This window comes from Electrona antarctica, assembly GCF_951216825.1.
Source record: "Electrona antarctica genome assembly, chromosome: 6".
Classification (NCBI taxonomy): domain Eukaryota; kingdom Metazoa; phylum Chordata; class Actinopteri; order Myctophiformes; family Myctophidae; genus Electrona; species Electrona antarctica.
In genome coordinates this window covers 47257611-47329699 of record NC_136811.1, presented here as the reverse complement: position 1 = coordinate 47329699, position 72089 = coordinate 47257611, and the positions used below count along the sequence as shown (strand labels likewise).

Genomic DNA, 72089 nt, shown 5'->3' with positions numbered 1-72089 from the left:
CTGACCTATTCTGACATTCCATATGTTGATCTGACCTCATCAAACCCTGCATAAACTCAAGGGTCCACGCTCCATATATGGCCAGTACAGAATTAATTCCATATGTTGATCTGACCCCCCATGCCAAAGCGCCAGCGCTCGCCCAGCAGTCTGCCGTCACCCAGGCGGATGCGTGCACGCGACCTCACCCTCGCTTCTCGCCCTCAGGACGTCTTACTGGTAAGTGGTAATAATCTAAATTGACCAAATAACTAACTAAAGCTATCAAATAAATGCGTAAAAACTAAAAAGCACAACATCTGAGGTGTAGTGGAGTAGAAGTATATACAGTATTGAAAAATGGAAATAGGCTACTCCAGAAAAGTTACCAACAAATACTTTCCAGTACTGGACACAGAAACAGTGATGCAGGGGCGGCATCATCAGCACAAATTTCCATACAGCATTAAGCTACAGCAGCCAGCAACACAGCACAGCACTTATGAAAACAGACAGCCTCGTCAAAAACGCTGACAGTAATTCTAACTTCATTACAAGGTAATGGTCTGAGAGACAGAGAGAGAGAGAGAGAGAGAGAGAGAGAGAGAGAGAGAGGGGGAGAGAGAGAGAGAGAGAGAGAGGGGGAGACGTTGACTGCAACTTATTAAAGCTGTCATTGGGACCGAGTGTGACACAATGTCATTCGAGGAAACAGTTCTGCATCAATCTCTCTCTCCTCCACATCCACTCCAGCCATGCACACACAGTCGCTTTCAGATTTTACAAGGAGGAGGAGGAAGCGAAGGAAGAGGAGGACACCAGCTGAGGCTGCGGTCAGGAGAACTGAACCCGCAGGGAAACGGCAAATGACCATTCGGCCATCTGTGTGTGCGCGTGTATTAATATGTGTGCGTGTGTGTGTGTGTGTGTGTGTGTGTGTGTGTGTGTGTGTGTTGCTGTGTGTGCAGGTGCGCATCTTGCATATAATGCACACTGCATGCACACGCTTGCGCACACTTGTGTACGTACGCGTTGTGCACACTTCACACAGCAGGCAGATACGCAACAGTAGCACCGACCTCTCCCACTGCCCCCCAACACCCCCCCCCCCCCCTCCTCTCATTCCTAGCCCGTCCCTTACTGGACCTGACCTGTGTGACCCCTCCCCTCTCCCCCCTCCCTTCAAGCCAAGAAAAACTCTCACTATTCCTCACCTCTCCTCTGGCCTTTTCTCCTCTCCCTCCCTCCCTTGATGTCTCTGTCTCTCTCTCTCTCTCTCTGTGGTTCTCCAGGCATGGGGTCAGTCAGAAGAACAACCCCCAGCTGAGGTTTGCGTGGAGGTGTTTTGACAGGAGTAGAGGACATACTTTTTTCAAACCTTTTTATTTCAAGGACCGCCCCACGGACTCCCATTAACTCTGAGAGTGTACGAATGGAACCAAATGGACCACATTTGTACACTCTCAGAGTTATGAACATGTGAAGGTCCATTCCATTTAGTTAAACTGTCAATTATACATTTAGCTGGGGGAGCTTAGCCCCCTGGTACCCCTCAAGGGACCACTGTGATAGAGGAATATCATTGCGTTATCGAAAACGCCGGATCATCCTGCAGGCTTCACGGTCAATGCATCACTCCTGCCCTTGTCTTGAGACGCGTCACGTTGTCGATGTGTACACAATTTACATTTTACAATTACAGCACAATTTACTCATGCAGGGTGACTTTCAAAGTGCAAGGCATGCAGCAATAAACTCTCAACTAACAACAGGGCAAGTGGTCGAGTAATAAGAAAGAGCTCTAAGAAAGGCAGGTAAACATTCAAACCCTATAGCATCTGTCTAAATAACATACTATCTGTGAACAAGTATAAACAACATCAATCTATCTAAATTGCATAAACTAGCCTCTGCTGTATCTAAATAGTCAATAACAGTGTTTTCCATGGTAAAAAAAGAGCCTTGACTTTAAAGTAGTTCTACAGATTGGTTATTCAATTGTGGTTGAAATGTGGCATTTTGGAGGCTTGTGTAGGTTTTCAACAGTCAAATTCAGGGATATTTAAAAGCATTTCCAAGGCACATTTGAGCGCACAGTTTCTTCACCTCCTGATGCTTTTTCCACACAGAGAAAACACGTTTTTTTTCTCCAGCCATGATTATGCAGTTTTGTGAGAACCCATCACACCGTTACCTGCACCAGTTAATTAACGGATATTCACAGACTTTAAAACCTCACACAAAGAGAACGCCTTCACGGCATGCAAGCAGATTGAAGTACTTTGAGCATCTTGACAAATTCCATTTGATGTTTTTTACGCCTCAAAACTTATAACTCATCATAACTGGAAAACCACAAATGAACCTCAAAGCTGCCACGCTCACGTCGACTGGGGACGACAAAAGGTGAACGGAAAGACCAAGAGCCATTCTGCCGACGTTAACCCATTCAGGCCTGACGTCGAAATTTAAAAAAAATAGTTTTCTAAATCATGACAATTTTCGGAAAGATTTGAGGCACATTTTAACGATTTTTCAAAAATAGCAGATCTACAAGTTCATAGCGCGCCACTCGGTGGCGCGCTATGAGCTTGTAGATCTGCTATTTTTCAATAGCTAAATTATAACAATGTTTAAAACACCAAAAGGGGTTCCCGCCCCAAAATGGGTTAATGGTTAATGTGGTTAAACGCTAACGTGACATGGATGCGTTCCAGGTCTCAATGGATTAAGAGACTTTCACAAAAATCCACACAGCCCGAAGCCATTTGCTTTCCCTGGAACAAATGGGCGGATTTGAAGCTTTTTAATAGCTTCCCCCCCACCACACAAATATCTGGGGACTCTTTCCGCTGATAAAAGGGAGACATTTATTGCACTCATTTTTTGATTCTGACACCAAACACATGAAATTATTCAGTGCCAGACAGTGCCAACTCTATTGAGGATAGATAATGAAGTTCCACAGTGACAAAGACAAAAGAGAGAGAGAGAGAGAAAGGTGGGGAGGGAGAGAAAATACAAAAAAGAGAGATGACACAGATTGAAAGAGTCTGGACAGGAAAATCATTACAAGCAGCGCTTCAGACGACTAATCACCCTCACTGTGAAATCGTGAGTGTTAATTTAACTCTGAGAATGTATAAATGTAACCAAACGTTGCGACTGAGGACTTTCCTGTGTGTGGCTCGGACAAAGCCAGACATTCAGCAGCGACCATGCTGTAATTAAATTGGCAATTATTGCTTAAAATTTGAGCCCCGTATTCACTGCCACATTTTCCGTAAATGCAAATTGTGCCATAATGATAACATAACATGATTGAACACACACACACACACACACACACACACACACACACACACACACACACACACACACACACACACACACACACACACACACACACACACACACACACACACACACACACACACACACACACACACACACACACAGACAGAATATGCATATCTTTTCTATAATCTTCTCTTTATTTTAACCATCCCTTGCACTACATTTTACTAGGGCCTTGGCTTGAAATACAGTAGCCTACTTTTCTAACAGACAGAGGGAACTGTTAATATTGTGTACCGTCACTTTAAAAGCGTAATGTATACGTCATCGTATGACGGTGTCACGCACCAAAAATAGCCAATCTACAAGCTCACACTGCGTCTGGTTGCACCGCGTTGTGAACTTGTAGATCTGCCTTACGATAGACAGTCAGTCAGACAGACAACAAAGCCCAAACGAATCGATGAATGAAGAAGCCGCTTATATCGCTTTTGCTCCGTGGATGGGACATTTACATTTAAAAGCTATCGGATGGACGCGTGGATAACAGCATGGTTGTGTGCATAATCCTTATGACCAACGTTAGCTTCCATGCTAGCTGCTTCAGCTTAACATGTCTCACAGAGGACACCGGAGGCTCGCGGTGATTTCACCACAGCACAAAGCTGTCAAGCTGTCTTCGATGCGAAGCAGCAAGCGTGGAAGTCCGTCAGACAATGGACTGCCCCAACCCCATTGTGAAATGCACTCCCCAGCTAGTTCATTATTGCATTTAGCTCCCCGCTCTTGTCTTTTTAAACATGTAACCAAATTGTCCCCCATTAAATTGTCCCCCATTCACACGTCGGCAAAACCGTTCACACCTCGGTCGGAGATGCGCTGCCACCCCCCGTCAATCATTTAATCCACGCTACGCGCCTGCCCCTTATTATATAGCGAGCGGCCCAAGACGTCAGCTGCTACGGCTATACCCGATAACATGCTCGACAATCCAAAAGCTTATTGATACTCGGGTCTCGATAAATGCCGAACCGGGTTTGTAATGGACCCGATTTTCGGGCTCCATCCCTACAGGAGGGTCCCCATCAGGAGGGTCCCCAAGGAGACATTGCAATGAATTAGACCCTTAGCTGGGACTGGTATAGTGAACACTGTGGGAGCCAACCCAACGCATAGGACAGGAAATAGACCTTAGCAACAGTGCAGAGCTCAAGACCATGGATTGAAGTTCTCAGTCACTAAGACTGATTTCAGTCATTTTGATTCCATACAAGGCAGTATGTCTTCTATGGAAGCGCACTGAAAATAGCCAATCTACAAACTCACAACGTTTGGAGATCAGCTATTTTCGGTAGTTTTTGTTTTTATTTTAACAAATGTTTTGGCACCATTGTTTTAGCCGAGGGTATTGGAGCCTTATTATGAGCCCTTTTTCAGGGGAAAATAATACCCCATTGCGGGAGGATCGCAGAACACCCGAGGAATGAATTATTTTACCGTGACTAGTGACGCGGTCGGCCGCCAATAAAGCCTGTTTTGATTAGAATCAAAATCTGGGATTAGATTCAGAGATAAAAGGGTGCATGGGAAGATTTTGGCTAGCGGAGTCAATGAGGGGGGAACCATTATGCTGACGGGCCGTTGACTTCCGGTTTGTCGTTGCACAACAGAGATGCTGATACACAACAGTATAGCTCAGTCTCTAACTTAATCAATACAAAACGCTGGTTTTATTTGATAAGAGGAGTATACTCGTCTTTAGCAGCAAATGTGTTTGAATAGAATAGATTAACCCATTTTGGGCGGGAACCCCTTTTGGTGTTAGCATTATGTTATGCTTTAGCTATTGAAAAATAGCAGATCTACAAGCTGACATAGAAACATAGCTTTTTCAGAAAACTGTAGAAGACATTTTTAGAATCTGATCTCAGGTCAAAATGGGTTAAAGGGTGTTTGGATTGATCACACTAGCAATAGAATGCCTGTGTCAGAGTCAACGTGAACAAAACTTGAATGGTCTCGGATGTTTCATAAAAGCAAAGGTTAAAGCCATCCAGGCGTCCAGAGGTGGTGCGGGGCTAGTCTGTCCTCTGGCATCGCATCGCTACCAGAAAGACCCACAAGGATTAGCAAGACCTGACTAAATTGACATCCTTCAGCTCCCCATGAGGAAAAGGGTCATTGTCATGGCTAAGAAAGATCGTATGACTCATGTTGGGGTCAGGGTTAGGATTAGGAAAGGTTTAGCGCTAGTGTAAAATAATTGGTGCACATACATCCCCAGAACGATCTACAAAAGAAAAGTGTGTGTGTGTGTGTGTGTGTGTGTGTGTGTGTGTGTGTGTGTGTGTGTGTGTGTGTGTGTGTGTGTGTGTGTGTGTGTGTGTGTGCGTGCGTGCGTCATGGCATACAAACTCTCAACTGGCCAATAAAAATAAGGTTCTGTTCAGAATGTATTGTCTCCCGGCTTTCCACAAAATAATAGCAAATGCTCGATAGCGGGCTCGATAAGGACGCGTCTCGATAAGCCTGCTCGATAAGGTGATCGTTATCAATAAAAAATTAACGAGCTCCCTCCCTACTCCTGAGACTCCCCATAGAGCTCCCTCCCTACTCCTGAGACTCCCCATAGAGCTCCCTCCCTACTCCTGAGACTCCCCATAGAGCTCCCTCCCTACTCCTGAGACTCCCCATAGAGCTCCCTCCCTACTCCTGAGACTCCCCATAGAGCTCCCTCCCTACTCCTGAGACTCCCCATAGAGCTCCCTCCCTACTCCTGAGACTCCTCATAGAGCTCCCTCCCTACTCCTGAGACTCCCCATAGAGCTCCCTCCCTACTCCTGAGACTCCCCATAGAGCTCCCTCCCTACTCCTGAGACTCCCCATAGAGCTCCCTCCCTACTCCTGAGACTCCCCATAGAGCTCCCTCCCTACTCCTGAGTCTCCCCATAGAGCTCCCTCCCTACTCCTGAGACTCCCCATAGAGCTCCCTCCCTACTCCTGAGTCTCCCCATAGAGCTCCCTCCCTACTCCTGAGACTCCCCATAGAGCTCCCTCCCTACTCCTGAGACTCCCCATAGAGCGGCAGGCTGCAGCAGCTCCCTCCCTACTCCTGAGACTCCCCATAGCTCCATCGCTACTCCTGAGACTCCCCATAGAGCTCCCTCCCTACTCCTGAGTCTCCCCATAGAGCTCCCTCCCTACTCCTGAGTCTCCCCATAGAGCGGCAGGCTGCAGCAGCTCCCTCCCTACTCCTGAGTCTCCCCATAGAGCGGCAGGCTGCAGCAGCTCCCTCCCTACTCCTGAGACTCCCCATAGAGCACCAGGCTGCAGCAGCTCCCTCCCTACTCCTGAGACTCCCCATAGAGCTCCCTCCCTACTCCTGAGTCTCCCCATAGAGCGCCAGGCTGCAGCAGTGTGAGCCGCCACTAAGCAGACAATCAGACCACAGCAATGTTTAACAATCAGCCAGGCAGGACACACTGTGCTGCTCCTAGAGCTGCTATCAGAGAACTGCTGAGAGAGAGAGAGAGAGACAGAGACAGAGACAGAGAGAGAGAGAGAGAGAGACACAGAGACACAGAGAGAGAGAGAGAGAGAGAGAGAGAGAGAGAGAGAGAGAGAGAGACAGAGACAGAGACAGAGAGAGAGAGAGAGACACAGAGACACAGAGAGAGAGAGAGAGAGAGAGAGAGAGATGGATGGATGGATGTCCATCTAGGCCTGCCAGGCAAAGCAGAGACACAGAGAGAGAGAGAGAGAGAGAGACAGAGACAGAGACAGAGACAGAGACAGAGACAGAGACAGAGACAGAGACAGAGACAGAGAGAGAGAGAGAGACACAGAGACACAGAGAGAGAGAGAGAGAGAGAGAGAGAGAGAGAGAGATGGATGGATGGATGTCCATCTAGGCCTGCCAGGCAAAGCAGAGACAGAGAGAGAGAGAGAGAGAGAGAACAGGTGCCTGCAGTGATAGTTGGGGAGAGACAGTACTGGAGGAGGGCGTCTGAGAGAGGCATTCTACAAGCTCACACAACTGCAAGGTCCAAACAGGAAGCAGGCTCACAACGTCTCACAGTGCGACCCGTTGTATGCTTTCTCCCTGGTTGGAATGACCAGTAGTAGTTTGAGGCACTACACTGCTCTCTCTGCTTACCTTGCTCATAGGCTCAGTGGATTTGAACCGGAACCAGACTATAACCAGTATTCAAATATGGGGCGGGACATTGCGAGAAAAATAAAAAAAATAAACAATGAGAGGGGCGAGACTAATACTTATCCACGCAGTGATATTACCGGTAGTATTGCTACGCGAGGCGAGGCCAACACTGTGCATACTGCATTGATGTGATGTGCTATTTTTGAGAATCCTCGTCTTTTTACGACATAGGGATGCCAGTGCCTTCAAGGTCAAAACGACATAATGGATGGTTATCTCAAGAATGTACTAGCGATATATCAATACAGTAGAAAGATTAAACGTTCCCAGGTGCATTTGGTTCCTTTGTGGAACAAGCGTGCGTCTGTTCTCGGCCGGGACAGGCGACGGGACTTGGAAGCAGAGTTTCCAGTTTTCAGAGAGAAATACGCAACCAGGTCTATGAAAACAAGTCCAAAAGAGGCGACATGAGCACTTCAAACCTAAACACGTTGGCAAGTTGAAAATAGCTGATCTTGTAGATCAACACTTGTAGATCTTCTATTTTCCAAAACATCTTGAGGAAAAGACGGAATGTGGCAAAATGTGGAATATTTGAAACACAAATCACAAATCTGGTACGAGGGTCACTGTCACAAAATGTTTTCAGATGGAGATACGTGGTAAATTACAAGTCAATTTGGGGGTTGTTGACATGAAAATGTGTTGAAATAACTCTTTATTGCGTTTAAATTATACTTGAAGTTGCTTTCTGTGAGAAGCATGTATACAATTTTTTTTCTTCTTTTTTTTAAACATACGTTTTAATAAATTAAATCAAAACACGTGCAGGGTAGAGTCGAATCTACATAATATGCGCATACGTGAGGTCTGTCGGGTGGAAACCTCATAAGTCCAACTGTTACTTTTCAGGATTCTAATTCAAAAATAGCAAAAATACAAGCTTGAGCTTTTATATCTGCTACCTTTGATACTTTTGTGTGACGCAGTAGTATGATGAAGTAGGGCATTCATTTACAAAACAAAAACACAAAAGGTTAAATGGAGTGAAGAGGTTTCTGCCAAGAGCAACATTTATGTGACATCCAGCTGACCCATAAAAGTGACATCCAGCCATCACAGTATGCATGTTGGGTGCCTTCTAGTCTCCCTGTCTCTCTCTTTTAATAGTCAGGGAATATTATCAGAATAATGTCAAATCTGGGAATACATTTCTTACCAAGAATTTTCTTCACCAATGTGTTTGTAAAGGTGTCTACTAACATATCCCACATTGGTTTCTATTCAACCACCCTATGGGATTTTTTGACAGCTGCTGAAAGTTGGGGTACCATCAACAACCAATATAACAATATAACGACAAAATGTTCTAAATTTCATTATGCTTTAAGTAGCATGTGATGTGTCAAACTAGGGGGTTTTCATGATTCTGAATCCATTCCAAGCATTAGTTTTGCACGAAAAACACTCAGCACATTTTGGCACATTTGGGCAAGTGGCTATGGCCGAATTTAGCCCAAAGAGTGTTTTTCGTGCAAAACTAATGCTTGGAATGGGTTCAGAATCATGAAAACCCCCTAGTTTGACACGTCACATGCTACTTAAAGTATAATGAAATTGAGAACATTGTTGTTGATGGTAGCAGCTGTCAAAAAATCCCCTATGGTAGTTGAATAGAAACCAATGTGGGATGTGTTAGTAGACACCCTTACAAACACATTGGTGAAGAAAATTATTGGTAAGAAATGTAGTTCCAGATTGTATCAATATCCCCTGACTATAACACACAACAAATAGTGCCTTTATGACGATGCTGCACGTTTGTCATCAAACTCTTTGATAAAAGTCCGTCCGGCTCCTCGCATCATCTGTCGCTTTGCGCGTCGTGGCATGTCATGTCATGTCATGTCATGTCATGTCATGTCATGTCAGCTCTCTCTCTCTCTGCATTTACCACAGATCAGTGCTTCCTTCGCTCTCAGTCTGACCTCAAGGCTTCCACTAGAGCTCTCTCTTTCCAACTACAAAGGGTTAACCCTACAAGCTCACAACGTGTTGCACTGCGTCATGCTGAGAGCTTGTAGATGTGCAACAATGTTCCTGAAAGAGTAGAAGTTCTTACTGTAGTTCCCAGCAGTGTTGTTTTTGGCAGCACATTTCGATTTTAGTTTTAGTCATAGTCTTTTGAATAGTTTTCATTTAGTTTTAGTCACATTTTAGTCACCTGGAATGTCTTAGTGTTAGTCTAGTTTTAGTCGACTAAATGTCACGCGATTTTAGTCGACTAAATCTACGGTTGATTTAGTCGACTAAATGGTATTTTGGCGGGCGTTGATGCCGTCGAAATGACTGATTTTACACTTGCTGAAAATATTTGATCTAGATCAAATATCAAATATTTTCAGCATGCAACCAAGTGTAAATTCACTTACTGTATACTCTTGTCCACTAGTCCCTTTTAGTCTAGTTTTTATTTCTTCACGAAATTGTCGATATATTTAGTCTTAGTTTTAGTCACCATAGCTTAGTTTTCATTTAGTTTCTATTTAGTTTTCGTCAGTGAAAAAAGTAGTCGACGAAGAATTTTCGTCTTAGTTTTAGTAGACGAAAAAAACACTGGTTCCCAGAGATCAGGGTTAGTAGCACCGCCTCCTGAGCAGGGTCCAAAAAGTGGGATCTTTAAAACATTATCCTCTCTGTCGGCTAGAAACCTCATATGTATAAAGCTTTTACTTACTTTTAAAGGATTCTATACGGGTTGATGTTATAATTTAGCTATTGAAAAATAGCAGATCTACAAGCTCATAGCGCGCTACGAGCTTGTAGGTCTGCTATTTTTGATAAATCGTAAAAGATGTGGCGCAAATCTTTGAATATATATATTCTTTCAAAGTGAATGTTTTTAACTCAGGTCTAAATGGGTTAAAGGATTGAAATAAAAAATATATCAAAAACACACTCAAAACACATGGTGAGCTTGTAGATCTGCAATGTCGATGCTTTTGTATGACATTGTAGTGTGTATGATCCCGTTCCCGTAGCGTAGGACATACATTTCCCCCCCCAAAAAAAAGAAAAGAAAAAAGGATGGAGATAAGAGGTTTCTGCTCAACAGCAACCTTATCTGAAACCCCTAAAAGGATGGAGATAAGAGGTTTCTGCTCAACAGCAACCTTATCTGAAACCCCTAAAAGGATGGAGTTAAGAGGTTTCTGCTCAACAGCAACCTTATCTAACCCCTAAAAGGATGGAGATAAGAGGTTTCTGCTCAACAGCAACCTTATCTGAGACCCCTAAAAATATGGAGTTAAGAGGTTTCTGCTCAACAGCAACCTTATCTGAGACCCCTAAAAATATGGAGTTAAGAGGTTTCTGCTCAACAGCAACCTTATCTGAAACCCCTAAAAGGATGGAGATGAGAGGTTTCTGCTCAACAGCAACCTTATCTGAAACCCCTAAAAGGATGGAGATAAGAGGTTTCTGCTCAACAGCAACCTTATCTGAAACCACTAAAAGGATGGAGTTAAGAGGTTTCGGCTCAACAGCAACCTTATCTAACCCCTAAAAGGATGGAGTTAAGAGGTTTCTGCTCAACAGCAACCTTATCTGAAACCCCTAAAAGGATGGAGATAAGAGGTTTCTGCTCAACAGCAACCTTATCTGAAACCCCTAAAAGGATGGAGTTAAGAGGTTTCTGCTCAACAGCAACCTTATCTGAAACCCCTAAAAGGATGGAGTTAAGAGGTTTCTGCTCAACAGCAACCTTATCTGAAACCCCTAAAAGGATGGAGTTAAGAGGTTTCTGCTCAACAGCAACCTTATCTGAAACCCCTAAAAGGATGGAGATGAGAGGTTTCTGCTCAACAGCAACCTTATCTGAAACCCCTAAAAGGATGGAGTTAAGAGGTTTCTGCTCAACAGCAACCTTATCTGAAACCCCTAAAAGGATGGAGATGAGAGGTTTCTGCTCAACAGCAACCTTATCTGAAACCCCTAAAAGGATGGAGATGAGAGGTTTCTGCTCACCAGCAACCTTATCTGAAACCCCTAAAAGGATGGAGTTAAGAGGTTTCTGCTCAACAGCAACCTTATCTGAAACCCCTAAAAGGATGGAGTTAAGAGGTTTCTGCTCAACAGCAACCTTATCTGAAACCCCTAAAAGGATGGAGTTAAGAGGTTTCTGCTCAACAGCAACCTTATCTGAAACCCCTAAAAGGATGGAGTTAAGAGGTTTCTGCTCAACAGCAACCTTATCTGAAACCCCTAAAAGGATGGAGATGAGAGGTTTCTGCTCAACAGCAACCTTATCTGAAACCCCTAAAAGGATGGAGATGAGAGGTTTCTGCTCAACAGCAACCTTATCTGAAACCCCTAAAAGGATGGAGTTAAGAGGTTTCTGCTCAACAGCAACCTTATCTGAAACCCCTAAAAGGATGGAGATGAGAGGTTTCTGCTCAACAGCAACCTTATCTGGAACCCCTAAAAGGATGGAGATGAGAGGTTTCTGCTCAACAGCAACCTTATCTGAAACCCCTAAAAGGATGGAGATGAGAGGTTTCTGCTCAACAGCAACCTTATCTGAAACCCCTAAAAGGATGGAGTTAAGAGGTTTCTGCTCAACAGCAACCTTATCTGGAACCGGTGGAAACAAATCCAGAAATATGTTAACACGGCATGACACGGTCGGCTTAGTTCTTCTAGTCGAAAAAGAGCCATAAGCGAGTGAGCTCCCTCCCTCGGTCTCAGTCCCTCGCTCCCTCCCTCGGTTTCAGTCCCCCGCTCCCTCTCTCGCCAGCCTCCCGTTTGTTTTGCAGCCTCAGCTGCCTTGTGGTCGAGCGGCAGGACGGGGAGAGAAGCAGAAAAGCAGAAGTCATTATTTTCGTTTGGCGGTGGGAGGCAAAGAGTGCAAAAATAATCTGGACATCATGTATCTTTGGCTTTGGGAGGGTGGGGGATAGGTGGGGGGGGGGGGGGGGGGGGACTCTTCAAAGGTTTCCCTGTGATTATTTTAATGAACAGATAACAGGCTGATGTCGTACGGTGAATAAAGAACTTTTCTTTTTATTGTGGTGAAATAACGTGAAGCGGACCATTCCATTCCTAGAAGCCCCAGTGACATGGGAAATAGCCCGGGACATTGGCTATAAATGGGCCTTCTTCTTGGCCGCCAAGGAAGAATGCAAGGAATTTGAGAAGGGGGGAAAAGGCTGTTTCCTGTGCAGCACCATGGGGTCTCTGAGGGTCCACCGGGAGAAGAAAGGCGTTAAAGACCTGACCAGAAACACAAATAAAGTTATAATAAAAGCACACCTAGGCTTATCTTAATACAGGACAGGTGTGTGAGAGTGTGCATGAGCATATTGTTGTCGGGCAGAAACCTATCCATATTGTAACTTTGTGTTTTTTTGTAAATGAACTCCCTACTTGATCATACAGCGTCACAAAAGCATCAAATGTAGCAGATCCGCAAGCTTGTGCATCGACTACTTTTGCCATTTTTGAATCTGAAATGCTGAAAAGTAAAATGTTTGGACATATAGGCAATATCATGAGGCGTGCGTGTGTGCACGCCCTTGCGAGGGATATATAATTGTTTCTTAATAAGCATGTGCCTGTGCACGCTTCTTGCACGCACGGCTGCAAGTGAACATGCAGCATCTGTCCGGCCGTCCGGAGTCTTGAGACAGTAAGAGAGGCCCGTTTTGTGCCGTGCTGCACAGTGAGCAGTACGTTACAGTTAAACAGATTATTAGTGTTCGTCACGAACAGTAAAACATGTGCCAGTTTAAATATAGACCGCCGTGGGGTCAGTGAAGGCCTGCTCTGTTCTCCATCACTCATCCATACATCCATCAATCCAGCCGTCCTTCCTCCAGTGTTATTCCCTCCCATCCTCCCAACGGATTGCTGAGCGGTCTTGATACCGGAAGGTCGCCAGTTCAAATCAGCAGTCCGACACGTTAAAATTACCACCGCTGAAGTGCCCTTGAACAAGGCATTGAACCACTACGATGAAATGTTCTATGAGCAGGGCCTGGCTGGAAACAAGTTCTTGAGCTTAGCCCAGATACCCTGGGTAAATATAGTAATAATTTCATTTCATTTCAGTTGTCTCTCCTTGATGCATAGAACTTACTCAATGGTACGAATATCATGTGATGTCATCTTTACCCTACTGTATCCACGGTAGTATTTCTTGCCCTGTAATCTATATATTTTCAGTTAATTGCCTTATTTTGTTCACAGATACACACACATAAAGATGGACGGCGGACGACACACACACACACACACACACACACACACACACACACACACACACACACACACACACACACACACACACACACACACACACACACACACACACACACACACACACACACACACACACACACACACACACACACACACACACACACACACACACGATTACAATACCCTGCCACGTAGCACTGCAGGCTGGCAGGAAAGTGAATAATTGGTTCGGAGGAGAGACCTTTTCGTCTGCCCACCAAGACGAATGCCTGGGCCACCGTTGTGTTTCATTGGCATTCACACTGAGAGGTTGCCTAAGTCCTGCTCCCCATTGCATCGCCCCTATACCTTAGATAAGGGAAAACGCTGTTGTAAACAGCCACATCAACACAAAACGCCCCCTATCTCACTCCGGTGTTATTCATCACTCAAAGGCTCGTCTGTGCATTTTGTACACGGTTACACCTTGAAAAGGATGGAAAATGCTCAGGGACCGCTGAAAGTAAAGTGTAATCTCTCGGACAAGGAATGTTGCTTTAGGTACCGATACGCCTTGAATGCTAGTGTGTGTGTGTGTGTGTGTGTGTGTGTGTGTGTGTGTGTGTGTGTGTGTGTGTGTGTGTGTGTGTGTGTGTGTGAGAAAAAAGGGAACGGAATCGATGTTACTCAAACTCAAAAGAGCAACCATGCAGAATCTCCCTGCCAACGCATTAAACATATCCTGGCATCCACGAGACCTATTGAATAGCTCATCAACCAAGAAGCACGAGCCCGCCAGTCTCTGGCTCGCTCATCCTATTTCTCACAGACACACAGTGGAGGGAGAGGGAGAGAGATTGCTGGGTCTGGGTATGGTCGAGTAGAATGCAATACAATAGAAAGCTTCCCCTTTAAAAAGGCCATTTGGTGCGTGGCATTGTGTGTGACACTGACACCGTGTTAATCCCACTAGCCAGATACTTCTGGCTGCTCCACAGCCTTGGTGACGGTAACTGACCCGAGGGGGCTTCCAGGGACAGCATTTTCATGCCAAGGACCCCCCCCTCCCCCAAATCCATATAGGTACTGAAAATATTTTGTGCCAGAGACCCCCATAGAATATTTGCCTTGTTAAAATGCTTACAATCAGACAATGCGTCTCAACGCGTTGCAGATGGACCATTCTCAAATAGCCGTATTTATAGGATTAAAGTGGTTAGACTGATTTGTCGCCATGTTAAACACATTTCGCTGGGGACCCCTGGAACCCACTTTGCTGGGGACCCCTGGAACCCACTTCAAGGACCCCTTGCTTGGAGGTCCCCAGACTGAGAGCCACTGTTCTAAGATGGTGAAGGGAATTGCATGATGCTCCTGTTCTTGCACATGAATACATTACACACCATACTGTATGCACTGGGCTGGGAGTAATGGGGTTCACAAACATCAGCAGCAGCAGGAGCAAAGAGGACTTGATGAATATATACATTATTCTTAACAGAAACCAACAGTTTCACAGTGCCGTGAAGCATTGGTCTGTCTTGCATTGCATTGCATGCGCTGGCTGGCTGGCTGGGGGAAAATGGACCAGTGATTTAACAACAAGCTCTCCAAATCTCACTTCCATTTCTTCCTCTCTTTTTTTTTCCTTGACTTACCTCATCAAAGCCACTGTCCTCTTTCTTGAAGGCTGCAAGAGAAGAAAGGGAGAGAAAGTGTGAGGGAGAACATGGAAATCAGGCTGGATTGTTCACATCTTCTGGAACAACAACCCCCCCCCCCCCCCCAAACAGAATGCATCCTTAACTGCATAGACAAAGCATGGGAGAGAGAGGGAGAGAAGGGAGTGATATTGAACACGGCCCACAACCTTGCCACTGTGTCATAATTTGTCAAGAATTTCACTCTGGTCGTCCTTCATTAAAGCAGTGACTGTGACCGGCCCGTCGGCCCAGCGCTCCGTCACCATTGTCTGAGCCGGAGAGAGGACTTGAGAGACTGGAGAGGGCACTGTGGTGTCTCAACGTCCGGTCCGCTGGAACACCAAGGGGTCCAAATGGGACCCTTAACGGGTCTGTCTCGAGTGTCTTCTCTTATGAGGTATTCTGGACTGATACTGATTCTCTCTCAGAGTGTGTACACACAGTTCATGTAAGCATTGAGGATTTCACAATGTAGATTGGGGTTCAAGTATGCATTAGTTAGTTTAGTTCAGTGAAGACCCCTAGAGTTTGATAAGAATTAATTTGACCATGGACCCCCATTTGAAATCATGTTTTAATCTCTGTGAACCCAATCTACATTGTCAAATCCTCAGTGTTGATCCTTCAAACTCGTCATACCTGATGAAGACCCAATTGTGGTCGAAACGTTTTCATCCTATAATTTAATACATTTTTCCTTGGGAGCTAGTACTAAACAGTGTGCGGACTACATCTCCTTTCCCTGTACGTATCTTTTTGTTAAGCACCTGAAGGTTTTTTAGAGATGTCCGTACTTTCTTTTGGATTGTCTCCTTCAAAGTCGGCCATACCACCCATGACGAAAAATATATATACCGGTATATTTTAAAACAAAATGCTAGTGGGTTAATTTAACTCTCAGAGTTGCAGACCCGTAAGGGGGGTCCATTTGGACACCCTGGTGGTCCCTGGACCTGACATTGAGAACCAGCAAGCCTGTGTTTCTGATGACACTGACCTTTCATAGAGGGCTTCATTAGCCCTGCATACAGAGGAGGGAGAGAGAGAGAGAGAGAGAGAGAGAGAGAGAGAGAGAGAGAGAGAGAGAGAGAGAGAGAGAGGGAGAGAGAGAGAGAATAGCCCTGCATACAAAGGAGGGAGAGAGAGAGAGAGAGAGAGAGAGAGTGTCTATTGTTCTGAAAAGAGCACTTCTATCGTCTCCCCCATTATAATTGCAGGGGAGACACACAGTGATTGCATTTGACAGCAATATCCTTCTTATTTATGCGAGGAAGGTAAACAATTCTTCTGCACTGACAGTTAAATGCTTCCTGACAGTTATTTACATGCCATACCCATACCGGACCTAGAAGTCTCAATTCACAAGCTTTTGATATTTGAAATGTTTAAAAAAACAAAAACAAAAAAACAACCTCATGGCTGGGACTGGCACGATTATGACTTAGAAAATGGTCATCAAGATTACTTTGCTTAATATTGCAGTCGCAACTGTGAATTGTTCCTCATGAATATTGTTATGATGACGATTGATTGACAATTAATTATTAGTTTTGTTGTATTTTGGGGGGGGGCTTTTCTGAGCCTTTATTTGATAGGTTGAGAGAGACAGGGGAGTGACATGTAACGAATGATGCGTCACAATTTTGACGCGTTAACTTGTGAGCTTGAAGATCTGCTATTTTTGGTGAATGTTCCCCCCAGAATATGAAACTTAAGCATGGGGTTTCAAGTGGTTACATTTTGTTCTTTTTTCTTTTCTTTTTTTTTTACAGAGGACCACATGATGATAAATAAAACAAATAACATTGAGACTCCTTACAGCTAAAAGGCAGGAGTGACCCTGCTTTAGGGACCCCTTGTTACTGGTAGAATGACTTATTCATGTCAGGCTGATTGTTTGGAAGCAGAGTCATCACAGTCACTGAGCCATAAAATTGCCGCTTCTTTCACTCGTATAGACTAGAGGCACTTCTGGATGGATTCATCAGAGGAGACAATAGCACCAGCCCCATCATTACAGCTTAACACACTGTACTATAGAACAGAACACAGCCACCCCCAACCTGTGGGCTGATAGGGTATTGCAATGCAAGTGGGCCCCCAAATAATTAGAAAAACACTAAGGTTTTAATGATAATGTAAAACATTGTATTACATAAATATATTACATATAAATAAAATATGTATTTTACATGTCTTCTAAAAAACCTTGTTTTCATTGTTCTACTAAATAAGCATGAAGTCTTACATAAACGTGTAAATAATTAATTGTGTCATGTTAGTTCCATTGATTCAAGCCAGAACACAATCAATGTAATTGATTGATCACTAAACAGGGGTGGATTTTCACCCGGACAATTATATTTTTGCAATTTTCATATTGTTGTTGATGTCTGAGGTGAGTGGGTCTTCTATGATGCTCAGTGTCATCATAGAAGGTAGGTTTGTTTCCCTGCTCACACCCCTGATGTTTTTCTACAGGCAGGTGTTCGGGTAAATTTCACCTGTGTTTAGTGAGAGAGGGTTTCACTGAACCATTCTCACATGTTCCAGGAATGCGTGGACCATGTTTTACATTTATACATTTTTAAAATACAACCCACGTTTTTCACCGATTTTGCCTCCCTGTGATATCTTTTTGTGAAAAGTCTTGTGAAATATTACAGAAGAGTACCACAAGTTGCCATGTATTGCTGCATTTCAATATATTTTGATGAGAAATATTTGTATCTACTATTCATCCACTAAATGTGGCTTCAGTGCTTTTTGACTATTATTTGAACGCATTCAAAACATTTCCAAATATTTACGGGGGTTTGAGAGAATCCTCTGAAATATGGGAGAACAAAACAAAACGAGAGATTTTTTAATAAACTACTTCAGCAGAATATAAATAATTTAGCCTAAGAGTAGCCAAACTCTGTAGTACACTAAATCGTCTCTGTCTGGTGGAAACCTCATACTGCATTGTCCAAAACTGTAACTTTTCAACAGTTAAATTCAAAAGTAGCAGACAAGCTCAAATCGTGTGGATCTGCACCTTCTGATACTCTTGTGTGATGCTGTACAACTGTCACACAAGTGTACGATAACAGTACGGTGTTAATTTGCGAATAAACACAAAATGTTAGAATATGGAGATAAGAGATAGTTTATAAGAGTAAATATATTCATAACCTTTTGTTCATCAGAATATAGTACACGTTTAAAGGAAGATGTATTTGAAGTCTAAAAGAATAATTTACTTTTGGCATAAATTCACAATGTGTTTGCAGTCGTGCACATCGAAAGTAGGCTATAAACATCAGTCGTTTGCTTGGAGGCATATCAATGCCATCCTGTACCCTCTGGGAAAAGGAAAGGTGTTTTGTCCAAACTCACTTTGACAAAAAGAGAGAGGAATATTTCTGTGGAAAAAATAAAAATAGACACTCATAGCACTTCATAAAGCCCCCAACAGCCTTTCATATTTCCCCTTGAGCGTATATGAAAAAACACGACATCCAAAGCACCATCCCTCACACATCTCACTAAGGATGAATGTGAAATCCACTTCAAAGTACATGTCAGTTGGATAGCTTGGCTAAGAAAGTACTCCCCCCGCACAACACATACACACTCGTATTACTATACTATATAGTACTCCCCCCGCACAACACATACACACTCATATTACTATACTATATAGTACTCCCCCCGCACAACACATACACACTCGTATTACTATACTATATAGTACTCCCCCCGCACAACACATACACACTCGTATTACTATACTATATAGTACTCCCCCCGCACAACACATACACACTCATATTACTATACTATATAGTACTCCCCCCGCACAACACATACACACTCGTATTACTATACTATATACTACTATACCATGAGGCGTCAACATTTAGAACGGCATCAAAGTAGTGCTTGTGGGGACCAGGACAATAACCTCCAAATGCTGCTATACTTGTGGGGGCGCACGCGCACGCACACGCACACGCACACACACACACACACACACACACACACACACACACACACACACACACACACACACAATTGTATCCACGTGGATGATTCCCTGAATAATTTAACAGTAAACCAAGTTTTAACAAAAGGCACAAACTACTCCCAAGAAAGGCCTGCTGCAGTCTGGGACAATAAGGTCCAAGACTATAGTGAATGGTGCTGCTGATGATTCAACATCATCATCATCTGACCGTACCGGTCAGCAAATCAACACCTTCATCACTCAGTGATGTGGCACATGTCCAAACATTTCCATGTCAAGGACCACCAAAATTGGCTGTGGACCCCCATCTGAAAAGACTGTGCCAGGCACACCTATAGAATCATTACTATCACTTCTATTGTTATTATTTTTTTAAATAAGAAAAATGGCAGCCATAAGCTCACGTGTTAGCCATTTTTGGGAAGATTTTTTTAATATATATATTGTTTTCTTCTTTTTCAAGTCCAGGTTTCCTTGAAGGGGATCCAGGGGGAACCCAGCATCACAGTCATGCACTATGCAGCCAAATAGTCTCTACATAATCAATTTGGGGCTTGACTCCTTATGTTTGAGCACCAGGCTATAACAGTCCAGTACTGTATCTCTCATATCTGAGAAAGCCAGCTTTGTTAAATCGTCCACAGAGGGCAGTCAGCGGTGGATCGATGTCTTGCGCTGCGCTGATGTAGATGATGGCATTGGCAGCAAAGATGACCAATAGGCAAGGACAATCACTCCAGCACAAAAGTCAATGCAAAGAGAAGAGACCCGTTATAATGTGCACGATAGATCGACGCCGCTCACAATTCCCTACAGTTTTCATTTAAAAAAATGCAACTTGAGCAATTCATTTCTCAGATTACGTTGTCTGTCTGCCCACTGCTGCAATGGATGGATGGGGGGGGGGGGGGCAGTCAGTGAGACAAATCAAGAAAGCACATAAGTGCACATTCTTGGCAATCAATTGTCTTTGTGTGCGCGAGTGCGCGCGTGCGTGTGACGATTCAGGATTGTGTGCATGATGCATGATGATGATCATGATAACGCGCATTACGCATTAATAGGAATCGTGCAGACATACGAGCGTCATGATGTGAACCATGGCTAGCCTAATTACATCAATTCGCTTTAGACATATTGCAGACAGAGAACAGAACAGTCTTTACAATAACCCCAAAGGAGCATGCAACATGCATTCCTTCCCCTGCCTGGCATTCTGAGAGCCATGCAATGCAACAATAGCTCACTAACTGTCTGCGAAACCAACCCAGCTGCAACTGATGGCATTCCTACAGAGTGGGACGTACAAACCTCAACTCTACAGAGGAGATGAGAGGAGACACCCCAAATGATTCACTGACACGGAATATTTACAGGACAGGGAATAATAATAATAATAATAAAATGCATTTGTAATAGACAAACAAATAAGCCATCTTACCAATGCTCCTAAAACTCTCGGACAAAGTTCTCCTCAACTTTTTCATTTTGCCGATTTTCTCCGCAGGCTGCGAGGCTGGCATCAGGTCGCACATGATTTCAGGTTGTTAAAGTAACGATGTTCCGAGAGAAGAGCCGGGGAAGAAGAAGAAGGGCGCTGGGGTGACAAGGAGGTTGGAATAAAACCTGGGCTTCTTCAGTCAGTCAGTCAGTGTTGCTGCAATGCAAAGTTAAACACACGAGACGGAGCCTTGCTTATCCTGCTGTCACTGCCTTGTAGATATTTTCCACTCTTCCTTGTACTTTTTTCATAAACCACAATTTCTAAATACCTCCCGGATTTTCCCTTTTCTTTTTTGTCCCCCTTTTACACAGCAACTACATCTCTACGGGGTGAATAAAGTCCACGGTGTGCCCAGTAGGATGAAGAGAACATGTGTCTGTTGAGTGTTGACTCTTTGAGTTAAAATCTCAGAAACTAAATGGATATGTAAGAGTTGTTCCTATTTCCTCTCGTCCGTCCCACTCGCTCTACTCGCTGCACGTTCCACCGCAATCTGGATGTCATTTTTGGGATTCTCTCTCCCTTGGTTTTCTTGGTTTTCGACGGAGGGGGGGAAAAAACAGAAAAACCCACCACCAAACCACGCCCCAGATGCAAGGATTGGTCCGAATATGAGACTATGCGTGTCCCATTGGTTCCAGCGATTGGCAATCAAATCCCAGTCACGCCCTCAATGTGTATAGGAAAATATTTTCATGAGCGCAGTTTGCCTAATGAAAGTGTCCCTGATGGATGCAGCTGCGACTGTTGCACTTTCTATTCTGTTCTGTTCGTTGGTTGGTTCCAAGCTTGAGTGTTTCTCAAACATTTTCATGACAAGGATCATTGATACATAGGCAGGCTATTTGACTGAAAATATGTTGTGAAATGAAATGAAATGAAATTATTACTATATTTACCCAGGGTATCTGGGCTAAGCTCAATAACTTGTTTCCAGCCAGGCCCTGCTCATAGAACATTTCATCGTATTGGTTCAATGCCTTGTTTAAGGGCACTTCAGCGGTGGTAATTTTAACGTGTCGGACCGCTGATTCGAACTGGCGACCTTCCGGTATCAAGACCGCTCCGCAATCCGTTCGGCCACCGCTGCCACCGCTGCCAGGGAACCCAGAGATTAAAATATTAAAATAGGAATTCAGAATCCTAAGGAATTATTTTTGCCGGAACATTAGAATTGTTTTGACTGTCACAGCTGTGATGTGTTGTGAACTTGTAGATCTGCACCTTTTTAATAGCTAAAGCGCTGCATAGGGTTAAAGTTTTACATTTGAATTTGATACTGTAGGGTAGGCTAAGGCTTTATTAGGCAGGCTACCATAACTTGTTGTCAGGTCTGTCTGACCGCACAGACCGTGTCCCCACCATGGCCACTCCCACATTCAGTTCCACCACACTGCTGTGACTGCAGTCTCATTTTCACACCTGTCTTCAACTCCCTCATCAGCCCACCTGTGAACACTTCTACAATCAACCAACTCCTATAAAACTGGACTCAGTGCAAACACTCAATGTCAGTTCATGCTTGTTCCTATTATGTCACTCAATCTCGATTGCCGGATTCCTATCTGCATCTTCAGTGTAAGATCTGCCTATATTCTTTATTAAATACTTTAAAATCAACTCGTTTGTTGTGACTTTGCACTTGGGTTCAACTCGCTCTGTCTGCATCTGTGGCAGTATGAACTGACCACAAAATTTGAACCCAGAGTTACAACTGTTTAAGAGGAAGGTGGGGGAATTTGAAAATGTTGTGTATATTCGTACGTCTCTAAATGTTTTGATGAATTGAAAATGGTGGGCCCTATTGTAAACAAGTGTAATGCTTTATGGTGTCGTCCACTCACAGTTAACAGTTTTTGTATTGAGTTGTACTTGAAATGTACTGTAATTCTGCAAACTGTTAATAAATCCATCAATCAATCAATCATCTTGTGGCCTCTCTCCCTAACCTGCATGCTAAACTTCAGGAGGAGATTTCTGTTCTGCAGCAGTGGTTCAAAGAGGCCATGGGTGAGTCACTTGGATGTTGTCCGTGGGAGGCTTAATGACTTTGAGAACAGCTTGCTTCATGGCTTCATGCTTCCCAGCCAGCTCCTCACACTATACGGCTTGGAATAACAAGTCTGCAACCCACCACCCCTGCTGCAGACGAGCAGAAGACTCGGTATGTGGACTTGTTTTCATATTTCCGCAGCCGTGTGAAGCTTCCGGTATATTCTGACCCTGGTCCAAGTCCAAGAACCTTATATGGGTACCCGCCTAGCTCTGGGAGGTCCCTGTAGTGCCAACAAACGGGGCAGTCTCCCTGGATCGCCAAGGCACCAAGCCCACCCGGACAGCCATCTCCAGTCAGCCGTCAGCTCCTACCCTGCGATCACCTGTATCTACTCCCAGGTCTCCAGTGATGCAGTGGGCTGCTTCCAAGCCTGCCCTTTGGTCTGCCATTCCTTAGCCTGTTCGTTTTCAGCCTGCTGACACCCAGCTAGCAGCCCCAGCTCCTGCGGCTCCGCCCGCCGCAGCCCCGGCTCCTGCGGCTCCGCCCGCCGCAGCCCTGGCTCCTGCAGCTTATGTGATCACCATGTGTTGTTATATTGTTCTATTTCTATGTATGTGATGTATCACCATGTGATGTTATATTGTTCTATCTCTATGTATGTTATGTATCACCATGTGTTGTTATATTGTTCTATTTCTATGTATGTGATGTATCACCATGTGATGTTCTATTGTTCTATCTCTATGTATGTTATGTATCACCATGTGTTCTATTGTTCTATCTCTATGTATGTTATGTATCACCATGTGTTGTTCTATCTCTATGTATGTTATGTATCACCATGTGTTCTATTCTATTTCTATGTATGTGATGTATCACCATGTGTTGTTCTGTTTACTGTAAATCACTCTGGATTAAGAGGATGCTTGGATAGTTCCGATTTTTTGAATTTAAGCTGTATGAAATACTTGCCATTAATATAGTGGTTGCAACTGTATTAATTGATTGCCCGAGTCCCGTGGTGGGAGTTCTGCTCTGGTTTTGGTCAATATTAAGTAGTTCCGGTCATTTTGTGGGGGGGCACAGGGGGCCACGCAGTAAAAGTAAATTAATCCACAAAGAATGTAATTTGTATTGTTGACCTATTTCTAAAATATTAGCGCGACTTTAGTTCAACTTTGACCCCTCTATCACATGGAACTATTTTTTTGGGCGTAGTGATATGGAATAGCCTATTAGCCTATTAAATCGGGGGGTTTAATATAGCCTATTAAAGGACCACTTCACCACTTTTCAACCTATCTTCATATAATAGGTCCTCACTAATAATCATGAAAAATATGGCGCAATTCTTTTCTACTCAGTCTGTGTCTCATAGGAGGGCTGTGGGCAGTTTAGAAACCGTCTTCCAGTGACATCGATGGGGAATACAAGCTAATAAAATCTGCAGGCTTTCTAGTCCTGAAAAGTTGCAATGCGAAAATGGAAGCCATCGTTCTCACGATAATGAAAATCTAAACATTTTTGTAAAAGAATCTTGTTTAAAAAATAATCTGCCTAATGACACTGGAAGACAGGTTTCTGAACTGCCCACAGCCCTCCTGAGACACAGACTGGGTAGAAAAAAATCGTGCCATTTTATCACGATTATTAGTGAGGACCTATTATATGAAGATAGGTTGAGTGGTGAAGTGGTCCTTTAAATCGGGGGATTTAATATAGCCTATTATATGCATGTGACAAACTACTCGGAGTATTATTATTGACTTAATACTCTGTCTATCTCAGTCTGCCCTGAGATTGGGAGGTAGAGGTTAAATTCCTAGATCAAAATGGGAGCCATGCCTCCCTGCTTGGCACCCAACATCAAGGGTTACATTGTGGGTAAGTTCCTCCATGTCAATAGGTCATGGTACAAATGGACATTCTGTGCTGACAGACAGACCGTCCTACACACAAAGCTGTTCCAGCTAGCACCGCTCAAAAACAGCCAGCCATCAACACATTGCAATAGCTTGCAGATCTGTCATATTTGTTAGCATGTGTGCCAAAGTAATAGAAATATAATTTGTAATGTAACTGGTTACTCTTAGTACTAATAGTACCAAGTAATAAGTAATGTAACATTATTTTTTCAAGGAGTAATGAGTAACTAGTAACATTACTATTCCTAAGTAACTTAAACTTACCCAAGATTGTTTAAGATGCAGACAACTGCTGTGAGCCAGCGCTGTCTGGAAACATCCCTGGAATGCAGAAAGGGTTGATAAGGCCAAGTCGTGTTATGCATTCCTCCGGAAAAGCCAATGTCTTATTACTTTAAATGTGCATGTCCTAATAATTGCCTTTTCCCTCCCCTGAGAAATGCCGTAGTCACGTCACTGTGTATTTAATTCATTTTGGCCTTGGAGAATGTGGATGATAGAGGTGAATGTGCTGGTACATTAGTTTTAATTGATACAAGATAAGAGCATAACTGGGGTGTTAGTGGTTCATTGACGTGTTTTAAAACAGATATATATATTTTTTTCTTTTTCGAGTGGTGTAAACCACTCCGACTGGCTTTGTTAGTTTACGTGTCTGTCTGTCTGTCTGTTCGCTCAAAAATGAGCATGGTTGCTACGGTCACCCAGTTCACCCGGGTGTGATTTCATCATTGTTAGTTTACGTGTCTGTTCGTACCGAAAAATGAGCATGGTTGCTATGGTCACCCAGTTCACCCGGGTGTGATTTCATTACGTCAGACATTACGTCAGACCACAGTTGATCAGTCTATATAAGACCTTACACCACTCAGTTCACGCGGGTGTGATTTTTTTGTATATATAGAGCGCTGAAGTCCTGATGTCACTCACTCATCCCCTGGTTCTGCCTGGTTCACGGAAGTAATTTCTCTATGGAGAATAACATGGGGTCATCTTAAAATCGTTTCATATAAGCATTGTGGTCCAAAAATAAACAAGCTGTCTCTGCGTTTTCGTCAGGGTCTCTGTATCGTTTGCGACAGTCAGTCATATGATACAGTTCTAGCGAAAATGTAACTAATTCAGTAGCAGTAACAATGGTGTTTTCTCTCAGTCAGTTGATTCTTCATATCCATGATTGAAACGGCCGGGATGACGTTTATTTTTCAAACACAGTTCTAAAATCTAAAATCCCCCTATGGGGATTACAATGCAAATAAAAAGTACATGAACCGGTGGATTTGCGCCCTCTACCGATATTGACGTCATACGTCTGAATTGAAAATGGAGGACCCCAATGTAAACAAGTCTTAGTGGTTTTATCCTCCTAGCAGACCTTGTATTGAACTGTGCTTTCCTTGAACTTTTCTAGAAACTTTACAAAAATTTGCAATGAACCACGTCTTCATTTTTCACGGTAGTGGGTGGCCTTGTCATTAAAATCATCATGGTCCACCAGTGGGCCCCGGCCCCAGGGGTTTATTTAGAACCACTGTTAAATTGTTTCTGTCGGGTGGAAACGGCATGTCCAAAAATAAAGCTTGTATATAATCTGTCGATTTGTGCCACATTACGAACTTGTAGATCTGCTACTTTTGTGTGACTCTGTAGTATGATCAAGTAGTTTATAAAGAGATGTACTCCAGATGTAGGTCAGACAGTTCGCCGCTGTCATTTATTTTCCAGACAAGTTCATGCTGGATGAGCTTGTCTCAGCATTGGCTGCATTGCAAATCAGTGTAAAATAGGCAAAGAGCACACTGTATATGTATTCATTTACTGCATCTGTCAGCCCCCTGCTGTGCTGGTCTTTTTGTAAATTCAACACTCTTAGATGGAGATGCTTGTCCAAGGACATGAAAGGGATCAGAATTAGAATACCAATGCGGTCGAACCCAAATCTGTTCATAACTTTATACATTTGAGTCAGTCCTCCCAAAGAAATGGCCAGAATATCGGACATCGTCAAAGAAATGTTATCCCATCTGGGTACCTGCAGAGGAGTGAGCCACTGATTAATCTAGTCTATGATTCTCATAAAGCCTGAATTACACTTTGTTGTTGTATGATGATGTCTGTTCTAATACTGTACACTGTACAGCCAACCAGCTGAATAAATCACATATTGAGACTTTGACCTACAGTATGAAATTGACCTTTGACATTTCTGAGACCATTCATGTTTATGGAAGATGCTTCTCAACATGTATTCTATTGTTAGTCTGACCAATTCAAATACTGAAAATAATCTTACAATAACCAGTAAGACACCTGAGGGCAAGAAGCGACCTCGAGGTTGCGTGCGCGCATCCGCCTAGGTGACAGCAGACTGCTGGGCGAGCACTGGCGCTTTGGCATGGGGGGGGGGGTCAGATCAACATATGGAATGAATTCTGTACTGGCCATATATGGAGCGTGTCTTGAGTGTACAGGGTTTGATGAGGGCCCAGGTAGGGCCGGGCCTTAATTTTCGGGCCCGTTGAGAACGCGTCCGGCCGGCTGCCGGACGCGGCTGCACTAATAACTTTGGGGCAGCAGGCCCGTCTATGGTTTATGTACAGGTATCAGTCAAAAGCGAGTCGTCGAAGAGGAAGGACCGATGGGGTAGGATCAACATATGGAAGGTCAGCTCCATATATGGAGATCTAAGGGTTTGAGATCAGATGTAGAGTTGCTGGCCAATATTGATGACATCAGGGATCTCCATATATGGGCTTAATATTGATGACATCAGGGATCTCCATATATGGGCTTAATATTGATGACATCAGGGATCTCCATATATGGGCTTAATATTGATGACACGTGACCAACCAACACACTGGCGGGAAATGCAAAATTCCATAGTTAACTGCGACTCGCAGTTCTGCGACCTTCGATCGCAACCAATAACCAAAACAATAGCCGATCTACAAGCTGTTTTTTGGTGCACGACATACTTTCATAGAAGGCTTCTATGTTATCCAAATGACTGAAAGCCTCATCTTTACATAATGTTCCCTCTTCTCTCTGAAGTTTCTGGAAAACACAGTTGACCATAATGTTGCCAGACACGACTCTTAGAGTATTTTTGTAATACGCCTTTAAAGTTTTTAAAAGTTTACATTTTAATAGGAAAAGTGTCAGAATACACAATGCAAGTGATAATGAGCTCGCTACAGTACATTCATTTTATGTACATTGTACAAAGTGCAAAAATCAATATAGAAACTACAGCATTTTTAAAAAGAAAAGGGAGGCTCTTTAAATCTGGTTTCACACTAACACAAAATAAAATTTAAAAAACGAGTTAAAATATGTATCAAACTGTAATCAAACAAACAAATGGCCACACAGGCTTCCTGAAACTCGAGCCAGACAGCTAAATTATTCTACCAACATTTATGAGATCAGCCTTACTTCATGTTTGAATATGATTATTCTAAACAATACCTTTTTTTAATCAAATACTTACAACTGTGTGTGTGTGTGTGTGTGTGTGTTCTTTTCACTCCAAGCTACACCAGAAAAACGTAAGGCCAGTCGCGGAGCAGAGAAGAGCCGTACAGGGTACCCTGGGGAACTCCTCCATATCTCTGTTTTACTCATTCTCAAACTTGCTGTATGGGTGGTCACTGTCAGAAAGCAGACCTGGGAAAGAGAGAGAGCGACAAAGGGAACAACACGGATAGGAAGAGAGAGGAACGGGAACCGGGGGGGTTGGTAGAGGGGAACAAAAGGGATGTACAGAAACCTTGATTAGAAGTCAAATTTAATTATTTATCGCTGCTTCACACCAGACCTCTGTAGCAAATGCATTAACCCATTTTGGGCGGCAACCCCTTTTGGTGTTAGCATTATGTTATGCTTTAGCTATTGAAAAATAGCAGATCTACAAGCTCGTAGCGCGCCACTCGGTGGCGCGCTACGAGCTTGTAGGTCTGCTATTTTTGAAAAATCGAAGAACATAGAAACATAGCTTTTTCAGAAAACTGTCAGAATGTAGAAGACATTTTTAGAATCTGATCTCAGGTCAAAGTGGGTTAATTTGAGCTCAGTCACAGTGATGCCGTATAGATTGTCACTGTCGGCCAGTGTCGGGTGGAAACCTCCTATGACCGAAACGGTTACTTTATTTTTAGGAAATTGAAAAAAGAACCTGCGTTCCAATGACAACTTTCACTTGCTAAAATGTTTCCAAAACATCAAAAATAGCTACAATCAAGAAGCAAGTTGTGAGCTTGTAGGCGTCGCTAGTTTTGCGCGACACTCTTGTACAACAAAGTATGGCATTCATGTAGATTATATACCGGTACGTTGGCTATTCAAAAATAGCAAGCTCACAGCACGTCACGAGCAAGCTTGTACATCTGCTACTTTTGAACATTTTTGAAAAATCTCAAAAGTGCGAGAACTACAGATTTAGAAGGCCTTTTAGACTCAGCCTCAGGTCTTAATCAGTTAAATTAAATAATATGGAGATAGAAGGTTTCTTCCTGACACCGATGAGATGGGAATGGTCAGTAATTAGATTTGCTGCGCTAGGCTGGATGTGGTGAGAAGGGAGTACAGGACAGTGTGCACAGCAAGCAGCGGTCCAATGCCAGGCACTCCCTGTGGACGCACGTGAGCTGAAGGTTGGAGAAACACCATCATCCATCACTCTGTCATGTTGTCCATACAAAACAAACACACAAAACTGACATCTTATTCCACCAAAACCAGCTGCTCACACAGACGGATGCACGCACGCACGCACGCACACACGCACGCACGCGGACACATGCATGCACACACAGGTCAATTAAACGGAAACTCAAATGTCCCTTTTTATCCACCTTTTTATCCACTGAAATAATTGTCATCTCAACTTAACTTTCATCATTTATCAATCTGTTGTCAAATTGACATGGGGCTTAGCCACGGCTCAAATGTCCTTGTATGCAGGCATTCAGCTTGTCCAGGACTGTGAAGTTATGCTACTTCTATACAAGCCACTGCTCTGGAAGCAGATGTCAGACGTTATGGCCTCTTGGGGTCACCATGGGCCCCTGTGTGGGGTTAAAGTGTCGCGGCCCGGGGACCCTCACATTCTGTAGAGCAGTGGTTCTCAATCTTTTTCATGTCAAGGACCCCAAAGGGACCCCCAAAATGTATGTTTTGGGCCACGGACAACCACCTGAAATGATTTTGTGCCAGGCCACCCCATATGACATCAGAGTTGATAAAACATTCAACATTCTTTTTCAAAAATTGCCAAGATATTTTGAAAATAGCTGATCTATAAACGATTGTACATCAGCTATTTTCAAATAGCCAATGAAGCATATATAGGGTTAAAGTGGTTACTGTAAACTGATGTTGATGCTATATTTAACCAATTTGGACTCCCTAGAACCCCCTCAAGGTCCCACGGCTGTCCCCAGACCCCACTTTGAGAACCACTGCTATGGAGAACTCTGCAGGGACCACATCATTTCTATTCACATTGCGGTCACTCGCTGTGCTCTCACACACCGGCCTGATACACTCAATTGGCCATCATATTTAGACTTAAATTAAATTGTGCTTTATTCAAGGACAAACCTGGAAACATCAGCCTGTTGCTTCACAGTAAGGAACCCGATAATATTTTTGCAAGTTGGAAAATCCTGCTGACAACCATTAGGTGATCTGTACTCGACACCGGGGGAATGATGAATCACGTTTAAATTGCTTTAGGGAGACTGAGGGTAGTGTAACCCATACGTGGGCTGAGTCGCCCAGCCTCAGCATGAGGATTGGAACTGCTGAATAATGCATTCACTGTGGGAACAGGCAAGGAAATCATATTCAATAAGAATGGCCCCAGAAAGTGAGATGGGGCTCCTCCTGACATGGATGGAGAAAACATGCATCTCGTTAAACTTACCGTTAGGTCTACACAAGGGTCAACGCAACAGGCGGGGGGGGCGTGTTACTGATTTTTGTATCAGGCCAAGTTGAGCTAGATAGTCTATGATTAATGAGGTTGAATGGAGTCCATATGATAATATCAAGGTAGGATCAAGTTAAGACGTACCATACTTCTTGCGGATTTCGTCATGCCTGGTCTTCCTCTCGTCCTTCCTGTAACAAGAAAAAAACGGAATGTTTCAACTCTTTAACATTTAAAACGTCCTATACAGCACTAGATATAGAATACTGCAGTCACGGCTCTCAAACCTTTGGATTTCAAGGACCCCCATTAACACTCCAGACGTACAGACCTGTAAGGGATCATTTGGAACCCCCTCAAGGAACACAGAGGGTCCTTGGACCCCGTTTATAGTGGTTAAGGGGCCATCGGCTCTCTGGAACCACAAGTGTCCCTGCTGGCTCAGGAATGAAACCCCCCACCAGAGCCTTCTATCCTGTGCCCCCCCCCCCCCCCCCCCATGCAGTCTTTCTGCTATGCTGCAGTCTATGTCGATAAAATAAAAGACTGAAGGGAGTAGGGCTGCCCACAAAAAAAGCAAGTCAGTGGGAACATGAATATAAATGTCAGTGGAAGAATTACTGTGAAATGTTGAGCTGAGCTATACCTGGCTTGAACCAGCTGAATGCGTTTCACAGCGAGCCCGGCCTTTGCACCTCGCCTCTCCCTCTCACCACCGGTGATATTTCCTCTTCCTGCCCTTAGCCTTGAGGAAGGGCTCTTCCCCCGTCGTTCCACACAATAGCGCCTCAAAGGTGGACTTAAGAGAGTAGCCAAGCAGTGGCTAGAATATATCCGGGCTCGAGCCTCACAAAAGGTAACTTTGCTATGTTTTCATGTTTTCAACATGCTCTATCAATCCTAGTTGAAGCCTTAATGCCTGGACATGTATTTAAGGTTGTATTTGTATTTATTTATTCAGCACAATATAAAAAACAACACAGTGAACATATAAATATAAGAAGGGTAAAGTGCTAGGCTGAGGCAAAAAAGCCCAAGGGGCTTATACGAGGCCTCTACCTATGTAAATCAAAAATGAAACATTGTACAAGAGATATAGAACATCCAGAAGACATAATTGCAGTATATAAAACAAGAACAAAACAAAACAAAAAAAACAACAAGAACATGATTAGAATTATTGGTTATCTACATGATTAGAGAAAAGAAGAGATGATACAAAGAAATATAATTAAGTAATCTGGTCAATTAAGTGGGTCCTAAACTTATGTTTGAAATCATTCAATGAAGTAGAATTCGATGAGATTGCTGTATAGGTGTTCCATAGCTGGGCCCCCCTGTATCTGATGGAGAACTGTTGGGATTCTGATCATATACCACCCCGGCCGCCACACGCAGCGAGCCATGATAGACAGATACCCATAAACAACAACAACGGCAGCATCTGTCTGTGGCGGCGGCAATGTTTCAAGCCAAGCAGTGAAATATGAGTGGCTCGTCCTGCCGTCAGGCCACCGTGCCGTCTTTTCTACGGAGCACAAAGGCACTGTGAGAGGCCGTTTTGTGCGTCGCCTCCTCTCCCGGGACGTAAATTTACTTCGTCTCGGCACAAAAAGAGGGGGCCGTGTAAATCACTTGTGGTGTTTTTATTACCAGGTAGTGATCTGTGAGCAATCAGGGTAGCTGAGGACATGGGGAAGCGGGAGGCTGCTCTGCCTGCCATCTGTCCTCTCCCTGTGTGTGCGCTGTGTGCACCACCCCTTACCGCCTCCTCCACCTCCACCCAATAGAACGACTGACGCCAGGCACCACGCTGGTGCACGGCCAGGGAGGGATGCAGGCAACAAGTGGGGGAAATGAAAGAGATGAGACCAGTGCTGGGAAGCAACTAAGTACATTTTCTCAAGTAACGTACTTAAGTACAATGTTGAGGCACTTTTACTTTACTTGGTGCAGATAATAATTAGATATCTTTTTTAATGTACTTTAAACTTCTACTCTACTACATCCGAAAGGCAAATAATGAACCTTTTATGAAACAAGAAATGGATCAATTAAAACACAATTCCTGCCGCCATTAATTAATGCCTCGATCGCGTATTGCCATGGTTTAATCGCACGTAACACTTACTTTGAAGAGCCAAATATCCGTAATCGCATTTTACTATGAAACTATTCCGTGTGTGTTGACATCCTGGTGCTTGTTCTCTCGGTCGGTGGTGGAAAAAGTGGACCGCGCGTATCACAGCGCCTTCTACAGACCGTTGAAAACGCTTGTCTGGGCCAAATTTACCCCTCCAATGTCGCTTCTGTGAGATACAGCCGTCTGAAAACAGAGCAGGCAATGTAAGTGGATGCGCGCGCATCTTCAAAATGGCCGCGGCCACTGTCTTACTAGCACAACACTGCTAACGAACGGTAGCTATCGATACGATCGTATTAAAACATGCATTAAATAATACAAACGGCTTTTCCGGGTGTGGCGCAGTAGGCTATTAATGTAAGCCTACGGGTTCTATGTTCCTGGCAGGCCTCGTGTTAAGCATCTATTTTAAAAGATTCAAAAATAACTTATCTACAAGCTCACAATGCGGCGACGTGCACCTGTGAACGAGCTATTTTCAACTCATACTCTTATACTATATATAAATATATAGAGTATATAGAAAATGTTGATGCCAATACCTTTGTACCTTTCATAATAAAGGCATTTTACTACAGAGTATGTTTTATATTGTGCTATTGCATCAAAACAAAAGAATGAAGTACGAAAACAAAAATCTGTGTACTTCTTCTATACCCCTGGATGAGACAGAGAGACAGATGCAGTAGCTAGTAGACTATACTGTAGCAACAGGAAGAGTGAGCCAGGGCCGGGAGGGATCACAGTTAAAGTGAAGACTTCAGGAGGAAGTCATTAGAGTCCAAACTTCCCCAGGCACACAGAGAGCACTCTTTTTCTTCAAGCGGAGAATGAGCCCATCAGCGCTCTGCTGGGGCCATTCGTCCAGGACACGGCTTTGTGAGGAGAGCCAGCCAGAAAACTGGCTATGAAGCAGAGCAGGAGAGGGAGAGGGAGAGAGGGCTGGGACGGGTCTGCTCTGCGGCAGTGGAGGAGTGGTTTATGTGGGACTGGGGAGCTGCCAGTGGTGGAAAAAGTACTCAAATGTGTTACTTAAGTGAGAGTATCTATGTAGAAATATCCTGTTGCAAGCAAAAGTCGTGAATTAAAAATGTACCAGTTTTCTAATGTCAGAGTCATCACAGTATAGTAATCTTTTGAAAATAGCAGATATACAAGCTCAAGCTTGTAGATCGGTTAATATATGTTTTGTAATACTAATCAAAATCTACAAAGTAACTAAAGTTTTCAAATAAATGTAGTGGAGTAAAAAGTAAAAAATGTGGATCCGAGATGTAGCATAGTGGTAAGTAAAGTAAGAAGTATTGGAAATCCTCAAGAATAAATACCTAAAAAATGTGTACTTAAGTACAGTACTTAAGTAAATGTTACTTTCCACCACCAGGAGCTGCTGATGTTTCCTCCAGAACTGTCTCTCCAGCTGGGGCTCAGATGACAACGGGAGGCCTTATGCGGCGTTCACACTAGCAGCTACAAAGATATAGGATACCGTTCTATTTCAAATGGAAGCCAGCGACATGAACATGCAAAGCGAATCGATACCCGGTGTTTGTAGCTGCTACAACATAAGCTACAATCTAATGGTATAGCCTGTAAGCTTTGTGGCTGCCAGTGTGAACGCAGCATTAGAGCTCTACTGGGCTGGGTCTCCGGAGAGGGCCAGGCGCTAGACTCACTCTAGACTAGGCTGTATCCTTTCCCCCATTATTGGACCCTGGATCCTGCTCCAGCAGTGCTCTGGACGTCCCGTTCGGAAAGGCAAACAACGCCTTATGTAGGTCACCGCACTGCTAACGCTAACCGGGGAGTAACTTGAAGTTAGATCATGAGCGGGTCTGGGGCCTACGCTCCCTGGCACATGAAGGGAAGGCTACGATTCAGCACTTTTCCTCTTCTGCGCTCTCACTCACTCTCACAGACACACACTCAAGGAAGTCAGAGCTGCAATGCACTCGGCACCGCCAGCAGCGATAAGACACAGTTACAGACCATCTTCCTGCATGAGTGCACACGTTTAACAACACATTTACTGGGGACTATCCTTGGAGGACGGAGGGAGACCTGGGAGTGCAGGGCACTGAATACACAAAGACGAGACGCTGAAACATTTATGTTGCACGATGAGGGAAGAGGCTTTTTTTTTCTTTTTTGGTCTGGGCCCCCTGCAGTGGAGCTCCAATACACACTGTATGATTCACAGAGAAGAGGAACACTGGCTAGGCCAGTGATGGAAAGAATACTCACATTAGCCAAAAATAGAAGATCTATAAGATATACAAGCTCACTACGCGTTGCTTGCAACTTAAGCACTAGTGCTTAAGTGAAAGCAGCGATAAGTAAAAGTCCTCTTGTACAACGTATTGGCATAAAATTATACTTACAGAACCAAGGTAAAAAGTGCTCACGTTATTTCTTCTTTCTAAAACAGCCCATATATAAGCTCACAATGCTTCGCAAATCGCAATGCACTGTGAGCTTGCAGATTCCAAAAACAAATACAATATGCAATCGGGCTTAAGAGGTTATTCGTTATTGTATGTTTTGTAATAATAATCGAATCGGCAAAGTAACTACTAAAGTTTCAGACCGGTGAACCAATATGACCCCGGCAGCACCCGCCCCTTTATACCAGAAATCACAGTGGCTGGGCCAGGCGCTACAGTGGCGTAAAAGTGCAATAATTTGCTGTAGTGGAGTAGAAGCATAAAGTACCTCAAAATTGTACAGTGCTTGGAGTAAACGTACTTAATTACTTCCCACCACTAACGCACGCACGCACACCACACACACACACACACACACACACACACTATGATTCACAGTCAAGAGCAGTGGAACTCTGGCCTGCGGAAGGACTTTCTTGGACAGTGACTTGTACTTGCACAGGATGTGGGCCTGTCTATTTATGAGCTCATTACCAGCGTGCAGCTGCTCAGCCTTGGCTATACAGTGTGTGTGTGTGTGTGTGTGTGTGTGTGTGTGTGTGTGTGTGTGTGTGTGTGTGTGTGTGTGTGTGTGTGAGAGAGAGAGTTGTGTACGAGTTGAGGGAAGGACCACTGAAGTTCCTCCTCTGGGAAACAAAGTGTTCATCCCAGCGCTGCAGGCATCCACAGCACATCACACATCGCGCCAACTGCATGAGTCCCCGAATTCCCAACACACAACAAAGGCTCCTTTTGTGTAACATTATTACCAACTGTTGTAGAATAGAAACTACCCCTCCCTTTTACCGACCGCGGTTCCTTCATTCATTTACCATTCTTCTTATCTTTACTGTTGATCGCAAGAGCATCTTGGCTGCTATTGTTACTCACTGATAGCGACGTTTAAACTATGCAAAGTAAAAACCAACGACACTGCAGAAAGTAAAGGGGCCCTTACCGCTCGTCGGAACGTTGTCTGATCTCCTCTCTCCTCCTGCTAAACCTCTCGTCGTCTCTGTCAAGCCTGGAAACACAGAGACAGACAGACATACAGTGAGTATACCGTGGGTGAAAACCACTTGAGCAAAACGTAAATAGACCAGATACGCGTGTGAAAACATGGTCCAGCCACAACAGAGAAACAACAAATATTGATCCATAAACTCACCTGGATGTTCTGTTCAAATGGTTAACAACTACACACTGTAAACAGTACAGTATATAAAGTTTAAAGGATGGGTATGTAACGTGATTTAAAATGTTCTTAAAATAAGCGTTAAATAGATTGATATTCTGAAAGTACTCAGTGCTGTCTTGAAGAGTGTTTGTTCTATAAGAGGCCACGTCAAGCCATTGGCTTCAGCCTAAACCCTTTTGGTCTAAGTGTAAAAAAACACGACGAAATTAATACATGTAATGTAATGTTTGTTTTTGTTTTTGTATTTATGACCAAAATAAAACTGAACTGAACTGAACGTCTCTCCAGCTCTTTATTATAGCAATATAGTGCTTTAACCTCTTAACAAAACACGTTTTGTTTTGACCGAACAATATCCCTTACCCTACCTTTAAGACCTGTGCAGTTAGGACAGGCGATTGAGCGGTACGAGGCTGATGCACCTTACAGGACTGTCAGTCAGTGGCAGGCCAGCAGCAGGCAGCTGACTGACATTTTTCAACCCAACACTGAGATAAATGGGGCTGTATTTGAAGAGGTTTCATTCTCCACAGCCTAACAAGACAATCACTAAATTCCAAGGAATATGGTTCTCAGCGGCTTGAGTCAAAAGGGAGGTGTGTGTGTGTGTGTGTGTGTGTGTGTGTGTGCCAATCAATAGTAGCTTGCAAATGAAGACTCCAGGATTTTACAGTGTAGTAGTAGTCACTCACACCTTGAGTCGTGTGTGATTATATCAATATATCAATAATCATACCGTCATTGTCGGCCGGAAACCTATCATAGTTTAACTTATTTATGTTTTTTGGGGGGGAAATGAATGGCCTATTACGGGGGTTCCCAAACCTTTTTGGCCCAGGTACCCCTTGGGGGGGGAAGAATTTTTTCCAGGTATCCCCTCATCCTCGCAACACCGATAAGCATATTTGCAACCTTACATTTTGATGCCATTGGAACTATTTTAAGTCACAACACATTTTCACATTTATTTAAGATGCTATCATAGAATAGATAAGACCTATTTGACAGTGCAGAAACATAATTGCATTCCTTGATGCATCAATTAAGCATTAACGACCATCAACTGGTCACAGTCACAGACACTCAGCCTCTGCAGCACTCTAACTGAAAGTGACTGCATGGAGTCCGTTTCATTTCTATCCAAAGGCCCTTGAATGATGGAATATGATTAAGGATTACTGTGATTATGGTAAACTCGCATACCATAATTCCCTGGCAAAAAAAAAATAAAATCAGACTTATTTTGCGGACCCCCTGGCCACTTTGGGAAACACTGGCCTATTACATCATACTACATCGTCACACAAAAGTAGCAAAAATAGCCGATCTACAAGCTCATGTTTTGAGCTTGTTGATCTGCCATGTTTGATACTTTTTTAATTTGATTTCAGTTTTGGACATATGAGGTTTCCACACGATAGGAACAAAATAATGTGTCGCAGCAGCAATGCCATATAGGGCCGTTTCTTCCCAATATGGACGATTGGACGTGCAGCAGTACGTACCCTGACTGGCGCCTCTTGCAGCAACAGCAGCAGCAGCAGCACACGGTGATGCCGATGAGAATGGTCCCGCCCACCACTGCCATGGCGATGAGCAGAGCTTCAAAGTTCACTGGAACAACAGAGCACAATAATAATAACATGACACTGCACACAAAATGAAGTGGAAACCGAGCTACACTTCCTAACCATCCGTCCATTGTACCAAGACATCAGAGACACATACTTTTTAAAATTGATTGATTGATTTTGAAAACGTGACCAATGACAAAAAACTCCCATATCTGCTGGGCGAAGTACAACAATGTGCAAACACAGCAGCAAGATTCGTGAGTTGCTGTGATAGGAGAAGGATATCAAACGGAACACAACCACCCTAAAGACTAATCATTGTGTATATTGCTGCACTATACCTGCATCCAGTGACCTTGGTACAATATAGAAATTGATCTATTGAAGATTCTGACGTTCAAATGTACATATTTTTTGTTTTGATTGTATTGCTGTATTGTTGTATTGTGCTTTCTGCTTTGGCAATGTAAACGTATGTTTTCTCATGCCAATAAAGCCCTTTGAATTGAATTGAATTGAATTGACATGATGCACATCTGCCCTGATCACTGGCCAATACAATTCATCTCTGGGGGGAGGGGGGATAAATAAATAAAAACATGTTGTCACTGGCTGACTTTCAATTTCTTTCATACTTTGTACTTAACCCATTTTGGGGCGGGAACCCCTTTTGGTGTTAGCATTATGTTATGCTTTAGCTATTGAAAAATAGCAGATCTACAAGCTCATAGCGCGCCACCGAGTGGCGCGCTACGAGCTTGTAGGTCTGCTATTTTTGAAAAATCAAAGACGACTGACATAGAAACACAGCTTTTTCAGAAAACTGTCAGGATGTAGAAGACATTTTTAGAATCTGATCTCAGGTCAAAATGGGTTAAGTTCTATACTCCACTACATCTCAAGAGGCAAATGTTGTACTTTTTACTCCACTACCGGTATCCTACAGCTAAGGTACTTTGTAGATTTAGATTATTATTACAAAACAATACAATACAAACCAGTCAAGCCCCATTTTTACTTTGGCTATTTGAAAATAGCCCATCTACAAGTTGTAGATCGGCTATGTTTGAGAGAGTTTGACACATTTTGATGCCAACACTTTATTTTGTACTTTTACTAAAGTCAAATTTTGAATACTGGAAGTATACTTATAACAGAATGTCTTTATAATGTGGTAACAGTGGAATTGATACCTTTAGATTATTTATGTAAAAAGACATTTCCTGTCAGTCTACTGTCCTACCTATAAATAAAGGCCTAACAGCCCAAAACAATAAAAAAAGGACTAATTTGGAGATTGTGGAGACACAAAAGCTGCTAGATAAATCCTAGGTCCCCTTTTCATAGAATACAAATGTATACAACAGTTTGGCAATGCTGCCACCTGCTGGCACTTTAACACAATTACTTGTGACACAGCACAGTAATGAAACTACCCAGACTCCACTTCCAGGTAATTCAAATCCCAACCCACTGAACCAGAAGGTATTCAAGGACTGCCGTCTATACTGTATGGCTAAAACCATTCCATAGCAGCCTACTACTGAGCTACTCTACTACAGTAGCAGTCCTACCATTCCATAGCAGCCTACTACTCTACTACAGTAGCAGTCCATTCCATAGCAGCCTACTACTCTACTACAGTAGCAGTCCTTGTCCGGTGTATAAAGTATGGACTCTAAATGAAGTGCGTACTGTATTCTAGTAACTACTTAAACCCTATATACTTCACAGAGTGAACTTGGTCTTCTCCTTTTTCTCCCTCTACACACCAATTAGCTGATCTACACTCTCACAGTGCATTAGATATGCTATTGTTGTTGTATGTTTTCCAATTATGACATGGCCAGAATAGGGATGTGGTTATTAACATTCCATTATGAGTAGTGAGTCGTGTCTGTCCCTGTACTGGCAGATGTCAAGGGTTAATCACATCTCAATGCCCCAATTAGTAAATAACTTAACTTGGCAATCAATTGTTTGGAGTTGTGAGTTATGTGACTAGACTGTCTAAGCGCAGTTGGCTTAGCCAACTTAGATGGTGAGATCACAGGCTTGAACAGCAGAACCAGCCAGTGGGGAGTCTATTTTTAATCAGCCACAAGAGGGGGCCTGTCTGACAGCAATCACACAGGGCCAAAATACTCAGCATTTTGATTTCACGCATGCACGCACACACTACTTAACATGTAGGTAGGATCTTATGTACATAATAGTATGCAAAATGTACAAAACTATCTATTCATTGTGTGACCCGAGTCTTCACAAGTCTGAGTCAATCTTTTTCTCTCTCTCTCTCCATCTCATCCAGTAGTGCTGTGTTTTGATCCTTTGCCGGTGTCAACTGCACAGCTGTTCCTAGCAATAAAAACGAATTCTGGTATGGGTCACGGTGATCTCATTATTGTATGTTAAGATCGGGCTCAGTCAGGGTCTGGTTTCAGCCGCAAACACAATGGGAGTATGGTGCAGAAGGAAAGGCCAACTGAAAAAAAAAAGGGGGGGGGGTATATCAATAAAAAAGACCTAAAGACGTGTTGTGTACACGTCCAAGGCCTCATGCGGTTTCATTAGAAAGGATGTCTGTACACGTCCTTTGCAAAAATAGTGTTAATAAGATGTACTCTCTCTCTCCTCCCTCTTCTCCCCATCATCATGCCTAATTGTCTCCACCAGGCCGACGGCATGGGGAGAGAGTATGTTTTGCACTCCGTCCGTGTGTGTGTGTGTGTGTCCGTCCGTGTGTGTGTCCGTCCTTCCGTCCGTCTGTTACCAGCTAATCTCCGGCACCGTTAACCCGGTCGATGCCAAACTTTGCACATACACTCCCTGGATGCCAACGATGAACCTCTGCCCCGCATTTTCCAGAACGGCCTGTTATAGCGCCACCATGAGGCAGCTTTTCAAATGTTTTACCTAAAACTGCACCGATCTGCGTGAAACGTTGCATGCACACTCCCTAGAGGCCAAGGACAAACCTTTGACCTGCATTTTCCGCATCTGCCTTTTATAGCGCCACCAGGAGGCCGACTTTTGTAAAACACATTTTTAGATATTACTCCTCCAGATTCTGTCCAAAAATCTCACAAATCGTTACACAGTATCTCTATGGTCATGTGCTCAAGTCGGATCTGTCCGATATTTCATATTTCATCCTAATTGGCTATAATTGGCTTTCACAGTTTGCAAGATTGCCCCGTTTTGAACAAAAGCCTCAAATCATGAACACAGCATGCAATTTACGTGAAATCTTTCACACATTTTCTTACTAGGCTGAGGAATATATCCCACCCTTTTCACATTGGCCTGTTATAGCACCACCAACAGGTTGATTTTTGCAAAACACATTTTTGGAACAAAATGCCTCAAATCATCCAATTGCCATCAAAGGCAAACATGTTTATATTACTCCTAAACATTTTGCCAAACATCTCACACAGTCCTATCCTCCTGGTGGAGACCTGTGCCCAGAAGGGCACTTTTTCTAGTTCTTACTCTTATCATCATTGTGCGTGACTCCCGTCTTCCTCCCTCCTAGCCTGGCTAATAAGCCAGACCGAATCAGCAGTTGGCAAAAAGAAAATTGCCTGCCGGCGGATTACGGTCTGGAGAGGCTCAATTGTACGCCCATTTCCTACACCAGAGAACTGGTGTGGCCAATCGGGACACGGTATGCAATATGGGCAGGCTTTGGTACAGTGACGTTCAATGCTTGAGACCTTTGACTGACAGTAGCTCTGACCAATTGCGTCAAAGAGAAAATGTTTGAACCCGCCCCCCGGGAAACAAGATCCATACACAGCATCTCCAGACTCAAATACCACACGACAGTGTGATTTGAGTCTGGCTTATTAGCCAGGCTACCTCCTTCCATGACTACTTCTCTGCTCTGCTGAACTGACCTCCCCCCCATTTATTAGAACAGTAATAATACTGATGGACTTCATATGAATAGCGCTTTTCAAAACAGAATAAAACAGTGCCAAAGGACAGACGCATGTGACGTGTCGTGCACACACACACGCGCGCACACACACACACACACGCACGCACGCACGCGCACACACAAAAATCCTTAGTGTTACTGCACAGTTAAATCACATCAGCTGATGCCATAAAGTTCCTCTTTCATACAATCATTCAGTAGAGTTGCAACTGCAAGATGAATCCATTGTTTATTAGGTCAGGTCCAAACAAAAAAATAGTAGTAGGAGTAGCCATTACTGTGTGACCGTTTAGATTGTTTGCCATAGGCGGAGTCAGAGACAAACCAATCAATATGCAATCAGCCACACCTACCGCTTGAGAAATGGTCTAAGCAAAATTAGATGTTTCTTTAGGGTTTCTAAGTTATGAAGGTTTATTTTCACTCACATTTGTGTGGATGGTTAATGAGACACTCCAGATTAAATCCATATATAGCCTATGCAAAGTCTAATTTCCAGACGTTTTAAGTATTTCTCATGCATTCTATCGACTTCACTTGTCAAGAGCAATTACACCATAAACCTTTGTGACCTTGTCCTACTTCAAACACCAACTAGATAACAATAGAAAGACAAGTTGGCTTGTCTGATCCGGGCCTACATGAAGACCTACTGTCACTGTAGCAAATTGCTCAAGGATAAATACTGTAGAGATATATTACGTATTAGTATGTAAACAGGCTTTTTAAAGTATTTGTCTTGAGACATACGTACTATAGCAGGGGTGGGCAACTTTGACGATGGAGAGGGCCACTATATTTCCACACTCACTCCAGAGGGCCACATTGTATATTACATTACTGTCGAGGCAAAAATTGCCAATCTACAAGCTCAAAACGTGAGCTTGTAGATCAGCTATTTTTTGCTATATTTGAATTGAAATCCTGAATAATTCTTTGCTTTTTTTTTTACTGGAATCCTGAAAAGTAACATTTTTATTTAATTTCAAATGCCTTTAATTATAGATATGTTAACTTTATGAACTGAATACAAATACATTGGACATAAAAAAAAATACAATAACATTTTAATACTACTCATTAAGCTACTAATTTAGCATGCATGTTTGGAATTGTAACAGCTGAAATCAATAATATATCAGTATTGTGATATTAACCTGTGGGCCGCATTGTGTGAAGGTGGGGGCCACATGTGGCCCCCGGGCCGCCAGTTGCCCATGTATGTACTATAGTATAGACTCTAGACGTAGCTCGCACATAAACGCAGGCACATAAACGTCATGTGGTGGTAATAAATGTATTGCTATGGGAGCCATTTCTACTAGTGTTCAGTTTACTTCTTCCTTCAGTCCAGCACCTAGCACAGTTAACCTATTAAGACCCGAGGCTGATTCCACATAAATGCCTTCTAAATCAGTAGTTCTCACAAATTCACGTTTTTTTCTATAATGTTCAAAAATGGTGGCACGAAGTGACGCGCTTGTATATCTGCTTATTTTTTAATAGCCAACACATAAATCGAAAATGACACGGAAAATTGCTTTCCCAATTTTAATGGGTTAATGTGTGTGTGTGTGTGTGTGTGTGTGTGTGTGTGTGTGTGTGTGTAAATATCAGCATTTCCGCTGGGCATGTTTTGGACCGGCCACCTTGGCCGACAGGATTATATTTTACAGTTTACCGGACAAATTTTAACATGAATAACGTTAAATGCGTGTTTGCAGATACATGCACCCAGCTGATAATTACACCTCGTTATGTTAGTGGTGCTCTTATTTCCACTTTATCACAGATGCACCTGTTTTTATAGTTAACAAAATAATATCAATTTATTTTACTCTATCATGCAGACGTGAATAAAGTGGCTGTGAGTGAAGTGAACTGCTTGCACGACACCGTCGCACAGTATAAACAAATAGCTAGGTATATGTTTAGGGCTTTACAGCTCATTAAACTGAAATATGAAAAACCTACCTACCTAGTTTGTTTCATTTTGTCAAACGTTAATGTCACCAACTTTATGCATTGCAGACAGACCATCACTGTGCTTGTTAGTTGCTTGTGTAATAATATCCACATTCCCATAATGTTTTATTATCTACATGGGTCCGTCTTGGTTCAGATTCTACCTCAGAACCCCGGTTCTGTTCATCATAACGCCTGAAGAAACCTTGAAGACCAAGCGCTGATCAGGAGTAGCAGAGCAGCATCTGTAGTGTGTGAAACAACTTTGTGTGCTTCCCTTCACTGTATGATGGCGTCTGTTTTTTAAAGAGGAACAAGCCTGTAGGCTGTAAACATCTTTAGACTGAGCATATAGTCAAATAATTTCCATTCCATAACATGTCAGCTTTGGTGTTTCTGCTTATGTGTCCTTTACTTCTCTTTCCCAATGCAAAAAAATGCAAGTGTATCAACATGTTGCAGATCAACATTGTTGACATAGCTGCATACCAATGCATTCCATTATTTACAAACAGTGATGCACACAATTTTAACTTCTGTTACTAATGTTTGTTACTATTGTCAAGTACTATATTATTAATTGGTGAAATGGAATTTCATTGAAGCACAAAACATTTATATTAATATTTTGATTTGATTTTAATAAAGTGATTTGTATTTAATCTTATATATTTGGGTTGTTGTTGGGTTTTTTTTTTGGGGGGGGGGGGGGGGGGGGGTTCCTGCCTTTATTTGATAGAGTACAGTAGAGTAAGCTGGCAGGAAATTGGGGAGAGAGATGGGGAGTGACACATAGCAAAGGACATCGGGATCGGGAGTTGAACCTGTGACACGCTGTCAGGCCTGATTCGCGGCCTAGGTGCCCGGACCTCTAGGCCGGCACGGGCCTGCACTTAATCATTTTGATGGATCACTGTTTAACTGCAAGAATTTCTGGGCCCTTTTCTTTTAAAAATCTAGCCCCCTTAAGAGCCCTGACCTGAATTTTGGGTAAACCCAGTAACTTAAGTCATAACTCAACACATAAAATACCACAAAGTGACCCACTTTTGGAACCTGAAGTAAGTTAGGTAGGTAAAGAAAATAAGTAAGTAGGTCGGAGTGGCTTTACTGGCTTACTGTCGGTATCAGTGGAGCTACCAGGGTGTCTAAACCAGGAAGATGGATTGTTGAGGCATCACACCTAACTGGAGTTCCTAGGGGGTGTTCAACCAAATTAGTTAATATAGCATCAAAATGACCCTATTTTACATGTTAGCTGTTAGCGACAGCATTGTGGATTGGGTATTTTTAAAGAATTAGGAAAAACCTTTACTTTTACATAAATCTCATATCGGGGTCCTGACATCAAATTTCAGGTGGGAGTCCACGGCCGAATACATCAATCGGGGTTCTTTCATGAAAATGTTTGAAAACCACTGGAACTAAAAGTGTAGGATGAAGGAATGAGATGAAACATGAGTTTTGACCTGATTTCATCTTTAAAAACTCACCCCAACAAACCCCCCATCGGGCCTGGGACAGCTGGCACACAGAAGGTGGTGGCAGCAGGTAGCTCACAGGGTAGTCTGTGCACGTGTTGTTGGTAAAACACCACAGGCACTGCATACAAACAAACAACACCTTCTTAAAAACCTTCTATTTTCAATAGGCACGTTGCATTAAAGGACCACTTCACCACTTTTCAACCTATCTTCATATAATAGGTCCTCACTAATAATCATGATAAAATGGCACAATGTTTTTCTACTCAGTCTGTGTCTCATAGGAGGGCAGTTTAGAAACCGTCTTCCAGTGACATCATCGATGGGGAATACAAGCTAATAAAAACTGCAGGCTTTCTAGTCCTGAAAAGTTGCAATGCGAAAATGGAAGCCATCGTTCTCACGAAAATCTAAACATCTTGTTTAAAAAATAATCTGCCTAATGATGATGTCACTGGAAGACGGTTTCTAAACTGCCCACAGCCCTCCTATGAGACACAGACCGAGTAGAAAAGAATTGCGCCATTTTTTCACGATTATTAGTGAGGACCTATTATATGAAGATAGGTTGAAAAGTGGTGAAGTGGTCCTTTAAGAGTTGCCAACACATACGGGAGAACCAATCGGGCATCCCTTATTTCTAAAATAAGGGACTCCCAGAAAAAGATAAAACTCACTGCATATAGTACAGTTTGTGTATATTAACCAGTTGAACCCCAGCATCCACATTCTAAGGGGAACATTGGCCAAAAGAAATGCTGAGGGTGCAATAAACTATTTGAGTTTAATTAAATTAATTTGACAGTGCAATCTTTAACTTTTTGACTTTTAGAGACAGACTTCTATAGTAGACTGTAGACATGTAAGATATTGTAAACAAATAGCTTACCTTGGCTGATTGTATACATGTGTCACAACTCGTGTGCGAAGTACAGGCTGGAAATACAGGATGGATAAAGTTAATAAATTATAAATAACCATAATCATCATAGACATAAACGAGTAGGACGCCGCCCTGAGGGCGAGAAGCGACCTCGAGGTTGCGTGCACGCATCCGCCTGGGTGACAGCAAACTGCTGGGCGAGCGCTGGCGCTTTGGCATGGGGGGGTCAGATCAACATATGGAATGAATTCTGTACTGGCCATATATGGAGCGTGTCTTGAGTTTACAGGGTTTGATGAGGTCAGATCAACATATGGAATGTGAGAACAGGTCAGCTCCATATATGGAGATCTAAGGGTGGCAGCAGGAGCAGTGTCTTGAGTGTACAGGGTTTGATGAGGGGTTCGGGTCTTCATTTTCAGGCCTGTTGAGAACTCTAGTTTTCTCCGGCTGACGGACGCGGCTGCACTAATAACTTTGGTCTAGAGTTTAAATGGACAGGTATCAATCAAAAGGGAGACATCGAAGAGGAAGGATCAACATATGGAATGTCAGAACAGGTCATATGGAGATCTTAGGGTTTGAGGTCAGATGTAGAGTTGCTGGCCAATATTGATGCCATCAGGGATCTCCCTCCCTGATGATGTCACGACGAACCAAACAACTGACTGACGGGAAATGCACGATTTCATAGTAAATGCGACTTGCGATCGCAATGTTTACATTACACCTGACATCAGCTGTGTGAGTCTGTGACGCATTAACAGGAACAGAAAAGCAGGCAAGTTACATAGGTCACGTCGTTAATAATATATCCCACATAATTCAACGAGGCAACCAAATGTTTGGTCATTGTTATAATATAATTAATAGATAAATATTTGTGAATTGCTTTGTACTTACGTGCGGGTGGTGGTGGTGGAGGTGGAGTTGTGGTTGAGGTTAGACATTCCACTCGGCTAATGAAGCTACAAACAACAACGACAGCGACCAAAATAAACGCAGACGTTTTTCTGTCCATTATTATAAACAAATGTATAAAAATAATAATACAACAATAGCGAAGCGTGTCAAATAAAACTATTATACTGTCTTCTCTGTCTGTTGTTGGCTTTCGTTTCTTGGTAAGACAGGCGGAGGAGTCGATTCAGTTACGTTTCCTCGTACGACAGGGTCGCGCGCCGAACGTCGCAGATCTACAGGCCCAGAAGGATTCGCGGACGAGGCGCCTTGTGGGCTTGTCATAGAGTATGGGGGCTTGTAGATCGGCGACGTCCGGCCCTGGCACGTGACGACGCTGTTGTGGTCGCTACGCCTGCTTGTTTTGCTCTTTGCTTCCTGGATGATCTTGAGTTTTTTAACTGATTTGTACTGACCTGGACAGCCCGAGCGGGCGGGGCGCGGTCTGTTCCTGGTCTGTTCATTTGATGGTAAAGTGAAACCGCTCGCCCGGTTTATAGTGTACAACAGAACGACTACAATCCCAAATGTCTGCTAGGTTGCCAGGTTTCTTCTCATTTTTAACTCTATGCATTTCCAATTTATATTTTTCAGTAATTAACATTAAAATATGAAATCAATATTTAGTAACATATTCTGCCACAGTACTACTACATGTTATATTTAATGTGATATTAGTAATTTGTACTAATTTGATAAATTTTTATTTTCCAACTTCCAACAGATGTTTTAGCAGATTTTCCATGTTTAATGGTTGAGTGAGTGTGCTTTCTTTTGTAACCTCTCAATGTGCAATCCTGAGTTATTGTTATTATAAATAAATAAATACATTTACATTATACATACATACATACATACATACATACATACATACATACATACATACATACATACATACATACATAGCACTTTATGTAGACATAAAGTGGCAGCGGTGGCCGAACGGATAGCGGCGCGGTCTTGATACCGGAAGGTTCCTAGTTCGAATCAGCCGTCCGACACGTTAAAATTACCACCGCTGAAGTGCCCTTGAACAAGGCATTGAACCACTACGATGAAATGTGTTCTATGAGCAGGGCCTGGCTGGAAACAAGTTCTTGAGCTTAGCCCAGATACCCTGGGTAAATATAGATTTCATTTCATTTCATTTCATTTCACATAGTGTAGTGTATACACATAGTTATAGATATTCCACTGTTAGGTTCATAAGCTTAGTAGGATTCATGATGACTTTTTTATGTTTTAATATGTATTATCATGTCTTTTGTTCTTGCTTATTGTAAATCGCTCTGGTCTGGATTAAGAGCGTCTGCTAAATGCCTAAATTGTAATAAATACTGATGTGGAACTCATTATTATTAAACTCAAAACAGTCAAAAGTGCAGAACAAGAGCATAATTGGTAACTCAATGGGTTGGGAAACATAAAACATGCATGCAAAATTATTTAATTGATGCGTTTCTTCAAGATTTTAGACCTGTATTTTTGTATTATTATTATTTATTCACAATACCGGAAATATCATTGGGCTTTGATATTTGAAATATGAAATTTGATAAATGAAATTTTCAACACCTTCAGCAAACCTGGCATCCTTCAGGGAAATTATAAAATGTACTGTGTCGCCCCCAAGTGCACAATGAGGTACACTGCATCAAACATCATGATGAATGGATGTATTGATAGATGTGAAATTAAATGAAATTAAATGAAATTAAATGATTACTATATTTACCCAGGGTATCTGGGCTAAGCTCAAGAACTTGTTTCCAGCCAGGCCCTGCTCATAGAACATTTCATCGTAGTGGTTCAATGCCTTGTTCAAGGGCACTTCAGCGGTGGTATTTTTAACGTGTCGGACCGCTGATTCGAACTGGCGACCTTCCGGTATCAAGACCGCTCCGCAATCCGTTCGGCCACCGCTGCCACATGTAATATGCATGGAACTGGGTTGAGACCGTGGAGTGCTTAAATGAGGGGGGTTGTCAGTGGGGGTCCCCAGGAGAAAAATAATTACTGGAAAAAAGTGATAATAGCCTATTATTGAAAGTAACTAGACCTGTACGTGCTGTCCTGAAGGGGGCATCACATGACTTAGGAAAGCTAAACCCACTACAACAGGGGCGACCAGATTCTTTTTGGAGAGCTAGTTTCAAAATGACCAGCTCGACAAGATGGAAGTGTATATCTTTACGTCTGTAAATGTTCTGATAAATTTAAACCGAAAGACCCTAATGTAAACAAGTCTTAGTGCTTTTTGGTCTGCTTTTGTTTGAAATGTACCCTAGTGTGAAATAACATCATAATAATGTATGATCAATCAATCACAGTTCTAATATTCAGTAAAGTATTATTGTGCAACATTCAGTAAAGTATATAAAAGAGCTCAAAGGCTACATATTCAGTCAGACAACTCACCCCGAAAGTGAAGACAACTCACCCCGAAAGTGGCCGAAAGTGAAGACATCTCACCCCTGAAAGTGAAGACATCTCACCCCTGGTGAGTTGTCTTCACGTTCGGGTACAACTCACCAAAAGAGGCAAAAGGGGTGAGTTGTCTTGTTACCGACAAGATCTACCCACCAAAAAATATTCCATTGTTGAAAATACTTTAAAAAAAATTACGGAGGGAGCTTTGGGATTGATTGATTGATTGATTGATTGATTGATTGATTGAAAAATGTATTTCAAGTGTAGAATACTAGAATGGGTACATTTCAAACGAAAGCACAGGTCAATACAAAAACTGTTACTCTAGTCTGGACACACCAGTGACACCACATAAGCACTCACACTTGTTTACAACAGGGTCCAGAAGTGTTACATAATATGACAAACACACTTGGAATGGGAAATAAAGGTGGACAATTATTATTATTATTATTATTAGGCTATTATTATTATTATGTAATGCTGTTTGTACTCAACACTCTTGAACAACAAAAAGTGATTATGTGTAGCCTACAATGCCAAAACAGAAGAGGCGATTGTGTGGGTTTTATGAACCGGTCAACGGATTATAAACGTCGTGTCATTAGGCTTTTTCGCAGACTGCCTGTATTCATATTGCTCAGTGATCTGATGCGATGTAGAGCCCACCTATACTGTATCCGGTCATTTGTACCATTTGTACGCACACATACATGTGGGGAACGTTTCCGTATCCGTTCTACTCCCAGACCGGATCAGCAACCTGCAAAGAAAATTGATTCCAGGACAGAGATATATACTCTATGGGACAGAGTATGGACAGAGTCCATTTCAGAGCGTTTTCAGTCAGCCAATCGGCGTCCACGTTGCTTGCTCTCTCGTTCGGTTCATGAGTTCATGACGTCCTCCCTGATCCAATGTTGCTTTAATAGCAGCCCAGCCGCCCACCCGGCACCGACCAGGATGCCGTTAGGTTTAGGAAGAAACAAGTTAAACATGTCTTACCTGCGGTATTATGCCAAGGGTTCTCTTTTGGTTTTTCTTTTACAGATGGCTAATGCAGCAACCAGCATCAGCGGTCTTGGAAACAATGAATTTGGGTCTAATAATAATTCATCGGACCATTTTCTGTATTTTGCGTACGGGAGTAATTTGCTGAAGGAGAGGATCCATGTGAAGAACCCCTCTGCTACGTTCGTGACAACTGGACGATTAATGGTAGGCTGCTATGACTAAATGTGTAGAGAATAGAATTGTTAGAATGTGATTATCCCAAGAGGTCGTACTCGTACACACTTGTTGGAGTGTTGTCACTTGTTCCATGGAGGCATTGGAAGTGTTGTCTCTCTGATTGTGCCATTTTATTTGGGACAGACATAAGCATAGGCTACTGTGGGTCCATGGCATGAAGCCAAAAACGAAATAAAAATAAATATATAAAAATATACTGTATAAAATTATAAAAATGAGAGAGAGAGAGAGAGAGAGGCTTTCCCAATTCCAGTCAGCAAACTCTTAAAATGTCATATTGGCATATAACTGAAATGCATATAGCCATATCTGAATTAGTTAGTAAATGCTATATACCTTAATAATGAATATGTCAAACATTGACTTTTGTCAAACAATGATTGTTTTTTAAAAATAAGTGTTTTATTGTATTAGGAACTGTGATATTTGTTAATATATATATAATAGGCTATATCACAATACAGTATTTCATAGAGTGTTCTGTAGGCTACCCAGGGGTTCTCCCCATGTCTCTCCAGCTCTAACAGAATATTCATGTTCAGGTCGGGATACCACTTTCATCTAATCATGAGACAGAACTCATAAAAGATACATATTTCCATATTAAAGTGATATTAAAGAAAATAGCCAGCACTCCTTCTGCTATTGTAATTAATTTACGGCACAGGCTGTCCAGGAAATCACATTTTTAGTTTGCTCGTGTTTGTTTCTATTTACAGTGATCAATGAGCCTGTTGCTATACTGTATTTCAATCCTTTTCTGGGCAGAATTACACCCTCCAATTTGGACACAACAACCCAAACTTCGATGGATCCAACTCCTGGCATGGAGGTGTTGCTACTATTGAGCAGAGTGACGGGGAAGTTTGGGGCGTCGTGTGGAGACTGGAGAATGAAAATCTCATTTCTTTGGACAGGTCATTGTGATCACTGTAAAGATTTGTTGTAACTGGTGCGGTTGAAAATAACAATAAAACTATATCAAGTAGATAGGCTACTATGCTTTACAACAAGTGAATGAATTTATGAATGAATTTTTATTTATCTATTCTATACTTTGATCATGTGAGAAACTATTTGTAAATAGATCTGATTATTTGTTGCTGTTCACCTCCGTGCACAACCTCACAAAGTAATACAGTATTTGTTAAAACACTGGTTTGTTGAATATTTCTGACTCTGAAATCTTTTGACATTTTTCTCAATTTACAGGCAGGAGAGAATGTACCGACCTTTTGAGGTGCGCGTGCTCACAGATGAGGGAGAAATGCTCTGTCGAACCTATCAGATGAACAACTTCAAACCTTACCTCACCTCTCCACCTTACAAAAAGGTTTACATTCATACCTTATACCTCACCTCTCCACCTTACTTAATGTTTACATTCGTACCTTACACCTCACCTTTCCACCTTACTTAATGTTTACATTCGTACCTTAAACCTCACCTTTCCACCTTACTTAATGTTTACATTCGTACCTTACACCTCACCTTTCCACCTTACTTAATGTTTACATTCGTACCTTACACCTCACCTCTCCACCTTACTTAATGTTTACATTCGTACCTTACACCTCACCTCTCCACCTTACTTAATGTTTACATTCGTACCTTACACCTCACCTTTCCAAATGACAAAAAGGCAGGTTAGGCTACAGTAAAATCTAACCCCACCTCTCCACATTACATAAAGGTTTATATTCAAACCGTACATCACCTCTTCACCTTACAAAAAGGTTTAATTTCATACCTCACACCTTTTTAGAAAAAGGCCGATGTACACCTCAAAAGGTTGGAGTACAGGTGCGTAGGACAAAGTACATATATTCTCTGAAGGGGAGAGAAGGGGATCTCTGAATGACAAAGAAGAGGACCCCAGTCCCCCACATGCACTGTCAGGAACTTGTTGCTCTTGTTGTTGCTCTTTATTCGACATTTCGGCCGTTAGACCTTCATCAGGACAGTCCTGATGAAGGTCGAAACGACCGAAACAGGAGTGTAATGTTTATGCAAGTTCCTGGCAGTGTGGGTCCTCTTCTTTCAAAGATCCCCTTTTGAATACCTCACACCATACAAAAAGCTTTATATTCAAAGTCAAACCAGTATACAGTGCTGTACCTCCCCACCTTACAAAAAGGTTTAAATTTGAATGAAGTATTAAGGTCATGACGTCATGATGAAAAAAGTACAGCCAAGTTTTCCTCGACTGATGGATGAACATTCCATAACATTGCATAACCTTTTTCAACAGCATTGCATAACATGGCTTAACAACACATGAATGCAAAGCTTTCTAAATAGTTAAACCTCTTCAACCTGTTTTGTTGTTTGTTGTTCTTTCCAGGTGGTGTGTCTGGGTGCGATACAGAATGGTCTACCACAGCATTACGTAGACAAACTGGAGGCGGTGGAGACCAATGGATACAGTGGTCCATCTGTTCTGGACCAGATCCCGGATTTGAGTCCTACTGATAAAAAGCTTCATGTGTAGCACAAAAAAACTACAGGAAAAATTATCCTTCTAGTCTAGACATTCTGATGTTTTTTCTTGAGTCAGTGTGCCATTATATCAACATTACATTTGCTTATGACAGCAATAGAAATAAAATATATCCAAAGGATTTTGGTTTTCCATGGTAACACTTGCTATGCATCCCTACATGTTTAAAACGCATTATGAACACACTTATAAGATATTATAATCTTCTCATGAACATGTATAATTATATTTATAAGCGCTGATAAATAACCATTATACTTCATAAGCTTAATCATAACATATTATAAACTTTATTATAATGACTTATGATATCAAGTATTATAATCCTTCATAACTTGCTATGTATTCCATGTTTATAACGCATTATAAAAAATCTTATAAGACAATATACATTTCTCATAAACATTTATAATTATATATATAAAGTACTTTAAAAAATGATAACCTTTATCATAACACATTATAAAGCTTATTATACTCACTTATTAATGTCAAGTATTATAATACCACGCTTTCTAGGGTATGATTTGGGTCCGTAAAGATGACTACAAAATGAATGTGAACATCTTTATAGGCTACTGTCCAATACTTCGATACGGATTATGACAGGCAGTTACTGCTGTCAAAATATGACACCCCAGTCAAAAAACGCTTTGTTTGAAATAGACACTCGTGCTTTCTAAGGTGTGATTTGGGGCCCTAAGGATGAATACAAACTGAATATCAACATCCTAATACTGTCCAATAATTAGATGGGCAGTTTCTGCTGTCAAAATATGACCCCCAGTCAAAAACCTTCTGTGTTTTAAATAGACATGTGCTTTCTGTAAGATTTGGGGCCCTAAAGATGAATACAAAATCAATATCAACATCTAAGTATTGGACAATACTGTCCAATACTTAGATAGGGAGGGGTGAAATTATGACAGTTGCTGTCATAATTCCATGCTTTAATAATGTGATTACCATGTAATGTGGTTACATTATTTACAATGTGGGCATTTAGCAGATCTCTAAACATTCCAAATTAAAGAATGATTTGATTTGATTAGTTTGATTAAAAAGGTAAACATCTTCTGTCTGGCTGTCTGCCTATGTAGGTTGTTTATTTAAAATAGTATTGTTTAATCATACTGGTACTTTAGGCCGTGTTTAATCACAGCTCTGATCTGTGGTTTCACAATAGCTAGCAAGAGATGACGTATTTTCACTTTCACTTCCTTTTACTGTCGAGCATAATCTTCTACTACTATTTGTATAGGAGTTTGTCTACATTGATACCAGGTGCATGGGTGGATGGACCACAGCGACCATATGCCAGCAGATTAATAGAAAACACCGTCGAGATTGTGAGGATGTATTTGTATTTAAGAGCGACATAAATTATGTGAATACTTAATGATCGTGATTCGTGGAGGAGCAGAGCGACCATTCTTCTGAACTGAACTGAACTAAACACAATGGTCGGACTTAAGACTGACAGGGTATGTAAACATTATCTGACACATTGATTTAGGGAGAGCACGTGCTTTTTGTTGTACGTTGTAACCGTTACGATCGGCTGTTTGACAACTAACTGAAATGGTTTGCCGTTATTAGTCCGTAGGCAGGAAGAGTGGTGGAAAGTCCCGATGGCGGTAAAACAAAACATGCACTTTTGATTTGTTTCTTATTTTGTTTGTAGCCTGACGTTCTATGTCATAGTCCACTGCCCTATAGTAGGCTATTAAACATTCATAGTAAAGTAATTATCAAATATTCAACATTTGGGAAGAGAGAAAAAAATCGAGAGATCCCTTATTGATGTGTAGCCTATTATAGGCATGTGTTGCTTCAGCTTATAGTAAAACATAAAAAGATGATGAAGTATACAGTGCATGGGGCAGTGCTGGAAAGTAACTAAGTACATTTACTCAAGTACTGTATAAGTATAATTTGGAGGTAGGCCTATCTTTACTTTACTGTATTGCAAATATTCAGTAGCCATACCTTTTCTTCTACTCCACTACATCTTTAGAGGCAAATATTATTGTACTTTTACTCCACTGCAATCATTTGAAAACTTAACTTAGCCATACTAGTTACTTAGATTTTAATTGTTATTACAAAACATAGCTAGGCCTACATTAACCACTTCAGACCTATAATAATGGCCTTTTGAAAATAGCGATCAAGCTCACAATAAAGTCGCACTGCAATGTATAATATATAGAATAGAATATCTTCTATAAAATAACCTTTTCACCTATTCATTTTATACTTTTGAAAATGTGTGAAATGGGACCTTCTGCATAATGAGTAGGCTACTTTCTACTTTTGGTACTTTAAGTAGCCTACATTTTTATACCAATACTTTTGTACTTTTACTTTTTGAATTACAGACTTTTACTTGTAACAGACTCTTTCTACATTGCAGTAGGTATTTTTACTAACTAATTTACCGCGAAAATAAATTATTAATCAAAATGCTGTAGTCCGGGAAAAGGCGGTTCATGGATTCAGAATTCAGGGAAAGGGCGTAGGCCTACTGAAGACAATTCAGGGCAAGGGCGTAGGTCTACTGAAGACAAAAAGGCAAGGCACCATAAAGTTGGGGCAGGGCTGCATGACATTTTTGTTGCCCTACTCACAACTATCATCTTCTTTCAGGCTATGATAAAGTGAACATCTTTCACAAAGCCTAAATCAATTCTCTTTTTTTATTATTATTATTTCTTGTTTGTTTTTCAAGTCAAGAAAAGGAACGTTGCAACTAAAGTTGACCTCGCATCTCACGACCTCACCTCTGCTGCTGCTTACTGCTTAGTGATGGGTTATAAAGGAGAAGGAGGCTCTCCTGGCACCGCGCGCCAGCTCCTCACCTGGCACAGAGAGGTCCTGGTCTCTCAGCTGAAGAGCACGCAGTGCATCCTGGACAACCTGGCACACGGCGGCTTCCTGTGTTCGGAGGATGTGGAAATAGTGCAGCGTGCCACCACGGCGCCCGATAAGGTAAATAGTGCAGCGTGCCACCACGGCGCCCGATAAGGTAGTGAAATAGTGCAGCGTGCCACCACGGCGCCCGATAAGGTAGTGAAATAGTGCAGCATGCCACCACGGCGCCCGATAAGGTAGTGAAATAGTGCAGCGTGCCACCACGGCGCCCGATAAGGTAGTGAAATAGTGCAGCGTGCCACCACGGCGCCCGATAAGGTAGTGAAATAGTGCAGCGTGCCACCACGGCGCCCGATAAGGTAGTGAAAATGAAAAGGGGAAATGATGTTTTGGCACAAGTCATGCCAATTGGGTGTGAAATGGAAATTGAAACTCTTAGCCTGGCATTCTTTTTTTGTGGGCGGAAATGATTCAAGATTTTCGCCTTATAATGACATGCCCCCCGCATGTCATTATAAAAATCATTTTCAAATGTAGGCCTATAGCTTAGCTCAGGGGTGGGCAACTGGCGGCCCGGGGGCCACATGCGGCCCCCGCCTTCACTTAATGCGGCCCGTGTGTTAATATCAGAATACTGATATAGTATTGATATTAGCCAAACCCGCTTTAATTACTTCACGATTAGCATTTAATGACTAGTACTTAATGACTAGTATTAAAATGTTATTATCTTTTTGTGTCCAATGTAGTTAACAGTTCAAAAAGTTAACATAACTATAACTAAATGCATTTGAAATTCAATAAAAAGGTTACTTTTCAGGATTCCAATTCAAAAATAGCAAAAGATTATTCAGGTTTTCAATTAAAATATAGCAAAAATAGCTGATCTACAAGCTCAAAATGCGTCGCATTGTGGCGCGTTTTGAGCTTGTAGATCAGCTATTTTTGCTAATATGCACTGTGGCCCCTCTGGAGTGAGTGTGGAAATATATTGGCCCTCGCCATCGTCAAAGTTGCCCACCCCTGGCTTAGCTTGTAGGTTGGCTATTTTTGTGCGACACTGCTATACGACGAACTACAGTGCACAACAGGGCTTAAGTGGTTAACGTTTTTAATCTGTTTACCTTCATGACCATAATCTACAGGTACGCAAAATCTTGGAGCTGGTCCAGGGTAAAGGAGAGGAGGCCTGTGAGTGCTTAATGTATGTTCTTTATAAAGTGCGTGATGCTTACATAGACCTCCAGCCATGGCTGGAAGAGATCAACTACCAGCCAACAGAGTTCATACAGAAGATACAAGTGGTCAACACAGATCCCAGTAAGTACTGTGCAGTACTACTGATTTGTACCTTTTTACTAATGTGCAGGCTACGCTTAGAGTTTGTACCTGTAATGGCCGGGCTCCACCGGGCGCGTCAGCGTCGCGTCTCCGTCACCGTCAGGGAATGTTCCCTTTTTAATCAATGAAGGGTGGCTCCACTGCCCGCGTTGACGGAGACGCGACGCGTGCATTAAAATTGAACCGGTGCGTTTTTTGACGCGACGCGACGGAGACGCAACGCGTCCGGTGGAGCCCTGGCGTTAGTGTGGCTTTGTACTGACCTCTGGTCTAGAATGCACAGTATTTACAAAGAGTTTCACATGAAGTCCCAGACTGGTGACTTGCATTTCAACCTTTGCAGGCATTCTTCAGTTAAGCCTGTTTTGTAAATTCCTATCATGCTTTCTGTACCGACTCACCGAGTCTAGGACGGTTATTGTAATAAGGCCAGGTGGTAAAATGCCAAAGTTGTTTTATTATTCTTGTGGTGGCATACAAATTATAGTGAAACGATATATTTACATATATATTCAATATGAATTACTACGTTTTACAAACATAAATGACACACGGAGCAACTAAGGGAAATAATCAAAAGCATTCTAAAACTAACCTCTTGAGTTTTAGACACTAACCTACCAAACGAAAATAAAGTGACAACAGTGCCCTACTAATGCCTACTCTAATCTAATCTAACAAACTGTACAAAAAGCAGGCTTCCGTGGCCCGGTGCTCAGACATATAGAATTACTAACTGAAGGTTGGGTCCTTATCATAATACAAGAATGAACGGCTGGAGGTATGAATAGCAACTCTTGCTACTGCATGCTGTTCCTACTCCGTGAGTGCTCTCTCTCTGCACGGAGGGCGTGCTGCCTCTAGCCTACTCCACTCTGGAGATCAGCTATAGGCTTCGTACACACATAAAGAACAACTGTGCTGTGCTCTGCCTGTGTTTCATGGCCGCCCCAATGCTTTTCCAATGGAAGTCATGTGGTTTGACCAAACACTTGTGTTTGATTGCCCCCCCTCCCCCCATCACACACAACTGTTTGGTCAAACCACGTGACTTCCATTGGAAAAGCATTGAGGCGGCCATAAAACACGGACAGCACACAGCATGTTCGTCTGATATGTGCGTACGAAGCCCTATCGGGCAGCGGCCGGGAGTGAAGGCTTCAGGGCGCCTTTATGCCGTCAGGTGGGCGCAGGTATAGATGCTGGTTGGAGCAGCGAGATGCGGAGCAGGCGGCCAACAGTGGAGCGTTGGGAACGCTCCCCACCAATGGCTGCGCTGACAGATCTGCAGGGAGGGGTTAGGTCAGGGGCGCGCACTGTGCGCACCAACACAGACTATAGGCCTGCGGCCGTAACACTTTCAGAGATATCGAATGACAAACGCACCTTTCAAAAGCCACACACCAGAGCAGTGTAATAAGAGAGTCAACAAAGGAAGTCCAACAAGCTAAATCGATGCATGATTCATGTATCCCTCAGATAGTTCCCGTTGTAAAATGCATTCACATGACGACATGTACAATACAATCTGATTGTTTAAACGTGTTACCTTTTAAAAGTGCACCACAAATATAATGGTCTATATGGCTAGTGTTTGCAGCCATTATTGTCCATTGGAATTGTCACCACTCTCTTTACATACAGTAGCTCACACGTGACTCACACCAGCATTGTCAACTATCATCTGGTTTGTGATTAGTGGATGATACTGAAGTGGAGACTGAGCTGTCAGCCACAGTTTAATTGGGATCTTTTCTCAGGGCACTGACATGGAAAAACTTACTTTTGTAAAATTGTACATAAGGCCTTTGTATCTTACACAAATGTGTACCTGTACAGGCTCAGTGACCAATTTGCTTAAAATAAATGATATGCATATAGTGCCTTTATTCAAAGTGCTTTAATTGCAGATTCACCCATTCAAACACAGACGACAGAAAAAACCATGCTAGGCACCAACCTGCTGATCAGGAGCAGTCAGGGGTTCAGTGTCTTGCTCAAAGACAACTTCGACACTAACCCAGGGGGAGATAGGGAGCAAACCGGGAACCTTTCGATTCCAAGGCAGCCGCTCTACCTCAGTCATTCAACACTTACTACTGTGTTTTCTAATTCAGTATTTCACAGTAATGTGTGTCATGTTGAACACTATTGTCCACATTATCACATGCACGTATCACAAGTATCTAGTGCCAGGAGGACGTCTAGTTCTTTGTACAGAAAATGTATTTGATTAAACAAAATACACATAAGCTCACAGAGTGACTTTGTACCAAACTAAAGGTGGTGCACTGGTAATGTTACATACAATCTGTCCTGTTAGGCCTATATAATTCCTTCTTAGTTTGTCATACATTTGACAGCTGGGATCTGTGCATCTTAACTGCTATATAGTAGAAATATCCTATGTCCCTCAAGGACCTCAATGACCTATGGGGACCCCACTTTGACTATAAACTACTACTGTACCCCTATTTCTGACTGTGTATTATATGGTGCAATAATATTAGAAGGATGTAAATAAAAGTCACATCTGGTAGAAAATATTTTCGTTCCTTATTGATTGTCAGTTTGACTAGTGTAGACTCCATGCACGGACCTATACTCACTAGTTTGGTCCCCTCTCAGTCAGCAGGTACTGCGAGAAGCTGAGGGATCAGCTAGGCCGGGACACACACTTTATCATGTCTTACGCACAGCGAGAGGAGACCCTGCTGGACGAGCTGTACATCGACACGCTGATGGAGCTGCTGAACGGCACCAACGAGAGCCTCGGCTTCCTGGAGAGCCCCGACAAGCTCCTGGGGGACGAGGGGGTCTTCAACCGCCAAGCTGAGACAATCTATGTGACGGGGGACGCCGGAGTGGGCAAGTCCATCCTTCTGCAGAAGCTGCAGAACCTCTGGTCCAAGCGCGAGCTGCGGACAGATGCCATATTTTTCTTCAAGTTCCGCTGTCGAATGTTCAGCACGTTCAAAGACACGGACGCGATCTCCCTCCGGGACCTGCTATTCAGACACAACTGCTACCCGGACCAGGATCTGGACGACGAGGCGTTTAATTACATCCTCCGCTTTCCGGAGAAGACAATTTTCACGTTCGATGGCTATGACGAAATCCACGGCGACTTGGATCTGGTCAACATGCCTGCGGTGGCCTCACCACACAACAAGGCGCATCCCCTCCTGCTGCTGATCAGTCTGCTCTGTGGGAATCTCCTCCGGGGCTCGCAAAAGGTCCTGACGGCACGGACGGGCACAGAGTTCCAGAACAGCATGATCAGAAAGAAGGTGGTCCTCCGCGGGTTCTCCCCGGCTCACCTCCAGGCTTACACCGCCCTGCACTTCAAAGGGCAGGAGCATCGATCCCTGGTGACCACCCAGCTGGACGCGAACCCCCACCTCAGTGGCCTCTGCTCCACGCCGCTCTTCTGCTGGATCGTCTTCAAGAGCTTCAAGCACCTGCACAGAATGCACGATAACTGTGAGCTGCCCGAAGCGTGCATGACCCTCACTGCTGTCTTCCTCCTGCTGTCCGAGGTTTGCCTCAGCCGCGTGGCCCTGCCTCCGCCGGGGCAGCTTTCAAAGAGAAGCGCCAGGTGCACTTCCCAGACTTTCAGAGCAGGCTTGAGGCCTCTGGCCGCCTTCGGGCAGCTGGCCCTACAGGGCTTACAAACAGGCACCTTCATATTCAGCCAGGAAGAAGTGATGGCCTGCGGCCTGATCGAGGAGGACCTGCTCGTGGGCTTCCTCCGACCAGTGAGCCACTACGACGCCTGTGGAAGCTCCGCCACGTATGAGTTCCTCCACATGACCCTGCAGTCTTTCTTGGCTGCGTTTTCTCTGGTGCTGGACGAGCAGGTCGCCACGAGTTCCGTGGTCAGGTTCTTCACCGAGTGCAGCCGTAAGAGGGAGACCCACTGCCTGCCCTGTGCCTCCTGCATCAGCGGCTCTCCCAATCTCCCGGGACAGGACCCGTTCCGAAACACGGAGCATCTTCAGTTTGCCAACCTCTTCTTGTGCGGACTACTCTCTAAGGCAAACATGGGCCTGCTGGAGCACACGGCACCTCCGGTGATGCTGAAGAAAAAAAGGGACTTCCTCAAAACCTACCTCTCCACCAGCGTCAAGTCGCACCTCCGCGGCTTGCCCCATTACACCACCCTGGGCATCAGGAGGGTCCACGTGCTGCCCAACTTCCTGTGGACGCTGAGGTGCATCTACGAGACGGGAAGCAAGGACGTGGCACAGCTGGCGGCCAAGGGCGTCACGGCCACCTTCATCAAGGTGGCGTACTGCAACGTGTCCTCGGCCGACTGCGGCGCGCTGAACTTTGTGCTGCAGCACCGCGAGAAGCCCATAGGAGTGGACCTGGACAACAACAACATCAGTGACTACGGGGTCATGCAGCTGAAGCCGTCCTTCTGCAAGATGACAGTGCTGAGGTGAGGCTTGCACTCACTCTCTCTCTCTCTCTCTCTCTCACACACACACACACACACACACACACACACACACACACACACACACACACACACACACACACACACACACACACACACACACACACACACACACACACACACACACACACACACACACACACACGATGAAAGAAGGTTCCATGTATAATCTTAATTAATCCAAGACACTGCATGAGGTCAATTTGATTCCAAACTGTGTGTTCCCAGGCTGTCTGTCAATCAGATCACGGACAGCAGTATGGAGGTGCTGGCAGAGGAGCTCTGTAAACACAAACTGCTGGAGTTTCTGGGGTAAGTAATCCATTGATAAATCTGCAGGATCTGTGTGTGTGTGTGTGTGTGTGTGTGTGTGTGTGTGTGTGTGTGTGTGTGTGTGTGTGTGTGTGTGTGTGTGTGTGTGTGTGTGTGTGTGTGTGTGTGTGTGTGTGTGTGTGTGTGTGTGTGTGTGTGCCCATGTTTGTGTCTGTCTAGCGCATAACTCGATAAGCAGAATATAATAGTGATTAAACGGAACTGAATGTATTGATCTCTTTTCAGGCTCTATAACAATCACATCACAGATGTTGGAGCCAGACTTGTTGGACGGATAATTGAAGAGTGTCCAAAGCTTAACACTGTCAAGTAGGATTTAATCATTATTTTTTTAAACAGTTTTAAAAGAGGATGATAAATGAGTGGTGTTTATTTTGTATTCATTCTGACGTTGACATCAACATAACTCTGTTACCTTTAGGATTGGCAAGAACAAAATCACCAGCATCGGAGGGCAATATTTGGCCAGTGCCATTCAGAAGAGCACATGTATTTTTGACGTGGGGTAAGAGTTGACCAGCCTTTCACAATGACTCTTACCGTGGGGTAACGTGGGGTAAGAGTTGACCAGCCTTTCACAATGACTCTTGCACTAAATGTTTTCACACACGTTGATTAAAACGCAACAATTCCCTTTGCGCTGGGGGCTAACTGCAAGTGGGACCCCAAATAAATGAATAGGCAAAACATTTGCCAAAACATTTTATTGATAATATAACATGAATATAAAAATCTTTAAACTCTTTCTTTAAAATGAGTTATCATTGTCATGAATAGGAACTTAAAGTATAGATAAGTTAGTTCATCAACTTCATGGTCACATCACTGGTTTACAGGTGTGGAGAAGAGGGTGAAGTTTGTTTTTGCCTAAGTTCCATAATTTGTGTTGTTTTCCAGTAACGGGAAAAATAAATAAACGTTAATGCATATCAAAGGCAACACAAAATAATAAGATATCTACATATATACAGTACACATAGCATAAGCCCATACAGTATGTACATGAGTGTAGAAGGGAGTTCCAGCCGCGCCTCTAGCCTATAGCAGGCCAATCTGGTGCATCTCAGGAGCAGGACATATATATGCGAACAGGAAGGCACTGGAGCAGCTCAGACGATTTAGGCCCTTATTTTATTATATCAGGGTGCTGGTAAAAAGCGACAACGTTTTGATGTGTCAATTACATCTTCGTCAGGTCATAGCCCGAGGGGGGTATGACAGTAAGGCTTAAGTACACACATGGTGCAGGGGGCAGGCCCTTGGTTAACCAGTTCATACATCATTTTCACGTGGAACCTAACAGTGAGGGATTATCCAGATGAAAGTTTAAATGCATTGAGACTATAAATATACAGACTATAAATACACAGGTGTAGAAAGAATAGTACAAAAATAGAACATATTTGGTTTTCGAGACAACTATCAAGTTCATATTTAAGTAAAGTGTCAAGTACAAAAATAGAACATTTTGGTTAAGAGAAAGCTGTCAAGTTCATATTTAAGTAAGGTGTCAAATACAAAAATAGAGCAACATTATTGGATTAAGAGACAACTGTCAAGTTCATATTTGAAGTACATACATTAATACATATATAAGATTAAAACCAAAATTAAGGCAGAAGACCAAAACTAGTCCCTCAAGTGTCACCACCAGACCACCACTCAGGCTGCTTCTGCTCTACACCACTGTTGCTGCGCTGTCCTTGCCGCCCGCCCCCTACTGGGGCCCTATTATTATTTGTGCTGTATGTCCTTGGCCATTTACTTGGCCCCCAAAGCAGTCTATCCCCAAACTAGTTTTGGTCTTCTGCCTTAATTTTGGTTTTAATCTTATATATTTATTAATGTATGTACTTCAAATATGAACTTGACAGTTGTCTCTTAATCCAATAATGTTGCTCTATTTTTGTATTTGACACCTTACTTAAATATGAACTTGACAGCTTTCTCTTAACCAAAATGTTCTATTTTTGTACTTGACACTTTACTTAAATATGAACTTGATAGTTGTCTCGAAAACCAAATATGTTCTATTTTTGTACTATTCTTTCTACACCTGTGTATTTATAGTCTGTATATTTATAGTCTCAATGCACTTTAACTTTCATCTGGATAATCCCTCACTGTTAGGTTCCACGTGAAAATTATGTATGAACTAATGATTGCTGGCTGTGTGACATTGGTTAACCAAGGGCCTGCCCCCTGCACCATGTGTGTACTTAAGCCGTCGGGCTATGACCTGACGAAGATGTAATTGACACATCGAAACGTTGTCGCTTTTTACCTGCACCCTGTTACTAATAAAATAAGGGCCTAAATCGTGTGAGCTGCTCCAGTGCCTTCCTGTTCGCAAGTATGTACATAAGGTTAAGCATAAGGTGCGGAAGTGGTGGTAGTTTGTTTAAATGGTAAATGGTGCATTTATATAGCGCCTTTATCCAAGGCGCTTTACATAGATTGTGCATAACATTCACCCATTCACACACTGATGGCGGCGGAAACCATGCAAGGCACCAACCAGCACATCAGGAGCAATTAGGGGTTCAGTGTCTTGCTCAAGGACACTTCGACACTAACTCTGGGGGGGCCCGGGTTCGAACTGGCAACCTTGCGGTTACCATCCAGCCACTCTACCCCTGAGCCACCGCCACCCCAATTGATCCAAGCCAGAACATGATTGATTTAATGATTTATTGATAGATTGAAGGCTTACAAGATAATATTGAAGTTTCCCCTGATCCAGAAAAGGTTGAGAACCACTGTTATAACATAAGTGTTTTTCAGAATGTGGGGGAACACCATCGGGGACGAGGGAGCGAAAGCGTTCGCAGCTGCTCTGAGGAAGCACCCAAGTCTCACCAACCTGAGGTGAGCGTAGCGTCCGGATGTCAAGCCCGAGGGAGCTCATTGGTTGAAATCAACTCATCCGATATGGTAGTAAACAAACGCTGGGTGTCTTTCTTCTAGTCTCTCCGCCAATGGCATCACATCTGAAGGTGGGAGGAGCTTGGCTGAAGCGCTCCAAGAGAATACCTGCCTCAAGATCTTCTGGTATAGGACCCCTCCCTGGTGGACCGTTCAGTTTACATCCTCACTTACTACACATCTGGTTTATACGTTTATAGTTGTTGTTGATTCATTAAGAACTCTCTACTGTTTCAGGTTGGTGGAGAATGAGTTGTCTGACGACGTGGCGCCACACCTGGCTGAGATGGTTAGAAAGAACACAGGACTGTCTCACCTCTGGTCAGAGCAACATGCATGCATTTATACTGTGCACACACATACGCACGCACACAGTCACATACAACCTTCCAACGCACACATACTGTACTGTACTTGCTCACTTTATCACTATAATTGTGTCATCTGCACAGTGATTTTATGAATGCCATTGAAATGTTTTTTAACCACATAAACATTTTAAATATTGAATTGTATCCGCTTGAAGTGAATCAAATTGTTCTCATAATTTTTTTATTTACTTTCAAATGGCAAAATAAATTCAATTTTATTAGCATTATCTCTAGATATTTGTTAGTTGAGTGGGGAGAAACGTCCGGTCATTGACCCATGATGTAATGGTCAGGACTTGAGCAGCTGTTCTGCTGGTGTGTGTGTGTGTGTGTGTGTGCAGGTTAATCAGTAACCAGTTGACTGTGGATGGAGTGAGGCAGCTCTCTGAAGCCCTGTGTGACAACACATCCATCACAGAGATCTGGTGAGGAACCATTATCATGTCTAAATAGCAGGGGAATGTTTCACTTAAAGCAGCACTATGTAACCTTTTTATTAATGAATAAAAATACATTTTGTCCAATCTGTATGGTAGGGCATGTCAATACAATATAACTTATACAATTGGGGTGGTTGTATTTTTGTCTCCTTGCTATTCTGTTGATATATATATATATATATATATATATATATATATATATAGATATATATATATATATATCGTATCAAAGCACTGGCGGAACAAGTCAATACCAGGCTGAGCACACGATCGGGCCCCCCGAACCACGTGGGTTCTTGTTTAATACTTGGTTAGACGCTTGCCGGCATCATAACTTGTCGTGGAAGCTTGGCTACAACCGAAACGGACTTCCTCTTCAAAATAACTTGTAATGATTAGTCAACACTAGTTGTATGTCTAAGTCTACTTACAGGACGTAGATAGACATTTGTAGCTGTCAAGCTTTTAGTGTGCAGCGTCCATGCATAATGGAGAATAAGAAAGTCTTAATATCTTTAGCCTCGGCATATTTATTGTGGTATATTGTGGTATACAATCTGGCTGATAATCTGGCGCTTGCTGGGGACATAATGAAGTCCCATCCTGTGCGTACCGTAAACTATGTACAATATATAAAATACAATAGAGTACCGTAATAGACAGACAAATAACAATAGCTTCACAGCACCCTGAGATAATGCTTTGAATGGTCCCGCTGCCTGCTGCTCGTACCAAGAGGCAGGGCTCGCAAAGTACGACCAAGTAAAGGTCTGTGACTGTGTGATCGTGATCATCTGACAGCTGGAAGGCCCATGGAGTCCCGGGCCGGGGAACGGCTGTACCCTCAGCTCCCCGTGACCTGTATCAAAGGTCATGTCTCAAGGTCATGTGGGGCGGCTGTGGCTCAGGAGGTAGAGCAGGTCGTCCAATGATCCATGGGTCGGCGGTTCGAATCCCAAGTGTCCTTGGGCAAGACACTGAACCCCAAATTGCTCCCGATGTGCTGGTTGGTACCTTGCATGGCTTCCACCGCAATCGGTGTATGAATGTGTGTGTGAATGGGTGAATGTAATGCACAATCTATGTAAAGCGCCTTGGATAAAGGCGCTATATAAATGCACCATTTACCATTTACCATTTACCTGGACATAGGATTGGTCACGAATTTTGACCTGGTGGTCAAGATTCAATTCATCCCCTAAGCAAGCAGACAGGCTCTATTAGCTCAATGGTAGAAATGTCAGCACTTGCGCATGAAACAGGGTTACAATCCAGGGTAGAAGAGGAAAGTTACATATACTTGAAGGGCAAGGTCACAACACACATTTATTCTACTTGTGAGGGCGGATACTGCCAAATGCCAATGCGTGTCAATGGGAATGGACCAGTTTATGGTGTGACCAAATTAAGTACCAAAGTAAAAGTGCTGATTATGAATGGTCCATTTCATTTTCTTTATGAAGATAACGTTATAAAGTTAACATGTGTCTTGTATGGCTCTTCTCAGCTGGCCACCACCCATTGATTTCTAGTACTGATTCCTGGTTGTGATGATGTGTTACGTTGTGAATGTATCCCAACAGCATCAAAGGAAACCGTGTCTCCGGCGAGGAACAGAAGCAGTTTGAAGCTGAGAAAAGACTCAAGTTCCACTGATGAGTTATTTGTGCCGACAACTTTAACTTGTTAGTTTTTTCAAGTGCTGATGTTTCCACATTTAAACATCCTTTTCCACACACCATGGCCAGGGCTCCTATAACGCAAGTATGAAACGTATGGATAAGTATTTGATTTGAGTAATTTCCCGGTCAGGATAAGTCGTTTTTTCCTTATTCTGTTTTCTAAAATATAAGAGTAAGAATTTCTAAGAATAAATATTGATGGACTGCATCAATTACTTTACTTCCTCTTTGGGCAGAGATCGTCAACAGTCTCTTTATTCAGTATTCATTTAAATGTATTCAACTATGTTTTATTGTTTGCTCCATAAATGAAGCAGTTGGAAGTTGGAAGTCAATGGACTTTAGTTCTCTTTTTGTGAATTGTACATTGTACTGTTACTGTATATGGTTGAATGTTTACAGTTATTTATGACCAACATGACCAAGAACTTTTTTTTCCTTTCTTTTTTTTAGCATTGCCTGGGTTTGGTGTTAACGACATTCAACCTAACATCCCTATTTTGGGCATGTCATTATATGCAAATCTTTGCAACCGGTCTACCGTTGCATTGCGACACAGTGTGAGCTTGTTATTACGCTAGCATAGCAGACATGGTTTACATGTTTACATCATTTACATCCAGTGGTGAAAAGTAACTAAGTACATTTACTTAAGTACTGAAATTAATTCTGAGGTATTTGTACTTTACTTGAGTATTTCCAATTTCCAGTACTTTTACTTCTACTCCACTACATCTTAGAGGCAAGGCAAATATTGTATTTTTACTCAACTCACAATGCGCCGCGATGCGACATATTGTGAGCTTGCAGATCGTCTATTTTCAAAATATTGGGATACATTTGTATTTGAAAACAATACCTTTGTACTTTTACCCAAGTACATTTTGAATTCCAGACTTTTACTTGTAACGGAGTTGTTCTACATTGCAGTATTGATACTTTTACTTAAGTAAAACAATTGAGTACCTTTTTTTTCCACCACTGTTTACATCATAACATCTTGCTCTTTGTACTCTAATGTCGAATATGGACATTTGGGGGTCTGGAAAAGTGTGGGATTGTATCCTTCATAGGGACTCACCTTGAATGTATTTTTGCCTATCTATGATCATGGTTCCTTGAGATTTCCTAACGACAGAACAAGTGGCATGCTGTAGGCTGGGCACAGAAAATGCAACAGCAGTGTTATCAAAGGATTTGCTCTTTTAATTTCCTTTCTGTACATTTTTTTTTCTTTTTTTTTTACATAAATGGAATGTTATAACATGTACTTTATGACTACGAATTTCCAGAAAAAAAAGGAAACAAAACAATCTAGGCATGTACAGTATTTTGAACCTGTTAAAAGTACACTGGGATGTATTATCAAAATAAATTACTTTGCTCAATGTTCTCTCTCGTCTTGTCAGTTGTGAGGTTTAATGTCCTCACTAAGCAAACATTCTCCATTCAATTCATGAGTTATACTTATTGCCAATGGGTAAAAATATATAATTCATCTACCATGGAGTATAACTCATCCTCCCAGATGTCCCTATAGCCAACACTTTGATTAAACATGGAGCATTTATGTGCCACGCAGATACAGTTGGGTGCCACCGATACTGTCCCTTATAATTTGACCCATTTAGGCCTGACCTCAAAATTTAAAAGAATCCTTCTAAATCCTCCAGTTTTCTGAAATAAATATTTTCACGATTTTTCAAAAATAGCAGACCTACAAGCTCGTAGCGCGCCACTCGGTGGCGTGCTATGAGCTTGTAGATCTGCTATTTTTCAATAGCTAAATTATAACATAATGTTTAAGACACCAAAAGGGGTTCCCGCCCAAAATGGGTTAACTGTCCTTTTGCGCAGATCACGCAAACCTCAGCAAAAAGAAAAGGACAATATCGATGGCCTCCAACTGTAGATTTTGGACAAACATCGATGGACTTTGGACCGGTACGGTACGGGCTCAGAACAGAAGCAGAAGCAGCAAATAATGTACAGTCACACGCGAGGATCTCCTCGCCACAAACCCCCACCCACCCCGATAATAATAATTAAAAAAAAGATTAAAAGACTAAACCAAAATGGGGATTCCAAGGTGCTTGACTGATTATGCAGTAGCTTCAGGGGTTGGCAACCTTTTTGACATGTTTTTATTTTCTTGATAGTGTGCCGCATCAACATCAACATTCAGTACAATTATGAAACCACATTAAAATAAATTTAGTTTTTTTGGCTGTCCATATCCATTATTTGGGGAAATGTCTTCTTTCACATCAGGACATTGTAATGGATCATTAGACTCAGAGCAACAACCCTGCACCTACATATCTCTCAGAGCAACAACCCTAGCCTGGCTAATAAGCCAGACCGAATCAGCCACAACCTCACCTACCTCTCAGACTCCAACCCCATCTTCATCATAGGTCAGAGTTCGGGGTCTGCATACCGTACCGGGACACATCACATTTGATTGACTCTGCCTTGTAGTAATAATGATATTTGAAAGAAAAAGAAAAAATCCTCTCTCTCACACACTAATCACTGACACATGCTATTGTGTCAGTGATTACTCTCCCGCGTGCCAATGGTGGCACCTGTCAGTGCCCAAGGTTGCCTACCCCTGCAGTAGCTATAATAATATTATAAGGCTGTCCTGGTATTGTATCCTTATCAGTGCCTCTCACGCTCTTCCCCATACAATGTATTACAATAGAGACGATGGACATGTTGGGATGCTACACATTCTTGAGCCGCTCGGCTCCACTGCTATCGTTTTGTCAAATTACTGAACTGGGACGAGCTGGTTAACCACATGAACCCTAGCAGCGCCCCTGATTCTGGGGGGCGAGTGTTCGGCGGAAATAGCCGATCTACAAGCTCACAACGTGTCATGGCGTGACGCGTCATGAGCTTGTAGATCGGCTGGTGGGGGGCGGGGGGGACCGGACCTCGTATAGAGCCCTCGGGTCATCTAAATATACGGCAGTGGTTTTCAACCCTTTTCATTTCCATTATTTATTCGGCATTTGAGCCATGGATGGACCACCATTTGATGAGATTCAGCCTCTCAGACTCAAGACCATATTCTGTCTGGATAAGATAGAATTCCATGCTGTATTGATGTGGTACCAGTGGAGCGATAACAGGCAAACGTTGATCAAAATAACAATTATTCTACATTCTCTAATTGTGAAGACTTCTTAGAGCGTAAAATGAAACCATGTGGACCCATTTGGTCCATTTGGTTTCATTTTACACTCTCAAGAGTAAAAGATAAGGGGGGTCCATTTGGTTACCAACTCTCCATCATTTAGCTGGGGACCACCTGGAACGCCCTGAAGGACCACTGGTGGTCCCCGGACCAAAAACCACTGCTCTAAGGGTTTAAGTGGTTAAAGTGGGTACATCACAGGATACAACTGAACATTTCTCTTTTGTCGTTGGTTACGCAAACAGGGGAACTCCCGTCAGGATGTAAGCGACACAATTTCACTCATCATCACAAGCCAGGGGAATTTGTCATTGCTTTGGCTGAATTAAATTTTGTGTCTGTTGAGAGAAACGTCTATGGGAAATCACCTTTGATAGAAATGATGAGCAGTGGGTTTCACAACTGAACTGCACAGGCAGTTCATGACGGGATATTTGGCGTAGAGAGGGGGGGGGGGGGGGGGGGGGGTTACGACAAAGTACACAGGGTTTCTGTGGTTAATACGACCTCTTAACGTGATACCCACATCTTCAGAGTGGTCATCAATGACTTGCCCAGTGACAGCAGAGGTGATGTACTGTACTGTACGAGAGGGACATCTTATGTAGGGCTTTTTTGTAAGATGTCCTCAGTAGTTAGCAGCGTGTATTTAAAAAGCTCTTAAACCCTAAGAGAGAAATATCTCAAGGCCTTTTTAGACTGAAATGACCTGGTATTCTCATGAAGTCATACCTCTCTCTCTCTCTCTCTCTCTCTCTCTCTCTCTCTCTCTCTCTCTCTCTCTCTCTCTCTCTCTGTTTGATTGGTTTTTGGCATGGCCTAACTCAGTGGTTCTCAACCTTTTTTCGACCCCCCCCCCCCCCCCCACACACACACACACACACACACACACAAGATTTTAACAATAATTTTAACATTATTATTATTATTATTATTATTAATAATAATAATA

The 72089-nt window shown here is 42.7% G+C and overlaps 4 protein-coding genes across 4 annotated transcripts in view; 2 read left to right on the top strand and 2 right to left on the bottom strand.

The window, feature by feature from the left end:
- The window catches only part of cdk14 (cyclin dependent kinase 14), a 333238-nt gene extending 311865 nt beyond the window's left edge, over positions 1-21373 (bottom strand). Inside the window, exons 1-2 of the mRNA XM_079503254.1 lie at positions 20829-21373; positions 15331-15362 (exon numbers count right to left, since the gene is read on the bottom strand). Of these exons, the coding sequence (XP_079359380.1) occupies positions 15331-15362; positions 20829-20922 (126 nt within the window). The 5' untranslated portion in view covers positions 20923-21373. The remainder of the gene's footprint in view (positions 1-15330; positions 15363-20828) is intronic.
- Positions 21374-28316: 6943 nt separating this feature from the next.
- Positions 28317-47667, bottom strand: LOC306924556 (pituitary tumor-transforming gene 1 protein-interacting protein). Its single transcript, XM_079503116.1, has 7 exons — positions 47267-47667; positions 46370-46416; positions 45490-45598; positions 38017-38125; positions 36272-36337; positions 30892-30938; positions 28317-28481 (listed from the first exon to the last, which is right to left on the bottom strand). The coding sequence occupies exons 1-7, from the start codon at positions 47382-47384 to the stop codon at positions 28432-28434; spliced, it is 546 nt and encodes a 181-aa protein (XP_079359242.1). The 5' UTR covers positions 47385-47667; the 3' UTR covers positions 28317-28431.
- A 3029-nt stretch (positions 47668-50696) lies between these two features.
- Positions 50697-53685, top strand: LOC306924448 (gamma-glutamylcyclotransferase-like). The gene is made up of 4 exons (XM_079502954.1): positions 50697-50971; positions 51773-51921; positions 52217-52337; positions 53349-53685. Exons 1-4 carry the CDS (start codon positions 50717-50719, stop codon positions 53493-53495), a joined length of 672 nt encoding a protein of 223 aa, XP_079359080.1. The 5' UTR covers positions 50697-50716; the 3' UTR covers positions 53496-53685.
- A 1144-nt stretch (positions 53686-54829) lies between these two features.
- nod1 (nucleotide-binding oligomerization domain containing 1) lies at positions 54830-68281 on the top strand. Its single transcript, XM_079504207.1, has 12 exons — positions 54830-54988; positions 56236-56495; positions 57524-57698; positions 60348-62163; positions 62410-62493; positions 62740-62823; positions 62936-63019; positions 65299-65382; positions 65482-65565; positions 65677-65760; positions 66152-66235; positions 67834-68281. Exons 2-12 carry the CDS (start codon positions 56313-56315, stop codon positions 67904-67906), a joined length of 2835 nt encoding a protein of 944 aa, XP_079360333.1. The 5' UTR covers positions 54830-54988; positions 56236-56312; the 3' UTR covers positions 67907-68281.
- The last annotated feature ends 3808 nt before the right edge of the window (positions 68282-72089 follow it).

Excerpts from the sequence above, each read along its gene's own strand:
- LOC306924556 (XM_079503116.1), bottom strand. The coding sequence starts at position 47,384 with ATGGACAGAAAAACGTCTGCGTTTATTTTGGTCGCTGTCGTTGTTGTT. Across the intron at positions 38,126-45,489 it reads CCGATGGGGGGTTTGTTGGG|TGAACTTTGAAGCTCTGCTC; the intron begins GTGAGTTTTTAA and ends CTGTTGTTCCAG. Across the intron at positions 28,482-30,891 it reads CGAAATCCGCAAGAAGTATG|GTCTGCTTTCTGACAGTGAC; the intron begins GTACGTCTTAAC and ends TCTCTTTCCCAG.
- LOC306924448 (XM_079502954.1), top strand. The coding sequence starts at position 50,717 with ATGCCGTTAGGTTTAGGAAGAAACAAGTTAAACATGTCTTACCTGCGG. Across the intron at positions 51,922-52,216 it reads AATCTCATTTCTTTGGACAG|GCAGGAGAGAATGTACCGAC; the intron begins GTCATTGTGATC and ends CTCAATTTACAG. Across the intron at positions 52,338-53,348 it reads CCTCTCCACCTTACAAAAAG|GTGGTGTGTCTGGGTGCGAT; the intron begins GTTTACATTCAT and ends TGTTCTTTCCAG.
- nod1 (XM_079504207.1), top strand. The coding sequence starts at position 56,313 with ATGGGTTATAAAGGAGAAGGAGGCTCTCCTGGCACCGCGCGCCAGCTC. Across the intron at positions 57,699-60,347 it reads AGTGGTCAACACAGATCCCA|TCAGCAGGTACTGCGAGAAG; the intron begins GTAAGTACTGTG and ends GTCCCCTCTCAG. Across the intron at positions 62,824-62,935 it reads CCAAAGCTTAACACTGTCAA|GATTGGCAAGAACAAAATCA; the intron begins GTAGGATTTAAT and ends TGTTACCTTTAG.